This window comes from Rosa chinensis, chromosome 5 (genome assembly GCF_002994745.2).
Source record: "Rosa chinensis cultivar Old Blush chromosome 5, RchiOBHm-V2, whole genome shotgun sequence".
In the NCBI taxonomy this organism is placed as follows: Eukaryota; Viridiplantae; Streptophyta; class Magnoliopsida; order Rosales; family Rosaceae; genus Rosa; species Rosa chinensis.
In genome coordinates, this window is record NC_037092.1 from 32,374,592 (window position 1) to 32,444,301 (window position 69,710).

At 39.1% G+C, this 69,710-nt stretch overlaps 7 protein-coding genes across 10 annotated transcripts; 4 read left to right on the plus strand and 3 right to left on the minus strand.

Annotated features, from left to right (window-relative positions):
- Window positions 1-5,716: 5,716 nt before the first annotated feature.
- LOC112201595 (trafficking protein particle complex subunit 3) lies at window positions 5,717-9,078 on the minus strand. Of its 2 annotated transcripts, none has more exons than XM_024342501.2 (6): window positions 8,920-9,078; window positions 8,625-8,720; window positions 8,449-8,546; window positions 8,152-8,251; window positions 6,611-6,793; window positions 5,717-6,111 (listed from the first exon to the last, which is right to left on the minus strand). In XM_024342501.2, exons 2-6 carry the CDS (start codon window positions 8,679-8,681, stop codon window positions 5,989-5,991), a joined length of 561 nt encoding a protein of 186 aa, XP_024198269.1. In that variant the 5' UTR covers window positions 8,682-8,720; window positions 8,920-9,078; the 3' UTR covers window positions 5,717-5,988. The 2 variants fall into 2 exon arrangements, with proteins under 2 accessions (XP_024198269.1, XP_024198271.1); XM_024342503.2 differs by having other exon boundaries at window positions 8,625-8,789; window positions 8,920-9,065.
- Window positions 9,079-13,537: 4,459 nt separating this feature from the next.
- On the minus strand, window positions 13,538-15,864 carry LOC112202628 (polyubiquitin). Its single transcript, XM_024343627.2, has 2 exons — window positions 15,714-15,864; window positions 13,538-14,837 (listed from the first exon to the last, which is right to left on the minus strand). The coding sequence occupies exon 2, from the start codon at window positions 14,835-14,837 to the stop codon at window positions 13,692-13,694; it is 1,146 nt and encodes a 381-aa protein (XP_024199395.1). The 5' UTR covers window positions 15,714-15,864; the 3' UTR covers window positions 13,538-13,691.
- A 9,033-nt stretch (window positions 15,865-24,897) lies between these two features.
- LOC112201507 (protein translation factor SUI1 homolog) lies at window positions 24,898-27,667 on the plus strand. Its single transcript, XM_024342390.2, has 5 exons — window positions 24,898-25,066; window positions 25,566-25,644; window positions 26,923-27,128; window positions 27,214-27,267; window positions 27,365-27,667. Exons 2-5 carry the CDS (start codon window positions 25,608-25,610, stop codon window positions 27,407-27,409), a joined length of 342 nt encoding a protein of 113 aa, XP_024198158.1. The 5' UTR covers window positions 24,898-25,066; window positions 25,566-25,607; the 3' UTR covers window positions 27,410-27,667.
- A 1,286-nt stretch (window positions 27,668-28,953) lies between these two features.
- On the plus strand, window positions 28,954-31,851 carry LOC112201505 (thiamine thiazole synthase, chloroplastic). Its single transcript, XM_024342389.2, has 3 exons — window positions 28,954-29,473; window positions 30,084-30,572; window positions 31,403-31,851. Exons 1-3 carry the CDS (start codon window positions 29,045-29,047, stop codon window positions 31,565-31,567), a joined length of 1,083 nt encoding a protein of 360 aa, XP_024198157.1. The 5' UTR covers window positions 28,954-29,044; the 3' UTR covers window positions 31,568-31,851.
- Window positions 31,852-39,644: 7,793 nt separating this feature from the next.
- LOC112168435 (DDRGK domain-containing protein 1) lies at window positions 39,645-43,131 on the plus strand. 2 transcript variants are annotated; one of them, XM_024305560.2, is made up of 9 exons: window positions 39,645-39,815; window positions 39,887-40,054; window positions 40,223-40,334; window positions 40,670-40,776; window positions 41,108-41,209; window positions 41,299-41,460; window positions 41,897-41,953; window positions 42,612-42,648; window positions 42,779-43,131. In XM_024305560.2, the coding sequence occupies exons 2-9, from the start codon at window positions 39,935-39,937 to the stop codon at window positions 42,982-42,984; spliced, it is 903 nt and encodes a 300-aa protein (XP_024161328.1). In that variant the 5' UTR covers window positions 39,645-39,815; window positions 39,887-39,934; the 3' UTR covers window positions 42,985-43,131. The 2 variants fall into 2 exon arrangements, with proteins under 2 accessions (XP_024161328.1, XP_024161327.1); XM_024305559.2 differs by having other exon boundaries at window positions 39,647-39,815; window positions 39,916-40,054.
- Window positions 43,132-51,669: 8,538 nt separating this feature from the next.
- LOC112166202 (COBRA-like protein 10) lies at window positions 51,670-54,980 on the plus strand. 2 transcript variants are annotated; one of them, XM_024302975.2, is made up of 4 exons: window positions 51,670-52,529; window positions 52,814-53,475; window positions 53,666-54,453; window positions 54,722-54,980. In XM_024302975.2, exons 1-3 carry the CDS (start codon window positions 51,938-51,940, stop codon window positions 54,422-54,424), a joined length of 2,013 nt encoding a protein of 670 aa, XP_024158743.1. In that variant the 5' UTR covers window positions 51,670-51,937; the 3' UTR covers window positions 54,425-54,453; window positions 54,722-54,980. The 2 variants fall into 2 exon arrangements, with proteins under 2 accessions (XP_024158743.1, XP_040362403.1); XM_040506469.1 differs by having other exon boundaries at window positions 54,748-54,980.
- A 3,393-nt stretch (window positions 54,981-58,373) lies between these two features.
- Window positions 58,374-65,454, minus strand: LOC112166203 (rab GTPase-activating protein 22). The gene is made up of 11 exons (XM_024302977.2): window positions 64,990-65,454; window positions 63,593-63,688; window positions 63,037-63,140; window positions 62,265-62,533; window positions 61,868-61,990; window positions 61,603-61,691; window positions 61,095-61,200; window positions 60,595-60,692; window positions 59,620-59,883; window positions 58,896-58,979; window positions 58,374-58,740 (listed from the first exon to the last, which is right to left on the minus strand). The coding sequence occupies exons 1-11, from the start codon at window positions 65,077-65,079 to the stop codon at window positions 58,726-58,728; spliced, it is 1,338 nt and encodes a 445-aa protein (XP_024158745.1). The 5' UTR covers window positions 65,080-65,454; the 3' UTR covers window positions 58,374-58,725.
- Between the last annotated feature and the right edge of the window lie 4,256 nt (window positions 65,455-69,710).

Below are 69,710 nucleotides of genomic sequence, written 5' to 3' on the forward strand. Positions count from 1 at the left end.
GGCTTTTGTCTTCCTCCCTAGCTAATCTCTATATTGTATATCCTCTATGGGCTTTCGTTGTCTAATTTTATTATAGGGTTTTGTCCTAGATTCACTCCCAATTTTGATTTTGTCTATGAGCTATCACCTTCTTCATCTTAGCTTCTTCATCGTCTTCATCACACAGAACAACACCAATCGTCTTGGGTTGAAGGATTTTACGAACCCACTGTTCCTCTCTCTTAGATTTGAAAACCCACTATGTTTGTAGTTTGTATTTTTTGGACAATGAAATATCAATCTGTTAATGAAGCAGCTCATTTCAAGTTTTAACAAATAAGACCATGTGAGGCAGAGAGCCACAGGACTGTTAGTAAATTAATCATTGATAGCATCAACTACTTTATTTTTTTAGAAAATATTTCAAACAGTACCCGAACTTAGGCCGACTCCTAACTTCAGTACCCGACTATGCAAAACTATCACTTTAGTACCTCAAGTTTGAAGCCCGATCCAAGAACGGTACACGCCGTTCATGACGGCATTAAGAGCTCAGCCATGTGGCATATTTTGAGGGGTAATTTGGTCCCGTCACTGCTTAAACTACTCCCCAGCACTTGATCACTTGCTTTGATTTGTCAGTCCATCTTCAATTCCAACCAAAACCCAGTTCAACAAACATGTCAATCATCCCAATCAACGAGCGATGAAGCAGTGACTTTGATCCCTAGGCTCTCAACCTTATAACACAAGCCATATTCAACAAAAAATCAACAATTTACACAGATAAGCAATATAAGGCTCCTTGCTTTCGATCAAATTCGCAACTCGAAGAAAGCTTTGGATTTTTTAGGCCAAAGTGGCAGGCAATCTCTCTCTTTCAAATGGCTCGAGAACATGATTGTGATCACTCCTACTGCCCATAGTGAGATACCTTGTAATGGGTCTTTTTTTCTCTGTTCCACCATCATAGATGGGCTCTGCAATCACAATCTCAGACATTGGTAGTGTGAGCTCAAAGAGAAGAATGATGGGACTGTGAACAAGGGAAAATGTGAGTTGGGTTTTCGGTGGAGCTAATCTTCAAGGAGAGGATTTTGCTGAATCATGGTGGGTTTTTGGTGCCGGTTGCTTGTTTCGTTGACGATTTTGGCTCAGGAGTGTACTAGGCTGGTGAAGCTTGAGCTTTCTAGGTGTGAGGGAAGCAGAGAAGACAACCTGAGTTTTGGAAAATCGTCGTAAGCAGAAGCAGAGAAGACATCGATTATAGGGACCTCAACAACGACGTCGGAAGGGTTTTGGTCAAGGGGTTTTGAGTCCGAGGATGACGATGAGACTATCTCTATCTCAGAAGAAACCATTTCACCACATAAAGATCCGGGTTTGGGGATCCAGGTAAGGTAATTTTCAGCTTATGTGGTAATGATAATGCCCCTATGTTGGAGGATAAGAGACCTGTGATCATAGGATGGATGGTGGGTAGTTGACTGACTTTGTATTGTGAGAATTTGAAGACTCTGAGGTTTCAATCTGTAGCTTTCGTATGGTGGGTGGTTCTCCTACATTCTCAAATCATATTCTCTACTCTCATAATATGAAATGGACACCTACACCAAATCTCTTCTTCCCTCAAGCATTATCGGAACCAGTTTGGGAAAGAAAGGCAGTAGCTTTTTCAGAAAAAGTAGAGACTTGAAGTTTCTAATTGATGCTCCTTGATCTTATGCACAGATGATTCGTGTCAAAGCTGCTATTAATCTTCAAGTTTCTAAATGTTTCTCTGATTGTTGTGTAGAATTTTCAAGGTTAGGGAAACAATAGAGGCTCAAATCAAATAAAGCACTCAAATCCATATTCCAATCACAACCTAACAAAACCCAGATGAAGAAGAAAGGATCTGCAAAAATAAGGGAAAAAGAAGAGAAGGGGATCTGGAAATGATAATGTATGGGTAAAATGACCCAAATACCCCTCCAAATTTAGCATGTGGATTGTTAATTAACACCATCATCGACGACGTGTACCGTTCTTGGGTTGGGCTTCAAACTTGGGGTACCAAAGTGATAGTTTTGCATAGTCGGGTACTGAAGTTAGGAGTCGGCCTAAGTTTGGGTACTGTTTGAAATGTTTTCTCTTATTTTTTCTAATATGCCTTCAATCTATGTTATTCTATACTTAATGGTCGGAGATTATGATTATCCCTGCTTTTGTATTGGTTGCTTCTTTAGTTCTTTAACAATTATGTATTGGATTGATTACCCCTACTTTGTTCTATCTGTTTATACATGTCTTGCTTTCTTTAATTATTGCCTAATTGGGATGAACATAGACGATTCTATTTAAATCGATTAAGTGAATCCGAAGTTGAGTGTATGGAAAACTTAAGAGTTAGCAGGTATGGATTTTCAAAACTTTGCCAAGTCTTATATGACAAAGGTGGATTACGAAGAACAAGGCATGTATCTATTGAAGAATCTGTGGCCATGTTTTTAAATATCCTTGGGCATGACGTGAAGTACATATCCATTCATTTGAACTTTCATCGCTCAAAGAAACTATAAGTAGACAATTTAACAGTGTTGCGTGCAGTAATGAGAACTAGTAAGAAATATGTGAGGTTTCATGATTGTGTTCTCCAAGGAGCTTATTTGAGAAGATGGAGATGGTTTGAGGTAATTAGAGTCATACTTTTTCATGATTTTATATTATTTTTACGGACTATATGTATTAGTAATATAAACTCATTGGTTGTGTATAAATTGAGAATTGTCTTAGGGCTTTAGATGGAACCCATGTCTCTGTAACTATTCGAGGTGCGGAACGACCTAGATACCGGAATAGAAAAGGAAATATTTCTTCTAATGTTTTGGGAGCTTGCAATCCAGATATGAGATTCATTTATGTTCCGCCTAGATGGGAGGGATCAACATCAGATTCTTGAGTTCTACGAGATGCATTGTCTAGGCACAATCGCTTGGTTATTCCAAATGGTAAGGAGCTAAATACTAAATTGCACATTTAGTTTCCAATAAGATAAACATGACATTATAATTTTGTTTCTTTGTAGATAAATATTGCCTTATCGATGCAGGATATACTAATGGACCCGGCTTTTTAGCGCCTTATCGAGGAACTAGATACCACCAAAAGGAATGGTTTGGAAATCATCCCCAAAATTATAAAAAAAAACTTTTCAATCTTCGGCATTCGAAAGCCAGAAATGTAATTAAACGTGCATTTGGGGTGTTGGAAAAAAGGTGGAGCATATTAAGAACATCTTCCTTTTTTGACATTAAAACACAAGTAAGAATTATCAATGCTTGTTGTGTGTTACGCAACTTCATTCAGATTGAGAAGCACAATGATCCATTGTTAGAAGCTGATCGAAGACTTACACCTTTTACATTGAGTTGATCGTGAGTTGTCAATGAGGCCAATAGAAATCAATGAAGAGGAGATTAGAACTGTTGAAGCCACTAATGAGTGGACTATATTTCGTGATCAATTGGCGATGGATATGTTTGCTGACTATCATAGGCATCGAGCTCAACAAGAGCCGCAAGAACAAGGAGACCCTGCAAATGTTCCATAATTTAAAAATTTTGTTGTGACCGTTTAGGATCTTATCACTATAATGTTATTAGAATGTTGACATTTAAGTCTATGAATTCAAGAAAGACCAAAATTGAATTGTGACTGTGATATTTCAGTTGTTGAATTTTTCAAATTTCTAGTGTTTTTCATGGTTTTTTTATTTATTTAGTGGAAATTTTGGAATTAATTGGTGAAACACAAATTTTTCTTGTTTTACCATCTATTTGGTTGAAGAAAAAAAAATTGCAGTTAACTACAATAGTTCTATAGCAAAATATAAAAAAAAGTTAATTTTGTCAAAAAATAAATATGTTTACAAAATCTCATAATTAAATTCCTTCACTCAAAAAAATTATCCAAACAAGTCATTTAAATAATCCACTACTTATATCCCTTCATTTTAAGATCCCTTCACCTTAAAATCCCTTGGAACCTCCAAATCCCCTACCGAAACACTACCTTAGAGTTTTCAATATGCTCCTTTAGGCGGAAATGCAAAATCGACGGACAGTCTAGTGAACAATGGCAGTCTTCACATGGTAAATTCCAAGGTTTTAGTCATCAATCTCTCTTTTGAAACGCCCCCGTTCTCTATGCCAATGTAATCTAGTTGAGGCTTAGTTTGGGAATGCTTCCTGGGCTGCTTTTGGTTTTGAGACCAAAAGCGCTTTTGAGTTTAATATAGGGTGTTTGATAAAATCCAAAAAAGCTGCTTTTGGTCCATTTTAGCTTCTTCCAACCGAGTTTATCAGAAGCTACAAATCGTAGCTTTTGAAAATGGCTTCTGCGGAAAGCTGAAAAAACACGGAGGTTCTAAAATTAAACCAGCATAATCATCTCTCATCTCCATATCTCGATCATCTCTCATCTTCATCTTTCTCAACCTTCTCCGACCATCGCCGCATGACCAGTCCCTCCGCCCTGCTGCTCTCCCTCACTGTTAGCAACAGTGCATCTTCTAGGCAACTCAAATATCTCCTTGAAAATACTACCCAATCCTCCCAACACTATGATCCAAACCACTTCTGGGCAACTCAAATATCCCTCATCGCTGATCTGACCCAAGCTTCCTATTCCATTGATGATTCCACTTTTGCATGCAATCTTTAGAACGACCAAATCCCAGAATGATTATAAAAAAAATCCCAAAATCCTAATTGAAATCGTAGAAGTCTAGAACAATGCTCAAACGAATGCCCTTAAAGATACAATATTGATACAACATTGCAACATCTGAAAGATACCCACTAATCAGTGGAGCCCAAAGAACAAAAATTTGAGGGTGAAATCAAGAATGTGAAGAATGGGTTAATTCGGTGGAGAATCAATTTTCATAAAAAATGGGAAAGAATTCTGGGTGGGAAAAAGAATGAATGGAAGCTGGATGGATGATTGAATGATTTAAAGAAAAAGACGGATATGAGAGAGAGAGAGGAAGAGAAGAAATGGATATGAGAGTAGATGGATGATTGTTGATGCGAAAATGGTGAGGGAAGAAGCAGAAAGAAAGTGGATGATCTGATGATCATTAATCGTAAAGGAAAAGCCAAATATATTATTGGCTTAATTATTAAAATTAATTTTTGAGATTTTTCAATCAATTATGTTTCTTGATCATTAAGGTAATTATACCCAGCCAAAGCATTTTTACCTTGCAACTTACCAAACACCTATAAATTACTTTTCGTTCTCACAGCACTTTTAAAAACAGTTTACCAAACACCTCAGCTGCTTCCTCTCACAGCACAACAATCCCAAACTATGCCTGAATCTGATAAGGACAACCTCATCGACATTCTCATCTTATGATGCGCAGGAAGGTCTTGGGTAGTATGTGATAACACCGATAAAGAGCCTGCCCTCACTTAGTTTGAGGTTAGTGAGTAGTTCATGCTTTACCACAGAAGTGACAGAACACACCATTATAAGAATTAACAACAGTCGGGTTTGCAAGCCAAGAGGCCGACTTTGTTTTGCTCGGCCAGCACCTTCTGCATGCAACTTGTTATCCACCTGGGGCTGTTCGCCCAAGTCTGAATTGCATTTAACCCAAAATCTTGATGTATGCAACCATGTCTTTATTTCTCTCAGTGAAAATATATGCCTCCAAGAATAAAACATATGGATCAAGTCACCGAGGATATTCAACTAATTTAAAGTGCCCAGAAAACTGTAAGTATTTAATTGGGCCAACACAAGAACATACAGTCTTGTTCTAAGTACTAATTACCAAGTGTAGACAACAAAGAAAGGCTCAGAATCAATAAGCATAAAAGTTGTAGTGACTAACAACACGAAGTCATCTATTTAATGTTCTACATGGATGTGTACGAAAAAGAGGAAACAACTGTAACATTTGATTTTCAGGGAAAGAAGAGGACCAAATATCATTACTGTGTACATATAGCAAACATATTACTCATCATCTTTGTACGGGTACTCCTCCGGAACTTGCTTCAGGAGTTTAACTTGCAACTCAAATGCATCATCACCTCTAAGCATATCCCGGATCCAGGTGATTTCAGTTTTCATTGATACCTGATAATGGAATACAAGTAGCAGAACAACACTATTAAGGCAAAAAAGAGCAAGTGATAAAGTACAGTCTATGACCTCAAAGTAACATTTAGCCTTTCCACCAGCCTCTTAACTTTTTCAGTTTTCTACGAACCTCATCATAAAGTAACCTCCATCCTTAAGAACCATGTAGGTCTTCCCTCAAGCTACAGTATTATTTAAGGTCTTCTTACATGCTACAATAGTTGATAAGAGAATAGAAAGTAGATATTATTCCCTCCGCAAAAAGGAAAAACTTCCAATCCTTCCAAATATGTTTCTAGTTTTTTGTTAGTCTGGGTACCAATTTGGTGAAAGTTGAAAGTTCAAAGTTCAAAACAACTAATGAGCTACTTCAAGTACAAGGATTTGTTTCCTATGATATAGACTAACCACTGATTAAAAAGCTCAAGGCAGAAATTAATTTAAAGTGGACATTTGGAAAATCAGCGCAGCAGAAGAGATTACAAGTACAACTCACCATTTCTAAGGCACCTCTTACGACTCCACTTAAGATGTTACAGTAGTACAGTCCTTGACAAGTATCTGGAAGCTCAACAAAATCAACCAGAGGATTGTCCTCCAGAACAATACTGCAGCATGTTCCATCAGCATCCCAATTTGTAACAGATGCTGTGACCCCCAAGAACATTTTGAAGCCAATCTGAACCAAAGGATCAAGAGAATTATTAAGTAAAGAGGCCTACCTCAAAATTTTGCAGGGAATAAGTAAAAGAATATGCAATAAATAAAAAATATGAAGTTATTTTCTTCTGAACCGAACTGCTTAGCGACCACTACAGAAAATGTTTTAGATCTAGCGCAGCATGAAAGCCATACAGCAAAGACCACGTATTGACAAACAAACTAGATCCAAAATATAGTGAAATTACAACAAGATACTGCAACCATCATAGCAACATGGAAAGGCCCCAATTTCATGTTGATTTCCCCATCAGAACAGAGTATCAAACCCAAACTCCTTCATCAGCACACAGCATCCGTTGGTCAGGTACTAGCACTTTGTGACATCGTCAACTCTCCAGAATTTTTTTTCTTTGTTTTCTTTTTCAATTTAACCACATCTTTCTATTAGATATGTCTACGAAAGACCATTCTCACAAGTATGGAAGGGAAGTTGAAGAGGGAAAGATACGGTGCAAACTTTGTAATCAAGCATTGGTATTTCTCAACTTCAACATCACCTAGTTTACAGTCACTATGGTGTGCAAGTTTGTAAGATGTAATTAATGATATAAATAAGTAAGCCACAAATTTTTTGACCAACAGAAAAGTGCAAGATGAAATGAATGGAGTTGGTTTGGATCATATGAATGCTCTTTAAGCAGTGCTTATTACTGAAACATGTTTTCTGCAACATCTATGCTAGACTTAAAAAAGTTGAGGTTAGAAATGAACCCTCCTGCCTCCCACACCAAGAAAGTATGGTACCAAAGGAGGGTGAGGTAAGAACTGCATGATATAGCAACCTCAATGCTTCAACAAGCTCTTTTCTTATTCCCACTAATACACTTTAAGATTTGACTCCTTAACAATATAACTTTGATTTCTATAAACCCAATAATGTGCTTTCTTTCATGATTGGTGGACTACATTGCAGCACCCTGTGTCTTGACACGGAAACTAAACTAGCTACAATTGGAACCTCAAAGCATAATTATTCTATCACTGCATGTATACTCGCTCTACCCTAACCATTAATTACAAATTATCTTGGCCGACAATGCTCCTCTGCCACCCTCCAGCAGAGGAATGACATAAAGAGTATATTAGATATTGATTAATGTTTGAGGAAAGATGATGATATCTATTGGTTGAGATAACTGTTGTTATTAAATTAGCAATGGGAGCTTCAATAACTACAAGGCACAGTTGATAGACTGGAATGGGATTGTTGTAACAAAGACTGAGCATAAATAAAAAAAAGTATGCCTGGTTTTAAACACTTGAGCAACAAGATATTTGTTTATGAAATGAACAAGATAGATATTAACAACAAACCTTTGCAATTACTTCAGCTGTCTCTTTGAAGTCGACGCATCTAGAAACATTAGATTTTGCTAGAAACTCATCGATTAGACGAATCCCAATATTATAGCCCCTGAAACGCAATGATCACTTTATCAGCCAAACCGAACAACAGGCAAACTATTCGGCCATCAAAGATTGTACACACAAACAAAAAACCGCCATCACTATAATGCATTTTCGGTTCAAATCAAGCAAATGCAAAACTAAACAGCCAACAATTTCCTCTCAAATTTGAATACAGAGAACAAGGAACCAAAAGGAAATTACATTTGATCAAGCTGCTTGTTGACCTCTTCAACCTCCTCAAGATCAGTGAGCAGCTGGCGCACAATGGCACCATAGGTCAAAGTAAACAGCTCCGCATTCTGCAACCAATTCAATTTTCGATATCAAAAACCCTAATTCAGTCATGAAAAGCAATGTTTGGAGAAGCCAAACCTTACCACGCGTTCGACGTTAGCGAAGATTGCATCACCGGATCGGGGACCAACGGGAGGCATGGCGATCTGAGCTCGACAGTGACAACTTCAAAGGTTTTTCTGCGTAAATAAACAAATTTGACTCCTCAATTTTCAGTCTTTGAGAGCTTCGAAAGCGAACCCTAACCCCTAAATTATGCAAGATTTGACAGAATTGGATGTGAAGTAAATCACGGCAGTTATGATACAGATCATGCACTATTTACAGTTTTGAAATCAAGAATTACTCATCTAAATGAGAGAAGAGAGATGAGCTCACCGGAGATCCAGTCGGAGAAAGAAATCGGAAATGGAAAAGATTGGGAGAGAAGAAATTTAGAGCCAAGCTCTATTTAGCGTTCCACCGGTGAAGTTAAAGAATTGGGATTCCCTATTGGTTTTTCCCTCTCCTTGTTTTTACTTGTTCCAATCATGTCCATCTATGATCTATTACAAATTCTCAAGTCTTTTACTTTTTTTTTTTTTTTTTTGCTAGTTAAATAAAATTTGTTTTAAGTTTAAAAATCCCAACCTATTCTGAATGTAACGCAGATAAAATTTTTATGTTAATTGCGGTTGAACGACTAGATATCCACTGTCATTTTATATTAATATAATCATCCGTATTTATATAATCTTAGCTTTAAATTCAACTAATTAACTTGAAATCGGTTTATCAATTATTACTGGATTTATCAAACAATTGTTAAAGGAAAAACATATTGTGTGTCTTCGTCAAAGCAATTGACAGAGAGGGAATCAAGGAATCAGTGATTACCATCAATCAGCGCAATTACGGATCAATCAGCATTTAGTATCATTAATGTAATCGATATTCCCGTTGTAATTCTATCCCTATATAAAGGAACTATGAAATGAAATGATGAGACCAATTCTAGCTGTCATTTTACTTTAACACGTTATCAGCACGCTCAGAGCAAATAGCCAAGAAAAAAAAACCCAAAACCCTAGAAGAAAAAAATATTTTCTTCTTTTCTGCCGCCATCAATAATTTTGAGCATGATTTTTTATTTTTATTTATGATTATATATTATTCCTAAGCATGTTTATGCAATTTTGAGCATGTTTTGTGATTTTTATTTACGATTATATAATTATTGGAGGAGGTATGGTTGAGGCCGTGGCTCCCCAAAGGAAGAGGGGGAGGCCACTTGGTTCGATTGACACTCACCCAAGGAAGAAGAGGGCGAGTAAGGCACAAACCAATCATCAATGTATAGAATCCCTCTCATGAGATTGTTTCTGATCATAGTTATGTTCATGAATCAATATTGGAGGACGCTCCGATGTTTAAAATGATTCCAGAGAACAAAGAAATCTCAAAGGATTATGAGAGTGCGTATGAGTTGATAGAAATATCTTCCACACACATTGATGATATATACTGTTGCTCAAGGAATCATAGAGCACGATGATATCGAACTACGCTCTATTGCAAAATGTCAACAAAGAGCAGATTGGCCTAAATGGAAAGAAACAATCCAGGCAAAATTAGATTCTCTGACAAAGAGACAGGTATTTGGTCCAGTAGTGCTAACCCCACCAAGTGTAAAGCCTGGAGGACATAAATGGGTCTTTGTCAGAAAGCGTAATGAGAAGAATGAAATCCTGAGGTACAAGGCTCGCCTTGTGGCGCCAGGTTTCTCACAACGCCCTGGAATTGACTACGAGGAGACATACTCTCCTGTAATGGACGTTATAACGTTCCGCTACTTAGTTAGCTTAGTAGTTTCCGAAGGACTAGAAATGCAGCTTATGAATGTGGTTACTGCATATCTCTATGGGGATCTAGATTCAGAGTTATATATGAAAGTGCCTGATGGCCTTACATTACCCAGGTCAAGTGACTCTAAACCACGGAGTGCGTTTGCAATTAGGTTGAAACGCTCACTTTACGGATTGAAACAATCTGGGAGGATGTGGTATACCCGTCTAAGTGACTACTTGATTGGAAATGGATATAAGAACGATGAAGTATGCCCCTGCGTATTCATAAAGAAAACAAGTTTCGGATTTGCAATTGTAGCTGTATATGTCGATGATATGAACGTAATAGGTACTCTTGATGAAATAAGAGAAACCGCGAGCTACTTGAAATCCGAATTTAAGATGAAGGATCTTGGGAAAACTTAATTCTATCTAGGCCTTGAACTAGAACATTGAGTTTGTGGAATACTAATCCACCAGTCTGCGTATGTCCAAAAGTCAGGCAATTTAACATGGACAAAGCGCATCCTGCTAGCACTCCCATGATCGGTCGAAGCTTGGATGCAAAGAAAGATCCATTTCGTCCAAAGAAGATGACGAAGAGATGTTGGGAGCTGAAATTCCCTATCTAAGTGCAATAGGCTCATTATTGTATTTAGCCCAATGTACTCGACCAGACATTGCATTCTCAGTGAACTTGTTAGCTAGATTTAGCTCAGCGCCAACGCAGCGTCACTGGAATGGTATCAAGAATATTTTTCGATACCTAAAAGGAACCATTGACTTGGGACTGCTCTTTCCCTATAGAGAGACAAGAGGGACCACAGATGGAACTGCAATCCCCGAAGGAAATATTGATGGCGAAAGCGCCACTCACTACACCGAAATGCCAAATGACGTTTTGGTTGGTTTTGCTGATGCTGGGTATCTCTCTGACCCACATAAAGGTCGTTCCCAAACTGGTTATGTATTTACCAGTGGGAACATGACGATATCTTGGAGATCAACCAAGAAAACCCTTGTGGCTACCTCCTCGAACCACTCAGAGATCATTACTCTACATGAGGCGGTTCTTGAGTGTGTATGCTTAAGAGCTATCATCACACATATTCGAGGGACTAGTGGTTTGAGTTCTACCACTGAAGAGCCTACTTGCATTAATAAAGATAATGCAGCTTGCATCGAACATATGAAGCTAGGGCATATCAAGGGCGATAATACAAAACACATATTACCAAAGTTTTTCTACAATCAGCAATAACAGGCCCTCCTCAAGATTCAAGTGAATTCAAGTGAATCAAGTAAGATCTGAGGAGAATGTAGCAGATTTGTTCACCAAATCATTGCCTAAAGTCATATTTGAGAAACATGTGAAAAGCATAGGAATGTGAAGACTTTCCAAGCTCCCTTGATTAATGTAAGGATCAGGGGGAGGTGTAGACGTTAGGGGGAGTCTAACATACACATGTCATCCTCAAATGTAAGAGGTGCGTTGTGCTTTTTTCCTTCGACCAAAGTGTATTTTTTGTCCCACAGGGTTTTTATTGTTACTTGGCAAGGTTTTTAGTGAGGCAACAACTCATGCACCATTTCATCTTTGACTTGGCACAAGGGGGAGTGTTAAAGGAAAAACATATTGTGTGCCTTCGTCAAAGCAACTGACGGAGAGAGAATCAAGGAATCAGTGATTACCATCAATCAGCGCAATTACGGATCAATAAGCATTTAGTATCATTAATGTAATCGATATTTCCGTTGTAATTCTATACCTATATAAAGGGACTATGAAATGAAATGATGAGACCAATTCTAGTTGTCACTTTACTTTAACAACAATTGTGTTTTTGGTGCAATTTTAAAGACCAAATAGTTTCACACATGGAAATTTTATAAAGGGACAGCCCTTAATTAAAAGTAGACCGACGAATATAAAGGTTCATCCTCTATTACATCGTACATGAAGCACTTCATGGTCTCTTATAACCTCTTTAACCTTTGTTTTGAGTTGGAGGCAGTAGCTGAGCACTATCGCTTTGTAAGTTTGTGGTGCTGGAGAAATTGGTCGTCCGCCTCAAGTGCAACAATTATACAAACCTGGTGAGCTAGAAGATACGTCTTTGTTTTTTTTTTAATAGGATTTGATATTATTAGTCATCAAAGCCATAAAAAAGGCCAGAGTCTAACATGCACTTACACAAGAAATCCGGTAAAACCAGATAAACCTATCTAAGCCAATACTACACTCATTAAAGTCTAAAGGGACGCTCGCTGGAAAGCAAGCCTAAAACAAGCAAGAACAACCTCGCTATTCTAAGGAAAAATCATTCATCTAGTCTAATCTGCCAGCACTCAATTGAGGTACAAATAACAACTAGAAACATCTTAGCATAACTCATAGAGATTACTCCAACTTTCGTCTAGAAGATACGTCTTTGTTACTAGCAAAGCATTTAGACAAGTAAATTTTAAGCTAGCAAAAAACTGTATTCTTTTTACTCTTTCTATATATTCTTTCATTTTTCGTGTCATAAGGAGGTTGAGCATCTAAGACATTTGTGTTTTTGATTCATCTAAGACATTTAGAAGATGGTCCATCCACACACCAGATCAAATATCGATGATCAAGCTCAAGATCACCTGCATACATGCAGGGACACAATAATCTCTTCCTAAACCTCCTGCTTGAGCACAAGAGCAAGTTTAGATTAGCGGTGTCCGGTTCAACGATCTTAAGTTGAGATAAGGAAAATAGTTGGCTTTAATTAATTCTGCTTGGTGGTACTAGGCAAAATGTCTAAACCTTAAGGAAGGAAACCAATTGACGAGGACTGCAAATATATATACATATATGCTGTGTCAAAATATCAAAAATTATAAATCCACACACTAGAATAGTTTGTAGCCGTAGAATCACATTTACATCTAGAATGACCAGTTGAAGAATCACACTTTCTAGACCCTGTTTTTCTCACTTATAATCGCTTCCCCTTCCATCAGATCCAAATTAACATGGACAAATGGACGAGGCATTCCCTGACAAGAGGTCACTGCCATACAAATCAGGAACTCAGTCCTCTTTCCTAATTGAAGCTGCAACAGCACACATATGCACATAGATTCAATCCAAACTCCATTCAAACAAGCACACAGACGTAAGTCAAGCACAGAAATAGATCATATGCTATAAACACATCTTTATTAATAAGCAAAAGGGAGCTAGGTTTGAGCCATCCATAGGTACTTAAAGAGTACGTAATTAGAAAAAGTACAGAACCAAACAACTTGACATCAGCCAAGGATGGCAACATAGGCATCATTCAGAATTCAGAAACCACCGCGGAGGCGGAGGACAAGGTGAAGGGTGGACTCCTTCTGGATGTTATAGTCAGCAAGGGTCCTCCCATCCTCAAGCTGCTTTCCAGCAAATATGAGCCTCTGCTGATCCGGAGGAATGCCCTCCTTGTCCTGAATCTTGGTTTTTACATTGTCAATCGTATCTGAACTCTCTACCTCCAAAGTAATGGTCTTCCCAGTCAAAGTTTTAACAAAGATCTGCATACCACCACGCAGACGAAGCACCAAGTGCAGAGTGGACTCCTTCTGAATATTATAGTCGGCAAGTGTCCTTCCATCCTCAAGCTGCTTACCTGCAAAAATCAATCTCTGCTGGTCTGGGGGAATGCCCTCTTTGTCCTGAATTTTAGCTTTCACATTATCAATCGTGTCAGAGCTTTCCACTTCCAGAGTGATGGTTTTGCCGGTGAGGGTCTTAACAAAGATTTGCATGCCACCACGGAGACGCAACACCAAGTGAAGAGTTGATTCTTTCTGGATGTTGTAATCCGCAAGAGTGCGACCATCCTCTAACTGTTTCCCTGCAAAGATGAGCCTCTGCTGGTCTGGAGGAATGCCCTCCTTATCCTGAATCTTTGCCTTGACATTATCTATTGTATCTGAACTTTCGACCTCCAAGGTGATGGTCTTTCCGGTGAGGGTTTTGACAAAGATTTGCATGCCACCACGCAGACGGAGCACTAAATGAAGGGTCGACTCCTTTTGAATATTGTAATCAGCCAAGGTGCGGCCATCCTCAAGTTGCTTTCCAGCAAATATAAGTCTCTGCTGGTCTGGTGGGATACCCTCTTTGTCTTGGATCTTTGCCTTCACATTGTCAATGGTGTCGGAACTCTCAACCTCCAAGGTTATGGTTTTCCCAGTGAGAGTCTTAACAAAGATTTGCATGCCACCGCGGAGTCTGAGCACCAGGTGAAGAGTGGATTCCTTTTGAATATTGTAGTCAGCGAGGGTGCGTCCATCCTCGAGCTGCTTGCCAGCAAAAATCAGCCTTTGCTGGTCCGGGGGGATGCCTTCCTTGTCTTGGATTTTGGCTTTGACATTATCTATGGTGTCAGAGCTTTCAACCTCAAGGGTTATGGTCTTGCCAGTGAGAGTTTTGACAAAGATCTGCATCTGTTCTCACAGATAGCGAAGAATAAATCAAATGGCATTCCAACTAACAAATTGGAGCTCAACAGAAATAATTCATTAAATCAAGCTTCAAGCAGGGCTAACAATTCTAAAGACATTTGACTACTAACCAAACAATCCAAAGAACACAACCCAAACACCAAACCCAAATCAAACTTGTATCAGACAAATTTCAGAAACGAAAACACACAAAAAAACCTAGTGTCAATCAACTCAAAATAAAAAGCCAAATTGACTGTGTTGATTCTTGAAATTCACGCAAAGCAAGGATCTTAAAAAACAATTGGTTAAATCAGACAAAGATTACCGTATTTAATCAAGTTACTTATTTCATAACATCAATAATAATAACCACAAGGACCAGATTATAAACCACAATAATTTAATTCAAAATTAAACAAACGAAAAAGACATAATGTCATCCCGGAATTGCAGACTACATAACACATCCCCAAATCAAATTTGTTCCCTTGGTGCTAATGAACTGGAAACAAAATCCAAATCGGCCGTAAAAGACAAAGCAATTTTGTTAATACAGATCAACAGAATTGAGTATAGACCCTAAAAAAAATTAATGATGTCATACACAATAGACCAATCAAACAAAAACAATTGCAAACTACCTCATACGAACCTAAATCAAATTTCATTGCAAAAATTCCAGATCAAAATACACACAGTCTCGATGCCCAAACGGAATCGAAAAATCAAAATCGGCCGTGGGAATTCTATTAAATAATACGATCGTCTAACCAAGGGATTAAATCAAAAAAGGATTCAATAAGATCGATAATCAAGCTCATACAGATCGTAAACTATTAACAACGATAATCTAAAAACTGAATCGAAGAGACGAACCTTGGTTATCGGAGAGACAAGTAAACGAATTGCTTTCTATGAGAGGCGTCGAATGGGAGGGCCTTTATATATATAGGGCCAATTGTCCACTTAACCACGGAACGTTACAGTACGGAAGCCAATGGGCGTTCGCCACGTGTTAAAACAAATTACCCTTCCCTGGCTTACACACCAAAGATAGAAAAGCAAAAGGATATCGTGTATCTTGGGCTAATGGAGATTCTTGGTTAGAAAATGGATCGAGCGTCTGCAACACAAAGTCTTTACTGATCTGAATCCATGAAATATCACGCTATTGGGTTTTTTGGGACTCCTCCTTGGGGGCGGCTTAACTCATATGCATCATTGCTGAGTTTGGGTTTGCACTGGAGTTTCATGGGAGTTATGATCCGGGTGCTATCTTTTGTTGTCTTATAAAATTCTTGTACTCGTCTTTGGAAAAAAATTTATGAACCTGTTAGCTATGCAATTTAGGGTCCACTAACCACTATGAATTAGTTCAGTTGGTATGAGCGTGTTTGCAGTTGAGTCTCAATTCAAGTTTGATCCCCATTGTCCTCAGTCCTACGTTGGGTTGCGCGATCTGTAAATCTCCTGCGGAAATCCATATTTGGGGACTGTAGAGACAAGTGTGTGTCTCACGTCAGTCATTTGAGGTCGAGATTGTAAGTCTGTCTTAGCGGGGAAGTGTAGGACAGTCTTCCTCTCTTTTAAACTTTTTGTAACAAAAAAAATAAAAAATTCTAGGGTCCACTAATGATGGAAGATCGTCCATTAACTGTGACCATGGTAGTTCAACATTGCTCGATTAATGATCTAGTCGAGAACGAAGGGTGGTGTCATTTGATATGGGCGTGAGCTACTTTAATTTGGTCGACTCACTTTGGGTGGACTAACTCAAAATCCATTATATGGATTAAGAGTCATGCTCACCGAAAAGACAATTTTTTAGAGACTTTAAGGATAAGTGAATTTGACAGTTGAGAATTATAAAGTCTTTAAATTAAGGGGAGTGAAATCCACACAAGGAATTTTACAATTTACACTTCATATTTCCTTTTTTAGTAACTTAAATTTTGTCTTTACTAATTTAAATTTTTTTTCCTTCATGAGAATTTTAACCAAATAAAAAATTGGGGAGTAGCGGTAAGACCTAATGTTCTCTTTGCCTCTCGTAAGTGACTAAGAGAGGTTTTGCGATGGCGGCTTGCCTCGGCGGGCAGGGCGCTGCACTTGTGACCGAGAAGGAGGCTGCTTCATCTTTTTCGCGTCTATACATCGAAGATGAAGACGGGCTTGCTCGATGGGGTCTTTTAGTTCCATGTTGTTTTCTTAGACGGGCTTACTTCTGCAAATAACACCTACTATGTAACTGCCATGCACGCTTAACCAGAACTAACCAACTAGACCTTAGCCTAATTGAAGATATATGACTCAATCAAATAAACTAGTACATCCACCTAGAACTATAATTAGTGTACATTAATACCAGCCATCAGATTGAGCCTGCCATACATGTTTCCATAAAGACGCTAAGGTATGACCAAGCCGAAACCCTCCACACCCACCCAAAAAGCGAGGCCTTATTGTAAAAAACAATAGCAAATTACCACTAACTACACTTTTCATCCAATATTTATCAGTAACAGGCCTTTTTTCTATATTTCCCTGGCGGTACTGTTCATGACCCATGCGCAAGGCCCATATCCCGTGCGGTCATTTTCCTACCAATTTTTTGAATTGTTCTGTTAATGAGAAATTACAAAAATAACCTCAACTGATCTCTAATCATATACGAAGGCTTGCGCCCACAAAGCGATCGTGATTTCCAAAGCTCCTTCAACCACTGCGTCATTGAAGCCCAGAACGCATCGAAGCTCTGATTCTGGTGGAGGTCTGAGTGCACAGTGAGTCTGAATGTAATCGAAGCCGCCGTTCATCATGGAGAATTTGAATCCAAACACAAGCTCATGTTCTAGCTTAATTGTGAATTTCTATCTTCTTGATTTAGTGATTAGCTTCCGTCTTCTTCGATCCGTTTTTTGAATTTGCTTCAATTAGTTGTATATGTTTCAATTTGATCAGTTTCCTTCTATTTAACCAGTTTCAATTTGTTTACAGCGTCTTTTTTTTTTTTTTGGGTTTTTGTACGTTTTGATTTAGTTATTAATAGCTTTGTTCTTCAACTAATCTGGTTAGGTTTTGTTCAATTACTTGTAAATATTATTTCAATTAGTTTCATTCAGCAGATTAGGTATAGGGATGGTTAAGTGCTTAATGTTATTGACGTTCAATAGGTTTGGCTGATTATATGTGTGTGTAGCTCAGGTTCTAATAATAGTGAAAAATAATGCATATCTAAGTTTTGCTATGGAGGTTCAGTGTGTTACTGAGGTTCAATGTGTTACTAAGGTTCAGTAGTTTTGTCTTCTGTTCCTGCTTTCTTTGTCCTCCAAATTTTGTTCATGGTTTAGGGTTTAGGATTTATTAGGGTTTAGGGTTTAGGAAAAATGATGCATATCTGTTTTGTTAGGGAGGTTCAGTTTGTTACTGAGGTTCAGTAGTTTTGTCTTCTGTTCCTGCTTTCTTTGTCCTCCATAATTTTGTCTATGGTTTAGGGTTTAGGGTTTAGAAAAAATGATGCATATATGGAGGTTCAGTTTGTTACTGAGGTTCAGTAATTTTGTCTTCTGTTCCTGCTTTCTTTGTCCTCCATAATTTTGTTCATGGTTTAAGGTTTAGGGTTTTATTTAGGGTTTAGGGTTTAGGAAAAATGATGCATATCTATTATGGAGGTTCAGTTTGTTACTGAGGTTTAGTAGTTTTGTCTTTGTCCTCCATATTTTGGTTTTGATGCGGTATATTCTTTTCTTTTTCCCTCAGGTTTTTTCCCTCTTGCTATTGTCGTTGTTGATGCTGAAACTGATGCCAATTGGAATTGGTATTTTGGGATCTTGAAGACAATTCTAGACCCGCAAGGCAGAATTATTACTTTTGTTTCTGATTGACAACAAGGGTTGATGAATTCCTTGGCTAGAGTTTTTCCAGAGTCTCCTCATTGCTTTTGCCTTTATCACTTGAAGAATAATCTCCAAAACTTGTTTAAGGGTAATAATAATAGTGCACTCCGCGTCACAATTGTTGATAAGTTTTACAAGGTTGCATACTCATCTACTGAGCGTCAGTATCACCGTAACCTGAGGGAGCTTCTTGATGAGGGTAAGGATCTTGTTGTGCAATTCCTTACAGGACTACCTGTTGAAAAATGGTGTAATGCCTTCTTTCGAGGTAATAGATTTGGTGAGATGGTCAATAGTACAGCGAAATCTTTTAATAGTTGGACTGTCAAGGCTCGGGAACTCCCAATTTTTCCTATGTTGGAAAAGATCCGCGTGATGATGATGGGGAAGATGGTGGAGAGGACGTGTGGTCGTTGTGGCCAATTGGGGAGGCATAATAGGAAGACATGCAATGTTCCAATATGATTTTGTCGAAAATAGGTGCAATTATTGCTGCTTTTTGATTCATTGAACTTCTATTATGAAGTAACTTTACTTTTCTTTCATTTTCTGCTAAGATACAACATGATTTTACGACTATTGACTGTCTACTGATGTTCAGTAGCTTTCTTAAAAATTATGTGAAGGAATTTTTTTTGCCGGTTATAATCCATTTTATGCTTTCTTATTATTATTCTCCAGTTGTAATATTGATTTCGTTAAAAGCAATACTTGAAGAACATTTGTAGGATTACATGCTGAGGTACAATAGATTTAATGTACTGAGTTTCAGTATCATTCTGAAGGATTGCAGATTTATTACTGGGTAACCTACTGAGTGTAACCTATTGTTGCTGCGCACAATACATGTCTTCAACCAGCTTTAAGTTATCCACATTAGTTTTTACAATCCAAGCGATTGTTTTCTCTGCATTTTCATCAATCTGTATTTCCTCATATACCATCTTCTTTCCTTTCTCCCTAACAAATTTTAGCCTCCTCTCCTTGTCCTACTTGTTAAACTTTTTCACATCAAGCATCCACGTTATCACTGCTTCTACCGGTACATCCTCATTCTTCCTCTTTGCCATTGCTATCTGTGTATATGATCAATGCAAATATGAGTACTGACCCTCAGTAGTACCAATCCCATAAGAAACTAACATAAACACAAAACCAAAGCTACTGACCCTCAATACAAAACTGATAAAGAAAACTAATGACCTTACACATGTCAAGATGCAGAACAAAAAAAAAAAAAAAGAGTTGAAAGCAAGAACACCAAAACTACCACAAAATCGCAAGATCTCACTCTCCACCAAAACTAGCCATCAAATCCAACTCTCAGCACCAAAACACAGCCAGAACACCAAAACTACCACACAATCGCTAAATCAAAACCTAACAAAAAAACACCTAAGGGCACCAAAACCACTCCACTCCACAAAAACAATAGACACATATCACATTCACCAGGCATGAAATTCTTCGTAAATTATGAAACTAAAACAAATTTCGGTCACTTTCGCACCAAAAGAACAGATCAAACCAGTTCAAAAGCAATACTTATCAAATCAAACTCATAAAAAACCTAAGAAACTAACAAACACAAAACCAAAGCTACTGACCAACAATACAAAAGCACAAGTCTAAAACTATGATTCCACAGCAAGACTATAGACATTGATTGTAACGTCCCGAACCTAAATTCACGTGTTTACTAGTCATTTGGACGGTAAACGACTTTTACTTTCACTTTTACTTTCGGTTTAGTACTTTTAGTGGCCCTAAAAGTTGACTTTTTGTTCGGGTCAAAATTTGAGAAAATGTTCTTCATGGAAGTTGTAGAGGACGTTAAACCGAGCGCGTGCATATGTAGTACGTAAAAATCGGAGCTCGTATGCGAAAGTTATGAGCGAAATAAGGAAGTTACTGTTCATGGTAAAATTTTGATTAAAATAGAAATTTACCCAGGGTAGGTTTCCATTTCCGGAAACCCACCCCAGCTCTTTCTCTCTCCTCCCCCCCCGAGCTCTCTCTTCTCCGGTTCGGCCGTTTTCCTTCTTCCTTCGATTTCCGGCGATTCCGGCCACCAACCGGCGTGCCACCGGTCATCAGAGGAGCGCCTCCTCCCTCCGATTACCTTAGCAACCTTGGTTTTCGACGATTTGACCGGAAAAGCACGGATCGAAGCAAAATCCCCTCCGGCTGCAGTTTGAAGCTTTTGCCGATTTCCGGCGATTCCGGCCACCTCCGGTCCCCATTTTTCCGTCGAAGGTTCGGTTTTCATCACTGATCATTTCCCCTATGGCCTTGTATCACGATTTATTGTGTAGATGCCGAATCGACGAATTGAAATTCTAGGGTTCTTGAGGATTTCTGGGTTTTTGTTCATTGATCGATTTCGGCCGTTTTTAATTGTTATTTGGGAATGTTGTAGTTGAGAAGTTGAATCAGTGTGTTGAGAAGGTGCTACTGCCAAATTTTGGTGGCCATCGGAGATGGTGGCGGCGGCGCCGCCACTGTGGGCGGCGGTAGCGGCGGCTAGGGTAGTTTATAAATTTCAATTTTTAGCTAGTTAAATTCTATAATTATCATAGAGCTTATATATGAAGTTTGGTGAATTTTGGAGGAGTTTGGAATTGTTTGTGAATTTTTGAAGTTTGGAGTTTTGTGGTGGAATTATGGGAAATCCGGCCGTCGGATTTCCCTCGTTTTCATTATGGAATATGTAAATTGAGGAATTGGAATTGTGGAAGAGATTTGGGTTGAATTTGAGAAGTATTGGAGATAGGGATTTTCGGATTTCGTTTAAGTTCGTAATTATTTTATCGGATTACCGTTTATGGAAATATAATTGTGTACAGGGCAATGTCGCGAGCTACGAATAGATGAAGGAACTCGTTTGCGTGGTTGCCAATAGTACTGTGAGTGGAAGTTTGTTTTTAAATAAGTGATGCATGCATTTATTTATTAAAGCATGTTTTATTTTATCAACATATTATTTTCCGAGCATATAAAGTTGATTGCAAATGATCTTATGGATTTGCTTTTAAATAATGATTCTCATGAATAATTATGATTTATACCGGTTGTGAGTTTCGGTTATTAAGTTATTACGCTCGGATTCGAATTTATAATTGATGTTGATTTTCGACGAATTATTTCCGAGGTGATTTCCGGAATTATGCTATTTATATTATATTCCTATTCGTGGATTTGAGATTTTTGGAAAGATTTTCGAAATGGGATTTCGATGGAATTATTTTCCTGTTTATTTATTTGATCATTGGTTTTGGCATTGGGAATGCCTCATTGACAACCTACTTATTCCTTTAGCGTGTGGGACACGCTGTCAATTTATACTACTTTACGAGAATGTCCGAGTACGGTTGGGAATCGTACCCGTGTTTTCTTTATTCGTGGGATATGGGGAAGCCCTAAAGATTTATGGGATTTTATCGGTTTTTTTTAAACCGCCATACCCAGGGTCGTTATATATATATTATATTACTGGCTAGCCTATTAGTACTCCTCCCTACTTACTATGTGTTCGTAGGCGAGTAGAGGAGAGCATGGGATGCTCTAGAGTGTGGGACACTCCGACCCGAGCCAATAAGGCTCCCTTCTTTCGTATGGTGAAACTTCTTCCCCATATTTTATCTTTATTTGACTAGCGGGGCTAGTCCGATTTTCACTGTATCCAGCGGGGCTGGTCTTATTTTCTTGAGAAATGAGATTTCGGTTTTACGATATAGTTTTCGAATGTGGTGACTAGCGAGGCTAGTCAATTTATCGTTTTGGAATTCTTGGATTTAAAGCTAAATGTATTTTTCTAATTGTTGCATGCATCGGTTATTAAAGAGAATAAATGTGGGAAAGTATGAAATCATTTTTCCTTTAAATTGTTTATTTTGTCCACTCACGCTAACGTTTTTCGTCTACTTTCCCCTGGGCCTTTCGGTTTCTAATGCCCAGTTTGCAGGCGAATTAGTGGAGGTCGGGCGTACATGACATTTGAGGCATAGTTGTCACTACTTCCGCAGTGTAGGATCACTTGATCCTTTACTCCTCTGTTATATCCCTGTGTATAGTAGTATTGCTCTGCATAACCTTTGGGATTAGTATTTTTGAGTTTTGTGTTTGGTGAAAGTGGAGTTGTTGGTAATTGGGAGCAGGGTGGCTCCAGGAGTATAAGGTTGGTTTGCTTGAAGTGTATCGTGCGTTTTACAGGTTTTTGGGTAGTCCATTTTAGAGGTGACTCTACCGAATTTTTGGTAGAGTTATCCCTAAGGTGGGCCCCACAGGGCCACCTCGGATTTCAGGGTGAAATTCGGGGCGGGTCCTGTCATTGATTCCACAAAAACAATAGATATTGCATCATTTGGATACACAGTTTGATCTGTAGTTTCAGCTCCTCAGATGTAACACCAGGTATTGACCCTGCAGAAATTAGAAATTATGACTAATTGACTGACGAAACAAATTCACAAAAAGAAACAAATTCAAAAATGATCTTCCAAATGTGATAACCATCGAACACAACGGTTTACATGCACAAAACCCAACAACTAATTAACCCCAATCTGTCAAAACCTCACTGCCCTGAAAATTTGAACACATCTTTTAATAAAAATACATCAACCACTTTCTGACTGTATCAACAATTAGCTAGCAATCTCGATTGAGCTCCACAACTTTAATAAGAAACCAAAAATTTCATAGTGAACATAATCACCACTCACCAGGCATGAAATTCTTTGTAAATTATGAAACTAAAACAAATTTCGGTCACTTTCGCACAGAAAGAACATATCAAACCAGTTCAAAGCTACTGACCCTCAATACAAAACTGGAGTCGCGCCCTAGCTGGCAGCCTCGCTTAGTAGCTCTCTTCGCCAGCTGCTTTGCCGCTTCGCTTCGCCGGCTACTTCTCCACCGGAGCCTCGATTTCAACTTCGATTTGTTGCTTCACCGCCGAAATGGAAGAGAGGTTTTGATTTTGGGAAGAAATGGATCTGAAAGAGATATCAGAGAGAGCGAGCTCTATCGTGATATACGATGGCAATTTTTGTAATTTCATAAAAATTGTTCTGTCTTTTCTGTCCTTAATGTATAGAATCATTACTGTAGCTAAAACCTATTTGACCGCATGGAGACCGCGTTTGTGTCCCTTGCGCATGGGAAAGAAATGTAGGATTTTGTAGCTAGTGGTCATTAACTCAAAAAGCAAACTAAAGCAAGAAAGCAACTAAAGTTTTTTTTTTTTTTTTAAATGTAAGTTAATTGAGAATTCGTTAATCATGGTTTAACCATGGATTAAATTTATGAATGATCTTTTAGATGTGACGTCATGAACCTAAATATTTAGGAAGACATTGTGTAAGTAATCTCGAAAGTGTTATTCGACGTCTTTGAAAATTTTGAATCTATGACCGAATTACATAATGCCTCATAAGACATGATTTTTTCAATTTTCATGTACTTGGGTGAAGTGTTGTTGAGTTGTGACATGTTAGTCGGTTATTTGATATATAACTGACGTTGTATAGGTCACATATTCAAATTTCACTAACCAAATTATTTTTAGAAGAATGAAATTTTCACACTCTCTAATTTGTAATATACACTCCTTATTTTATTTTTTAATTAAAATTCTTATAAAAAATCAAAATTTATTTAAGTTATTAAAAAGTGAAACATAGAGTGCAAACTCAGTAAAGAAGTTCATAGCGGCCTAACCGCCCTAACGTGTTGATAAGAGCAACCCCCATGCAAACAAGTCCAACACTTCAACTAAGATCAAAAGATATCTCTAGTTGCTCAAAGATTCCGCCTCCATGTTGCTCTATCACACCATCCACGTAAAAAGGAATTTGGTTCGGTCAAGATACACGATAACATCAGAATCAAATAGAGAATGATCATCCTCATCCTCATCCATGGTGTTGGAGTTCAATTTCAGATTGAGAACAACTAGTCTGTGTCGAATTCATGTTCGCTCTCCGTTTTTAGGCCCATAAATTGCGTGCTGGGCCCAATTTCTTTAGACATCTGTCCTAACAAGCATAACCAACAGCGTCCACTCCAGCGCGTGAAGTGCGGAACCGAAACCTGACCTAATCCGAAGTCCCACCACACCCCTATATTTTATTTTCTTATTTTTTATACATAATATCCTTCGCTGGCAAAATTTCCATTCACTTTCTCTCTTCCCAAGTTCCAAGCTCCCTTCTGCTTAAGAGAGAGAGAGAGAGAGAGAGAGAGAGAGTCCGTAGAGCTCAGAATCTGATTTTGGGGGTTTAGACGCTTCACTCCGACTCGCCGATTGCAAAACCCTAATTATCCGATCAGGTGCTCTAATCCGGTCTTTGATTTCTTCAATTTCCTCTTTTCTAGGGTTTTTATGGTTAGATTTCTGCTATGAATTAGGGCTTTGGTATCTTGATTCGTCGTTTCGTTATTTGATTTGAAATTGTTGTGAAACGCAGTGAGCGAAGTTTTCTTATGAGGATGATGATGCACTTGAAATTTTATAAAATCAATCTGACAAAATTGAACTTTTTTCTTTTGTTTTTTTCTCTAATTAAAGAATTTTGCTTGATTTAATATGAAACTGAAAATTATTGCCCTTTCTTGTTTTGTCCTTGGATGATCTATCTGTTTTTTATTTGAACTACTGAAATATATAATTTGCGGTTTTGTTAATTAAGGCTGTAAATTTAGGGGCCAAAAATCAGAGTGATTTACTATGTTAATGATTGGGCAAGAGTTCTTAGATCATAAGATATCATCTTGAGTTTTCATATGATGATTTACAGACTTTTTATTTTATTATTTTTATTTGTTCCAGGTCTGAGCATTCTGGTTAGCAAGCCCGAATCAACCAATTTTCATGTCTGAGCTCGACGTCCAGATTCCTACTGCCTTCGGTATGTTTTTCACGTTCCTCTTAAATCATTTGTGTGATTATGCTCTTGCAGGATGGTTGTGAATATGTTTATGAATTTATTATGGGATATTGTTTCATAGCTTTGGTCCTAGTTTGGTCTGAAAATTGGATGCCTAGATGTTTGATGGATCGCTTTTAGGCGACATTATTCAAGTATGCTGAAAGTTGGTGGATCTGAACTTTGATCAATTGGTTTTTGATGACTATCAATGGACGCAATTGAATCTAAGCCATATACCTACTCTTTTTTGAAAATCTTGATGATTTGGTTTGGTTATTATTTTCATGAATCGCTTCATTTGTTGGAGCATGCATGAAATCAAATGAATCCAACCCTGAACCAATCCATATGATTTATGGAAAATTTTCTGGTTGAACACGGTGTGTTTCAAAATTTAAGCATTTAGGTTCTTTCTCACCTGCATATGTTGCTGCTCAGCCACCCTGTTTTTAGTTTACTAGTTTGACATTCTAATTAGCATGCCTTTAGGCTTGGAGAGAATACAGTGCTCCTCCACCAAGTTATAAAATTTGGTAGTACATAATTCCCGTAGAAATCAGTGGCCTTGTGTCAAGCATCATTTTGAGCCCAAGCTCTGCATTTTTCAATCTTAAATTGGACATGGGGGTGAAATTAGTCTCCATCTGACCAACTAAGTCAAACCTGCCCAACACCGGGACCCGGGTTTGGTTGGTTCACTTGCAACCTCCTTATTCAGTTGGTACTGCCATATTGGGTAGTCTCAAACAGGCAAACCCAGTTAAACCTCTTTAGACGTGTACTTTCAATTTCTCTTATATTCTTATAGATTCTTGAGCTGGTTTTGATTAATCTGTTCTCTAAAGTGTACCAATTGGCTTTTCTTTAACTATTGAGTTCTTTTGAACACAAATTCGTGGCGTCTATTTATTTTCACTCTTATTTTTCTTCATTATCGCTTGAGTTTCTCATCAGTGGCCAGATGCTTTTAGAAAATTTGCAAATGCTATTGGAGAAACTACTGCTAGTGGATCTGGTTATGCTATAATAGTGCTGGAGTTAGCTTCTGTCTTGACATCCTCGCATCAGTTTTTTTTTTTCTTCACTATCTGAATCCTAGTCAACTGATTGATAAATGCATACCCTTATGAGATGCCAGCAGCTAATTGGTCAAAAATTCTTGATAACGTGTTGCAATTTTATACCTATGCTTTCTTGCCTCTCCCATCCTTTTTCCCGCCTCTTACAAATCTAATTGGACATCTATCTTCCATTCAGATCCCTTTGCTGAGGCAAATGCTGAGGACTCAGGTGCTGGGACAAAAGAGTATGTGCACATCCGTGTACAGCAACGGAACGGCAGAAAAAGCCTGACAACTGTGCAGGGACTAAAGAAGGATTTTAGCTACAACAAGATACTCAAGGACCTCAAGAAGGAGTTTTGCTGCAATGGTACTGTCGTCCAGGACCCCGAACTAGGGCAGGTGTGTGTTCAATGCTAAAAGTTCATAGTTTGATTTCTATTAGTAATTCTCTAGTATTCATGTATATTTTGTTTTCTGTCTATAGGTCATTCAACTTCAAGGTGATCAGCGAAAGAATGTATCTTCCTTCCTAGTCCAGGTATGGATGCGCTTTCTTTGATTGTTTCAACGTTTTGAACATCATAATTCTATTAGATGGTCTTAATCTAGATCCTTATTCTTATATTTTTCTACAGGCTGGCATCGTGAAGAAAGACAACATCAAAATTCATGGTTTCTGAGGTCTGCTCCAGCTAAGTATCTGAATATTACGTCTACTTGTACCTGGGTGCAGGACATGTTATGTGATTAGTTATCTGAATAGTATATCATCTATAAGTCTGCTATGTGTATTGGGTTTGTGGTGTGTATTTGATGTTTTAAGCAACTTTGTGATGTGGGATGACTATCGGACGTATGGAAACAACTTGTGTTTGTTTTAAGTTCATCTGCAGTTTCAATTACAATAAAGATGTTATACAGATTTCCCTTGCACGGCTTGTTCTCTGAGTTATATTTTTTTTGTTTTATTTTTTATATTTTTATTTATATTATTCTTATTAATAGTATAACACAAAGGATATGATGGGGGTAGAGCATCTTGTAGTAGTCTGTCTAGATTAGTCGATTGTGGCTGCAACAGATAGCATGACAGTTCACTATGCCACTTCCTTTGAGCTCACAAACAATCATGGCGTCACTGATTGAAACACGCTCCTCCATCGAAAGTGAGCAAAAGGAAACGGCATGCAAATGTTTTAACTGGACCGGTATGACTACTACATCCAGCTTCTGCCAGGGAGTGAAGTCCCTATCCCAGATTACACAGTTTCCAACCCTATACAACAGGGGGGATAGAAAGTTGTATCCGTCCTGCTCTTCTCGCTAGGCAGTTGCTGAGTATCGTTCTTGAAGAGCTTTTCTTGACTTTTCTCGGCTTTTCACTGGCTTGTGTATCGATGCTCCACACAATTTTGGATCAAGCTCAAAACTCATGTTTTCTAACGAGTTCAAATTCGGAGCGACAAGATGGTGTAAATTTTTTTTTTATAAAATTCCTCGATTTGGAATTAGATTTGGAATTGGGCCTTATGGGCCAACGGAAAAGACAGTGGTTTCGGGTCCAGATCCGCCCCAGGCAAAGATATTATTTCTTCAAAAAGTCGAGCTTTCTTATTATTTCTCTCAGTGATAGTGGGGGACAAAAAGCTCCACAGAAAACATGATCAAGAGTGGGGCCCACGCATGAAAAGATCCGCAACTCGTGACTCTGAGCGCTAATTCCTATGAAGTCACGTGACAAGAGCCGTATATAGAATTGGACTAATTCAAATTGGGAAAATTAAGACAACTTTTTCTGGTTTTTTGAAGATATTAATTAAGACAACTTTGAAGTTCATAATTTTCAGTCCCCAAAAAAAAAATTTTCATAATTTAAATTCTTCATTTGACTTAGTAATAAAGTTAGATTTTGTAAATCATAAATAAGAAAGAGTCTAAATGAACTAATTTTAACAGTAATCATCATGGGGTGAAGTTCTTTTAAGTTTAGTAGATGATTGTTAATTTGTTATGCGACTGTTAACTTTTTTCGTAAATACTTATTTGTTTGATGTAATTAAATGAGTATATGATTTTTATTTATAATAAATTTTTACGGAGAGAGTTTTACCAAACTTTTGAATGATCGAGAAAAGTAACACAAAAGGTTGTACAAACTTTGTTGGTTGTCTAGATCGATCATATCCTATCCTCTTCTCACGCCTCTCCTCCATAAATACGCACTCTCTCCAACTCTCCTCAGTCCTCACTCTCATCTTCTTCCTCAAAACCTGATCTCCAAATCTTCCAACTCTATCTTTTCTCTCTCTCCAAAAATGGCATCTATGGCTTCCACACTAGGCGCCTCATCGCTCTCCGCCAAGCTCCAGAAGCCATCTCTCCTCGACTCCTCCTTCCACGGCGCTCCCGTCGCCCGCGTCCAGCCACTCAAGGCCGCCTCATCCAACGGCCACGGCCTCTCCGTCTCCATGTCCGCCGGCGCCTCCACCAACTCCTATGATCTCAGCAACTTCAAGTTCGAGCCGATCAAGGAGTCCATCGTCTCCAGGGAGATGACCAGGCGCTACATGACTGACATGATCACCTACGCCGATACCGACGTCGTCGTCGTCGGTGCTGGCTCCGCCGGACTCTCCTGCGCCTACGAGCTCAGCAAGAACCCCGATGTGCAGGTTGCTATTATTGAGCAGTCCGTCAGCCCCGGCGGCGGCGCGTGGCTCGGTGGCCAGCTCTTCTCCGCCATGGTATTGTAACTCTTTCCTTCTAATTCGGATTCTGGCAGTTTCATCTGAAAACCTTTATGTGACACGTGTTTGCATGCCTGATATTGTTTTCATAAATAGTAATTTCCATATTTTTGGATCGATATACATAAAGAAACTATTTGTTAGAAATTTCAATTTTTTTTTTTGAAGCCATTGTTATATGAATTATTTGTAGCTTGATAAATATGGAGTATGTGGTAGTCGATCTGTAATTAAACTTTGGTTTTGAATTGTTGTGTTTGGATTTTATTTCCAAAAGACTTATGAAGATCCATCTTCTGATCGGATCCATGCAAAAACCAACCGATCCTTAACAAAACTTGGTGTTATATTCAAATTGATTGGTATTGTTAGCATAGAGAAATACAAGTTCTTAATTTTTTTTTCACAGAAAACAAAGTTATTATTTCAGTTCTTTAGTTGAAATTAGTTAAAATTGTTTCCACATTCCAGAGTAATTTTTTTTTTAATAGCTTTACTTGCAAGAGGTTAAGCACTAATAAATATTCATTATGTAATTGGTTATTTGCTCTGAAAATACTTTGTAAGCTGTAACTACACTAAAGTTTACTGAATGTATTTCAAACAGGTTGTGAGGAAACCAGCACATCACTTCCTTAACGAGTTGGGCATTGCCTACGACGAGGCGGATGACTATGTAGTCATCAAGCATGCTGCTCTATTCACCTCAACTATTATGAGCAAGCTCCTTGCTCGGCCCAATGTGAAACTCTTCAACGCCGTAGCAGCTGAGGATTTGATCATCAAGGGTGGGAGAGTTGGTGGTGTTGTCACCAACTGGGCCTTGGTCTCCATGAACCATGACACACAGTCGTGCATGGACCCCAACGTTATGGAAGCCAAGGTGGTGGTTAGCTCATGTGGTCACGATGGCCCAATGGGAGCCACCGGCGTGAAGAGGTTGAGGAGCGTTGGGATGATTGACAGCGTGCCTGGGATGAAGGCCTTGGACATGAATGCAGCTGAAGACGCCATTGTGAAGCTAACCAGGGAAATAGTGCCTGGAATGATTGTTACTGGCATGGAAGTTGCTGAGATTGATGGATCTCCAAGAATGGTAAATTTCTTCTCATGGATTTTTTATCTTTTATTTATTTGGTTCTTTTTTGTTTTTTTCCTTTCTGTTTCCTCTTTTGCAAAAAAATTGGTTATCTTTCGAGAAGAGTTAGAACCAAAATTAGGAAATAAGGAGGAATGTTTGCATGAATTGTTGGTTTAGGGTCATTCAGCAAGTTGCTATGTATGACAGTAAGTTCATATATTTTGGGTAATAGGTGCTTTTAGCAATGCAGAAGGTTCTCTCTGTATGATACAAATATCACAATACTGCTATATAGTGTAATTTTGACCATGTGCACTAATTAAACGAGTGTGAATTCACTCCTACACTGAATCCCCCTGTAGTGGATACTGCTGCGAGTGCTTTGAGAAAGTGCCAATAATGCTCCCACTATAATTGTGTTACCTTGGAAATGGATGTCCTTCCAATCATGAAACGTAGAGTAGACCCACCTAGTATCACACCCTCAATAATAGAGGCTAGGGTCCCAAAACCTTTTCATTTGCTTACCTATCCTAATAATTAATTATGTATAATCTCATTATTGGAGAGAGTACCTTTCCCACTCTGTTTTGTTTCCTTGTTGTATAATGCACTTGGTTACACTTGATTACAAAACAAAGACATAGGAAGCCGGCAATTACTGTTGGGTCTATTCACAAATTAGCTTAATGGAATAGTGGTCCAAAAGTTTTGTTTTGTTTTTGCCCTCTTTGCTTTTGAAAGGGTTCGATTACTTTACTTGATTATGATTGTGGTCCTTTTGTGGGTAATGGGATTGACTAACACTAATACAAATTGCATTTTGTGCATTATTTGTGGTGCAGGGACCTACATTTGGAGCTATGATGATCTCAGGGCAAAAGGCAGCCCACTTGGCATTGAAGGCGCTAGGACTTCCCAATGCTCTTGATGGATCATATGTTGGAGGCATCCACCCAGAGCTGATCTTAGCTGCTGCAGAATCTGCTTCTGAGATCGCAGACGCTTAATTGTGTCGTTGTAGTAGATGATGATGTTTCAATAAAACTGGGAAAACAAAATTGAGCAGGAACTAGAAGCGGTTAGAATTGAGTACATGGTGGCTAGTGATGATGGTGTGTGGATGTGACTGATAAATTTTGTTAATAATGTGGTGGCGATCAGACTCTGTTGGATATGAAAATCATAGCATTTCTTGCTTTCTATGTCTCTGTATCCTGTTTGTTTCTTCTTTGGATTTGAATTCCTAGTGTTTGAATGAGAAGTCCCATTTGCCCCGGTTACATTTCCTGAACTCGTTGGCTCTGTTTGGTTCGTCTAGTTATTGGCTAGCGTACCATTTAACCTATTATCAGCTGGTGTGATATTCTACACCTATGAAGTTCATAGTATGAACCCGCAGTGCTTGCATGCCTCTGTAGCTGCTGATTTCAATTTCTGTATTCATTTTGGTATCTATCAGTGTCGCAATGACTAATGAGAATAGGCATGACCAATGATTGTCGATTCCATTGCAGGTTGTTCTAACAATTAAGAGATGCCAATGTGTCATGTCATGAAAGAAGTACAACAAAATCCAGCAAAGAAAAAAAAAACTAAAGTAATCTTTTATAGGATGGGAAGAGATTAAAATTGATGCGATCCTGGAGGATAGATTTTACTAAGAACCAACTAAAGTAATCCACGAGAGTTGTAACCGCCCGTAAATGTGAAAAATTCGAAAGTAGCTTATTTTAAGACAAGGAGTTGAGCCAAGATCAAGCACAAGCTATGCAATCGCTCTACCTTGAGCTGCATAATGTACCCTTATTTGTATTTAGATCTTACCATCATCACACCTATTAAATATTTTAAGTGGAGACAAAAGGAGTCGTACCAAAGATCTAATACATGCTACAAGTAACCACTCTATGAATTGAGCTACATCTCCAAGCTGATATTTCAATGTACTCGCTTTTGTATTTAAGGGGTGTGCATTATGCATCGGAAATGCGGTACCGCACCGTTTTGCACCGAAAAAAAGGGGGTTGGAAACCGAACCAAAACAAAATGGTGACGTTTTGATACCAAACTGCATTGATCCGCATGAATACGGTGCAGATTCGGTTTCTTGTCTTGACTCGCCCGATTTAAACTGCACTGACCCACATTTTATTTTATTTTTTGAATCCTCCCTTCTCATTTTTCTTTATTCCCTGCTTTGAATCATTATTACATCTTAAGAACAGTTATGAAAGATTGATCTCTCCTTTTGCTATGAGTTTCTCTTACGACTTACGAGTAGCTTCTTAGTAGAAAGTTATGTGTATATGAGGCTCTTGTGCTTGCACTTTAGTAGGTAGTTGTTGCATAATGTATTAGGTGTTTGGACAAATAAAAAATGCTTGAAACTTTGAAATTTTACAAGTTATGTAGCGGAATGTAGCAATTTTACAAGTTGGGCATGGCCTTTTGGATCTCATTTTCTAGACTAAAAAAAAAAAAATCAGTAACCGGGTCCAACCGGAAACCAAACCGCACCTCACCAAAAACCGGTGCAACCGAATTAATTGGTCTTGCCCATTTGAAATGTGGTTGTGGTTTGAAATATGGCCCAACCGGAAGAAGTGGTTTGGTTACAGTTTGGGCCGCAAATCGCACTGTCCCGAACTGAATTTATTTAATTTTTTATTATTTTTTATTCAACAATTAATGACAACAAAATTTAAATACAAATAAGAATACATTGATCTAATACATGCTCTGTAATCGCTCTACCAATTGAGCTACATCCCCAAGTAGATATTTCAATGTACTCTTATTTGTATTAAAATTTTATTGTAATTACTTGTTGGATAGAAATAAAAATAAAAATAAATATAGGCTTCATAATCGCTCTACAAATTGAGCTACATCCCTGAGTTGATATTTCAATGTATTCACATTTGTATTTAAAATTTATTGTCATCACTTGTTAAATAAAAATAAAAATAAAAATAAATTCAATGGAGATGCAAGGAGTAAAACCAAGATCTAATACATGCTTTGTAATCGCTCTACCAATTGAGCTACATCCCCAAGTTGATATTTCAATGTACTCCCATTTGTATTTAAATTTTATTGTCATCACTTGTTAAATAAAAAAATAAAAATAAATAAATCTGATGGAGACGCAAGGAGTTGATATTTCAATGTACTCCCATTTGTATTTAAATTTTATTGTCATCACTTGTTAAATAAAAAAATTAAAAAAATAAATCTGATGGAGACGCAAGGAGTCGAACCAAGATCTAATACATGCTTTGTAATCGCTCTACCAATTGAGCTACATCCCCAAGTTGATAATTCAATGTACTCCCATTTGTATTTAAATTTTATTGTCATCACTTGTTAAATTAAAAAATAAAAATAAATAAATCTAATGGAGATGCAAGGAGTCGAACCAAGATCTAATACACGCTTTGTAATCGCTCTACCAATTGAGCTACATCCCCAAGTTGATAATTCAATATACTCCCATTTGTATTTAAATTTATGTCATCACTTGTTAAATAAAAAAATAAATCTGATGGAGACGCAAGGAGTCGAACCAAGATCTAATACATGCTTTGTAATCGCTCTACCAATTGAGCTACATCCCCAAGTTGATAATTCAATGTACTCCCATTTGTATTTAAATTTATGTCATCACTTGTTAAATTAAAAAATAAAAATAAATAAATCTGATGGAGATGCAAGGAGTCGAACCAAGATCTAATACACGCTTTGTAATCGCTCTACCAATTGAGCTACATCCCCAAGTTGATAATTCAATATACTCCCATTTGTATTTAAATTTATGTCATCACTTGTTAAATAAAAAAATAAATCTGATGGAGACGCAAGGAGTCGAACCAAGATCTAATACATGCTTTGTAATCGCTCTACCAATTGAGCTACATCCCCAAGTTGATATTTCAATGTACTCCCATTTGTATTTAAATTTATGTCATCACTTGTTAAATAAAAAAATAAATCTGATGGAGACGCAAGGAGTCGAACCAAGATCTAATACATGCTTTGTAATCGCTCTACCAATTGAGCTACATCCCCAAGTTGATAATTCAATGTACTCCCATTTGTATTTAAATTTTATTGTCATCACTTGTTAAATAAAAAAATAAAAGAAAATAAATCTGATGGAGACGCAAGGAGTCGAACCAAGATCTAATACACGCTTTGTAATCGCTCTACCAATTGAGCTACATCCCCAAGTTGATATTTCAATGTACTCCCATTTGTATTTAAACTTTATTGTCATCACTTGTTAAATAAAAAAATCTGATGGAGATGCAAGGAGTCAAACCAAGATCTAATACACGCTTTGTAATCGCTCTACCAATTGAGCTACATCCCCAAGTTGATATTTCAATGTACTTCCATCTGTATTTAAATTTTATTGTCATCACTTGTTAAATAAAAAAAAATTAATCTCATGGAGACGCAAGGAGTTGAACCAAGATCTAAAACACGCTTTGTAATCGCTCTACCAATTGAGCTACATCCCCAAGTTGATATTTCAACGTACTCCCATTTATATTTAAATTTTATTGTCATCACTTGTTAAATAAAAAAATTAAAAAAAAATAAATCTGATGGAGACGCAAGGAGTCGAACCAAGATCTAATACACGCTTTGTAATTGCTCTACCAATTAAGCTACATCCCCAAGTTGATATTACAATGTACTCGCATTTGCATTTTGAATTTTATTGTCATTAATTGTTAAATAAAAATAAAAATAAATTTGATGGAGAAGCAAGGAGTCGAACCAAGATCTAATACATGCTCTGTAATTGCTCTTAAATCTTATCCTCATCTCACTTGTTAAATAAAAATAAAACAATTTATTTTGGAGACTCAATGCTTTGTAATCACTTGCTCTACAAATTGAGCTACATCCCTAATATCCCCACTTTTATTTTTCTATATACTCTTATATGTATTTTAGTCTTATGATCATCTCGGTAAATAAAAATAACATAAAATCAAGATATATATATATATATATATATATTTTTTTTTTGTTCTCATTGTTTAATCTTTCTGATGCGTTTAGCTTAGTAATATAAGTAAATATATTGATTTCAACTCACATTTGTCTTGATTGTTAAAAAAGAAAGGGGAGTGACACACATATTTTTTTTTTTGTAGAATGATATAATTACATTATAAAGAAATTTAGATAGATACATAAACATAAATATTTTGTTGCACTTTCTCTTCTAAAAAAAAAGAAGAAAAAAATATTTTGTTGCACTTTTGGCTGCCTTTTATAAATCAAAATTGTGATTTAACAGCATAATGTGGCTCACTTGATTGCCAAGTTCATTGTTCGGAATAGTTGTTGTCATTTTTGGTTAGAGGAATGGCATTCTTGGCTCATGGATTGTATTGATAAAGATTTATTTATCATCTCTAGCTCACGGAGTTTAGGCATTACATCCCTCCTGATGTATTTTTCTTTTAGTTAAAAATAGGGTCCTTGATCAAAAGCTCCAAAATGACCAAAAGTTATCTCACTTACCCCAACAACAGATTTTTATTCCTTCTTACCCAATTTAAACTAAATTGACCTTTTTACCCTCAGCCTAATTAAAAAATTACATTATGCCATGCTTCTCTCTCTCCACCACGATCATGTCCTCTCTCTCTCTCTCTCTCTCTCTCTCTCTCTCTCTCTCTCTCTCTCTCTCTCTCTCTCTCTCTCTCTCTCTCTCTCTCTCTCTCTCCCCAACAACTGTCGGCGATCTCTCTAATGAAAGAGCTCGCTGAGAAAGCTGACGTGTGGAGGACCAACCCGTCGGTGCTGCGCATCTCCGGCGTCGATCCACTCCCCGATCTTCACCTTTGGCTCGGCGTCGAGTTCTTGCCCAGATCTCAGTATCATGCCATGCTTCTGTCTCAGACCCATTCGACGACCCGACTTCCAGTCTCGGGTCGTAGTTTTCCGTTCGCAGCCCGTCCACCAATGTTGGCTTCCTCGACTAGTTCTCCGCGCTCCACCGATTCCTACCGTCGAACGAGTCCGACTCACTGAGCGACAACCCGAACTCGCTGGCATCTACACTCTCTCTCTCGCCAGTCGAAGCTACCGCGCCCTCTCTCTCCTCCACGCCATCTCTCTCTCTCTCTCTCTCCTCTCTCTCCTCCGTACCGATCTGCACCGCAATAGACTACTTCCGGTCCAGATTCTGCAGCCTGAAAAATGGGAGAAGAGGACATGGGTGCCCAGAATAGTTTTTTTTTTTTTTTTAAAGTAACCGGACAGAATGAAACAAAAAAAGTTTTGAATGTCTATTGGGGGGCAATAGACTTCTATTAGAGGGCAATAGACATTTTAAAATTGATATAATCTCTTCGTTTTTTCTTTAATCAAAATTTTATTTGTCTAATTTTAGGAAGTTAAGTTCCTATTCCGACTACTAAAAGTTCTATTGGGGGCCAATAGACGTCTATTGGAGGGCAATATACGTTCTGAATTTATAATAATTAGCTCTTTTTTTCAAAATTTTATTTGTCTAATTTTTTGGAGATTAATTCATATTCTAGTGGGGGGCAATAGACTATTGGAGGCAATAGACATCTATTGGGGGCAATAGACCTCTATTACCCCTCCATTGGGGAGCAATAGATGTTTATTGGGGTAATAAACATGTCCCGCGACCGGCTCCCGTGAAGTCTCCAATGGTTTCTCTCTCTCTCTCTCTCTAAGTAACAATTGGGTAAGGATAAAATGGTATTAAAAAAAAAAACAAAAAAAAAACTTAATGGCGTATTAGGGAAGACCTCCTTCGAGTGTTTTGGATAAGAGAGAATTAAAAAAACTTAATGGGGTAAGTGGGAAAAAAAATATCTAAAAATAGGGTAAATGGACAAAAACCCTTAAAAATATAGCAAATTACCATTAAATACATTTTTAGCCCACATTTTACCACTAACAGGCCTATTTTCTTGCTTTATCATGCGGTATAGTTTCTGCTTCACGCCCAAGCCCATGCTGCCTAGTTCATTCATTTTTGAAGTTCTTTCAGTTAACAAGTAATTACTAAATTGTCCTTTTCATAGTTTAACTAACTGAAAGATCAATTCAGAGTTTTTGACAACTCTAGCAAAATTGAAGACGCACAGCTCAACCAAGCCCATCCTTTTTATCTATTGCAGCAACCTTCCTCTTTGCCATTGCAATTAATCTGTCTATATGATAAATGCAAATATATGAGTACTGACCCTCAGTAGTTTACCAACCCTCAATAATGTACTAACCCTCAATTTGATTAAGAAACCATTATAGCTTACAAGAATGCAAAAGACCTAATCAAAATATCCTCAAAGTTGCAGCAGATCAATGACCAGAATTTCAAGCACAAAATAAAGACTAACAATAGTAATAAAATCAAATATCCACAGAGCCTATAGATAGACATAATTACAATGACCCTCCCATAAAGTAAAGCTAAGAAATCTGTCTAAAAATGCAAGCTCAATTGAACCGATAATAGATTTGAGTTGAATGCCTCATGTAATCAAGCGAATGCAATCAGGAAGCTAAAGCTATTGATTCTCATAAATAAACATAAAAATGAGGTTGTAACATAGGGTTACTGACCCTCAATAGGATACTCACCCTCAATAGTTTACTGACACTCTATGGAATTAATAAACCATTATAGCTCATAAGAATGACTTTCGTACTAGAAAGTGGTAGCTTAAAGAGAACTGATATTTTTCACCTAATTCCATTACCAACCACTAGTTTCGTTACTATCAGGCTGAATAGCAGTTTTCGCCAATCATATTGCAAAAGAGTACAAGCTATTCACCTAACTTAAGATGCAATGATTGAGAAGTCAAAACTAAGAAACTAGAGCACCCAAAAAGCCATGCAAGCAACTAAAGAGAACAAGAAATCATAGAATTAGAATCACATTTATTATAGCAAAACAGAACTGGATAACAATGGAATTTGCAAATTAGAATGGCAAAGGGTAACATGGAGGAAAGTAATTATGGTATGTGAAGAAGCATATCTGCAAAAAAGTGGTTCACTAAGTAAAGAAAAACCAATTCAGTAATAGACAAACCATAGCATTCATAAAGAGTAGCAAGCAACAAAAACAGGTTTCTTCATATTTATGACCTTCACTCAAGCAAATATCTACAGAAATCAAATGATACAGAAAGGATTTGCAGAAATTTTCAAGCAAAAATTTGCAGAACTCTCAATTTCACCATCAAATTAAATAGATAGGAATCAAACAAAGGATTTCCAAATAGAAATCAAATAGTTCACACTAAGAAAAACAGTAACAGAATTCACAACCAAATTGAGCATAATCAAATTTCTAAACCAAAATCCTTTACCTAAGGGAGAGATTATGACAAGACGAGGCTAAAGGAAACTGGAGGATCTGAAGGATTTGACAGTGTTGAATGCAAAGCCGTTGATTTTGACGAAGGCGGAGAACTGATGATTGTCATTGAGGCCCTACTTCGTGCTGCTATACTCAACTATACAAAATTCAACAAAAAAAGCACAAAAACTCAGACTATAGCTACTGACCCTCAATAACTAGAAATTTCTCTACTGACCTTCAAGCCCTAACTTCGCAGGAGCCTCGCCGTCGGAGTCTTGCTCTGTTGCTTCGTCGCCGGAGTCTCGCTATGTTGCTTCACCACTGGAAACTTGCTCTCTTACTTCGTCGTCGGAGTCTCGCTATCTTGCTTCGCCGCTGTGACCAAGCCCTAGCTTCCTTGTGATTGAAATTGAAATGAGGTGAACTGAAACGAAATAGGTCGAGCCAACGTCGATGGTATTTAACGTAATTTGTTGAAAACTATATTGCCCTTTCTGTCACTGGGCCTTATAATGATCGACAACTAGTTAATTTTAATAGACCGCAAGGGCTTCATGTTTTAGATCTTGCACATAGTAAAAAATCAATAACTATTGTAGTTATTGGTGTTTGCCTCTTAAAAATATGAGCGTAGAATTGAGTCACCTAGTTTTTTTGAATTACAAACTCATTTTTTATGAAAAAATAAAATAAAATAAAATAAAATAAAAAAAGGGAAAGAAGAGGACTGTAACGTCGTCGTTCCCACAGCGGTGCCAATCTCAAAGGGCTCGTGAGTCGTCCCTCACTTGTCCCAGTAATCAATTTCTCCTCCAAAGATTCATCAGGTTTCAAGACGAAGAAGACGATCCTCTGTCCTTTTTTTCTCTCTTTCCGCTTTCAAGGTATGTACTTCACCCTAATTCTCTCCCTTATTTATCACAAAACCTCAAATTACAGCCCACAATTTTGTTAGGGTCTCATTTTTCATGGTGGTGTTGGCAGCCTGAGACATATCAAAACGATGGAGGAAATGCTCGCTGTGATAATTTCCATGTTCCTCGTCTTGGCGTTAATTCCACTTTACCTATGGAAACGCCGTCAAGATTCTCGATCGCCCAAAGATCACGACGGCGAGCCTCAGGTTTAGTTTTCGAAACCTAATTCTATTGCGATGCGGTTGTTTAGGTTTCTTGAAAATATTAGGCACCCTAAAGTAGGGTTTTTGTTGTTGATTGAATGCTGTGGAGGCTATTAAGTGTTTTTGGATGTACTGTAATTTTTGTTTGGTGTGATTTGTTGTTGATATTAGGTTGCTCAGAGGGAGGCTGTGGTGCGTCCGACCGGTAATCGGGGGCGGATGCGGAGGAGGCCGGCTGCTGGAGCTAGCACATCATCAGCCGCGGCGGCACCGCCTGTTGAAGGTTTGTGCTCGGCTGTTTTCTTTTGTTTTTTTGATGTTAACAGCTGAAAAGTGATTAGAGAGTGAAAATGTGTTGCGCATAAGCCGAGAGAGGACTAGTTTTGACTGATTAAGTAGCTCAGTGTTAGTGATGAAAGCATTGAAATAGATAGCATTGTGGAAAACTAAAATGTAAATAATGCATTTGTTAGTGGTAGAGGTAAGAACAAATGAGAATTATTGGGGAAATGCAGTTTACTATGTTTGGTATGATTCCTTATGTACTCTGCAAATGTTGAGAATGTGGTATTGTGTCAGAATGTCAGATGAAGTAATTATATATGTTTCTGAATACAGAAGTTGCAGATGGAAGTGACGAGGAAGGTGTTGAGGATGAGACTTATGAAGCCAAAGCTTCAAGGAAAAAGGAAAAGAAGCGTCAAGAGCGGGAAGCACAGCGCCAAGTATTGTTTGTTCTCTTACTTCTTCGTTTGAAAGATTACGCTCTCTCTTTCTCTCCTCCTGTCCTAATTTTTCTTAATAGTAATTGTATCTGTGTCATGAATGCCAATATGAAGATGTAATCATAAATTTGTGAACTAGTTATGTACAATCACTTAGTTGTATCCTTCTATAATAAGATATAAATTACTGAAACACGCAAACACATTTATGTAATGATTTCTTTTGGGCCTTGATGTTTCTTTGCATTTTGATTGTTTTATTTGCTTTGCTTTTTGGTGCAATTGACACACCAGTAGTTTGTTTTAACAAGTTCCCTTCTTTTGTTTAAAGGCTGAACAAGCTGCACGGGACTCGAGGCAAACAAAACAAGATCGCTATGCTGAAATGCGGAGGAGGAAAGATGAGGAGCGGGAGGCACAAGAACATCAGCTGGTGTGTTGATCACCCTGTTTTGTGTTAGAAAATAGATGTGCCTTTGTTTATTTTGAACTGCTAGTTGAGTTACATCCATTATTTTATAGGAAGAAGAAGCCAAGGCTCAGAAGGCTAGGGAGGAGGAAGCTGCTGCATTAGAGCTCGAAAAGTGGAAAGGAGAATTTTCTGTAGATGCTGAAGGTACTACTGAGAATGAAGTGCAAGATGGACATCAGAATTTGCTTTCTAATTTTGTGGAATACATAAAGGTAGGTTTCGATACTGTATCTGTTAAACTCATTTGAAGATTCTGTTTATTGGGTTCACATGAAAACTAGGGATGAAAATTTGCGACTGAGCTGGGATTGTAGTTTTCGAACTTGTCCCAGATTGTTGAGACAAGGTCAACCTGGTCTTAAGCTTATTTGCTAAACTTTTCTAGTCCTAGTTCAGATTAGGTGAGCCAAGCTCAGATGAGCTGACTCTGTTTTGGTTGAACTCGATTGGAGCATAAGCTGATCCCTGAATGACCAATATTTTTTCCTTAAGATAGCTTCACTGTTTGGGATCGTTAATGTTTTTAACATTTGTTTTTGTCATTTTATTACTTGTATGAGAATTCACTAATCAGAGGAATTAACTAGTTAACAAAGTGAGGCTTGTGGGGGGTTATGATTTTTTAATTTGTGGTTCTGTCGTTTGCAGAAACATAAATGTGTCCCCTTGGAAGATCTTGCTGCTGAATTTAAGTTACGGACTCAGGTAATCTCTCTATTTGTTTTGTTGAATGACATCTAAATAAACGGTAAATTAATAAACATCAGTAAATAAATTCCTAGGGTTAGTGACACTGCATCCCCCAAGTGTAGGGTGCAAGGTGTTATTGCACCCATTAGTCTCAATTTCATAATAAATGTCAGGAAGAGTAGGGATTTTTCTTAATTGCTTAGTTTGACAGGGTCACTTCTTTAACTTTATGTACAAAACCAAATTCCCTCACTTATGTCCGAGCATTTTATGTCAACATTAAAATGGTTCCTGCAAAGTAATTGGAAATGGTCTTTGTCAACATTCCATACCCTACATCCTGCAGTTGGGGTTGAAGACTACTTTTAGTTGTCTAAAAGATTCAATCATGACCTTTTTTAACAACGGTGTGCAATGAGAAAAACACCATATACTTGGAGGTGCAAAGTGTACTCCAAACTTTTATTCCAAAATTTATTTAGTTAAGTTTATATTGATTTTTTTTTTCAAAGTGATTAATCAACTGAGTGTTGCTCTTTTTATATAAGACATGTTTTCTTTATGCAATCTATTACATATAGAAATTGGCCTTTTGGTTTCTTAGTCCCACATTGTCTTTCATTATGCCTGGTTTGGCTTCCTAATTTTGCTACACAACATATGGTTCATGCAGGAATGCATCAACCGGATTAACTCTCTGGAAAGTATGGGTATGTGCAATTTCATTTCCCCATATAATTGTTTCACAGAATGAAAAGTGACTTCCTTCAGATGGTGGAAATGCAGATCTTGTTGTTGTTGCCCCTTACTGAGAAAATTTGTTTGCTTTGTTTGTATTAGGGCAACTTTCTGGTGTCATGGATGACAGAGGGAAATACATATACATCTCCCAAGAAGAGATGCAAGCCGTGGCAGACTATATCAAGCGTCAAGGGAGGGTTAGCATTGCACATCTTGCTAGCAAGTCTAACCAGTTCATTGACTTGGAGCCAAAAGCCCAGTTTGTTGAAGAAATCAGTATTGTCGAAGAGATTGCTGCCACTTGATCCGTTTAATGTACTTTGTACATGTAAAATACAATTACTACGTAGTGTAATGGTTATTATGCACACACACGGTTAACATAACATATAACACAGAGGGTTAAGGAGGTAAGAAATTTAGAAAGCTCATCTCAGAATTTCTTTGCTGCAGATTTTACTGATGAAAAACTTTTAGAAAACTATAAAAATGACCGTGATATCTCCATCAGGTTTTGTAGGTCTCAAAATGAACAGTTAACATTTGACCATTGTGTTGGTTTAATATCAGACCCCATTGTGATAAGACAAATGGCTGTATTTCCTTCCATCTATTCATCTATTGTATTGTTGTATTTATTCCTTTAGGAGCTGCTGCAATCTAGTCTAATGCAGATGATTTTGCTTCAATTTTCCAAAACCCAATTTGGTTGCGATCAAATCCTAGATACAGGAACAATGGGTTCGTGAAATATTTCAACCCAAGACGATCGGTGCTGTTCTGTGTGATGAAGACGATGAAGAAGTTAAGATGAGGAAGACGGTAGCTCATAGACAATCAAAATCGGGAGTGAATCTGGGACAAGACCCTATAAATAAAAACAGAAAACGAAAGCCCATAGAGGATATAGAATATACAGAATAGTTAGGGAGGCAGACAAATTGCGAGGTTCGCACCGTCGCGGAGTATTTGAAAGTTATGCCTGTAGGGGCGGAACCTGACGAAGGAATTTTATTAAATAAAATCCCGACGTAGATGGTGCAGAATTGGCCTTTTAATCCAAACACTGCCTTAAGTGCAGCATTGGCCTTTTAATTCCAAACAAAACCCTAACCCAAGCAACCCCGTCCTCGACCGGAGCCTTCAACCAATCAAACAACATCGTTGAATGGAAGAGCGAGAATTTGACCTAGAGCTGAATATCTGGGCCAAGCCACCATCCACTGGCAAAAGAGACTAGCCAATGAAACCTCTCGAAGCCTACAGAAAACACCATGGGAATTGCCAATTACGACAATGAAGAGGTAGATGGTGGCCTGAGCTCCAAACTTTCTTCAGCAGCGCCCGGTCTCCACTCATTGTCGAAAGACTCGCGTTGCCGTTTCTTGCCACGAACTTTGACACAAACCTATACTAGGCCCCAAGATCGTAACCCCATGGCCATGCAAAATATCAATTAGCGTCTGTGTTATGGAAGTAGGCTAAGGCGGGTTATCCGTGCATGTACTCTGCACGTGTTTTTTAATTGTTCTTTAATTAGATTAATTTCTGTAATCAGTTAATTAGGGTTAATTAACTGTCAGTAGGGTTGTTAAGCAGTCTTCCCTTTACATGCACAACACGTGTCCTTATCTGAGTGAGCAATATGGGTATATCCCTCGTTTCTGTATGCGGTGGAAATCAATCAATATATCAAGCTAATTTCTTCTTCCTCTTTTCAATTCTCTTAGTTTTCTCTCTGCAATCTTGCCATAGTTAGGGTTCCCACCCTAACAACTGGTATCAGAGCTAGACCATGGTCAAACTCAAGGGGCCGGGGAAACCCACCTCACCGCCGCCTATGTCCGGCGAGCTCTCTCACCTGGAATTTGAGTTCGAGCATCCTTTCATGAATCCATGGCCTCTTCACTTGCTAGCTTCAAATCGGTGTTCATGGATGACATGCGTCAGCTGCAACTCGCTCAGCAGGGTGGTGCTGCTATCCCTCAGCCGGATGGCACGGTTCGATTTGGATCGATCCCTTCACCGGTACTCCAACACATTCCACCGCCGGTATTGGAAGCTGTTTCTATTGGCATGGCTGGATCGGAAGCTATTTCGACTGGCGGGGCTGGATCTGAAGGTAGTACTCATATCCCAACTGCTGATATGCTATTAGGATTTGTTAATGAATCGACTACTAACACTGTTGGATCTACTATTCCTGTGGGATCACACACTGATATGCACCTGGTTAACCTGGATGAGAAGAAACACGGTACTGAAATGACGTCTACGATTGGATCCAAAACGTCTACGATTGGATCCAAACCTCTCGAGGGTAGTACCTCTTCCACTCAAATGATAAGCACTCCCACTGGTTTCCCATTCCACGCTAGCGCCATGGGGATCACACAGCCTTACCCCCCCCCTCAGTATCCTGGCTTCGGATCACAACCCCAACACCATGGCCCCTATTATTCTACTATGAGCCTGCCCTTCTTCACTAACCCGAGTTATCCCAACCCACCTCTGGTTGAGCAAGATCCATTCATGATGACCTATTCAATGACCTATTCAGGCCCTTACACAGCAACCATGTTCACTATGTCGGCTAGTACTGCACAGGTTACGTTACCCTTTGCAGTACCCCATTACATTCAAGCTAACCCTACACCATTAATCACCTCTACGGTGCCTACCTTTGCTACCACAACTACAACTCACATATCAGCCTATCCATATAGCTCCCAGTTCCCTCTAAACCATTCACACCCTTCCCAATTACCCCCGACAAACATGCGTTACGCCATCCCTTACATGCAACCTTACCCTTCTCAAATGCCTCATGTGGATCCGAACTTACCAACCATGAAGCAAATGAGGCTTGAATTCAGTGTGTTTAGTGGTGGGGATCCGGTTGAATGGTTGAACAAGGCTGAGCAATACTTTGAGTTCTACCAGATTCCAGAGGACAGGAAACTTTCAATTGCTACAATGCATTTATCTGACAAGGCCTCAGATAGATGGTATATGTTCCGACATGAGTTCTCGCATACTTGGCAGGGTTTGGCTGACCTACTTATGCGAGAGTTTAGTGGATACAACAGGTCAGAATATCAGGCTGCTTTGGCAAGGATGTCACAAACGGGTAGTGTGGAGAATTACAAGGAACAATTTACAAAGCTATCCAGATGAGCTCCTGGCTTTCCTCCTGAGGTGCTATTATCTTGTTTCATAGGTGGACTTAAAGAGGATATCAGGGTGGATGTTCAAGCTCAGAAACCTAGAACATTATATGAGGCCTGTGAGCTGGCTCGGGTGTATGAGACCAGGAATGAAGGCCATAGACATTTTGCTAGAACTGCTAACCATCACAGGCTCATAAGTGGAAGTCATTCTGATGTCCCATAGAGGCCTTCAAACAGTGGTCATCGATTACAAACCTCCTCAGCTGCAAGACATGTGCAGGCTCCAAGTAACAATGGAGGGAAGAGATTATCTCATGCAGAGTACCAAGAAAGGAGGGCCAAGAATCAATGTTTCTTCTGTGAGGAAACTTTTAAGCCCGGGCATAACTGCAAGAAGGGACAGTTGATGATCATGGAGGTCACACAAGAGGATGAGGACTTGTTGAGTATTGCAGATTCCATAGAACAAGAGGTTCCCCCAATTACTGATATTGAGGAGCCACTGATCAGGTTGCAAGTCATGGGAGATGTGAATTCTAGTCCAGCTACCATGCAAGTTAAGGGAATTTTCAACAAAAAAAGTGTACATGTGCTTATTGATTCCGGAGCAACACATAACTTCATTCACCCTCAACTGTTGAAGAATACCAAAGTGCCGATTCATAAACTTTCTCCACTTAATGTTATTTTGGCAAGTGGTGCCAAAATGAAGACCAAAGGAGAAGCCACAGTGGAGCTACAATTGCAAGAATTTAAATTCTCAGATAGTTTCTTTATCTTACTTGTCACCGGTTGTGAGATAGTCGTTGGGGTGGGGCAGGTTGGCTAAGATCACTTGGTGATATCTTATGGAATTTTGATTCCATGAAATGAAGTTCTATGCGCAAGGGTGTGAATACTTGCTGCAAGGGGAAACCAAGACTGAGGCTACAGTAATAAGTTGGAAAGCCATGACAAGGTTGCTTAAGAAAGAAAGAGAAGCAATGTTAGTGCAGCTACAACCTTCTCTAAGAAATCATACTGTCACAAGTGACCATGCTAAACTGCAAGCCTTGATCAGCAAGTATGAAGATTTGTTCAGTACCCCAACCACCTTACCACCTGCTAGGCCGCAAGACCATAAAATTGAGTTGGTGCCTAACACTCCACCCATAAGTGTGAGGCCCTACAGGCACCCTCACTTTCAGAAGATTGAAATAGAAAAGATTGTGCAAGAGCTCTTGGAAAATGGAATCATTAAGCCAAGTGTAAGCCCCTTCTCTTCTCCTGTACTTTTGGTTAAAAAAAAAGATGGCACTTGGAGAATGTGTGTGGATTATAGATCACTTAATACTGCAACAGTCAAGGATAAGTATCCTATTCCAGTGGTTGATGAGCTATTGGATGAAGTACATGGCTCTACTATATTCACAAAGCTTGATCTGAGGTCTGGTTATCATCATATCAGAATGGATGTAGCTGATGTGAGCAAGACCGCTTTTAGAACACACAATGGGCATTATGAGTTTTTGGTCATGTCATTTGGGCTTACCAATGCCCCATCCACATTTCAGTAAGTAATGAATGATGTGTTGAGAGACTATTTGAGGAAATTTGCACTGGTATTCTTTGATGACATACTAATATACAGTCCCACATTGGAGTCTCATTTGGAACATTTAGAGAAGGTATTTCAAAAACTACAACAGTACTTTCTAAAGGTTAAGAAAAGCAAATGCAGTTTTGGGGTTCCTTCTGTTGAGTACCTAGGACGTGTTATCAATGCTTTAGGTGTCTCAGTTGATCCGGCTAAGATTGAATGCATCAGGACATGGAACAAACCCAAAACAGTTAAAGGATTAAGGGGATTTTAGGGACTGGCTGGATACTATAGAAAATATGTCAAACATTTTGGCACCATTGCAAAGCCCCTCACAGATATGTTAAAGTTGGGAGGATTCCAGTGGACTCCAGCATCTGAAGCAGCATTTGAAGACCTCAAGAAAGCACTCATGAATACACCTGTGTTGGCTTTACCTGATTTCACTAAAGAATTTGTGATTGAATGTGATGCTTCAGGTGTAGGCATTGGAGCCATCTTGTCTCAGGAAGGTCACCCTATAACATTTTTGAGCAAAGCTTTGGCACCTAGGCATGTGGCTCTCTCAGTATATGACAAGGAAATGTTGGCTGTTGTTTTTGCTGTACAACATTGGAGGCCTTATCTGTTGGGGAGACATTTTAGCATTTACACTGATCACAGGACTATTCAGTATTTCTTGGAACAGAAGATATCCACTCCTACGCAGCAAAAGTGGCTGCTTAAACTTGCAGGGTATGACTACTCCATCCATTACAAATCTAGAAAAAATAACTCCGCCCCTGATGCTTTATCCAGGAAGGAAGAGTTAGGCAACAACGGGTCAAAAACCATTTCCAAGTATGGAGCATTGAACACTAGCACTGGTATCTCATCACCTGTTCATGGTTTTGTTAGTGAGATTCAATCTGCTTGTTTGCTTGATCCTGAGGCAAATGATATCCAGCAACAAGTCACTTAAAATGCTACACCACCTGCTCAGTATTCTCTCACTAACTCTCAGCTAATGTACAAGGGTAAGATTTTTGTTCCCAAATTTGACAACTGGAGGGACAAGATCATGGCCGACTTTCACAATGGTTTTAATGGTGGTCATGCTGGCAGGCAGAGAACTTTTAAAAGGGTCAACAGGTCATTTGTGTGGCCGGGAATGCATAAGGATGTTAAGACTTTTGTGGCAGGTTGTCATACATGCCAACAGAATCACTATGAAACCATTCATCCCCCAGGGTTGTCGCAGCCAAATATGATCCCATACAAAGCTTGGACTAATATTTCTATGGATTTTATTGAGGGTTTACCCAACTCTGTTGGCAAGACTGTGATCATGGTGGTAGTTGATAGGTTTACGAAATATGCACATTTCATTGCTTTGGCTCATCCTTATACAGCTGCTATAGTGGTTCAGCATTTTATCACTGGGATTTTCAAATTACATGGGATGCTAGAAGCCATCATATCCGACAGAGATCCAGTCTTCCTAAGTACATTCTGGGAGGCATTTTTTAAGGCTCAAGGCACCAGTCTAAACAAGAGTTCAGCTTACCATCCCCAAACAGATGGCCAGACAGGGAATCTCAACAGGACATTGGAGCAGTACTTGAGGTGTGTGGTAGGTGAGAAACCCCATTCATGGGTGGCTGCATTACCTTGGGTTGAATATTGGTATAACACTGCTCACCACTCAGCCATTGGCATGACTCCCTTCCAAGCTCTTTATGGCTATGAGCCTCCCACTATCACACTCTACTCCCCAGGATCGACTGATGTGGAAGCAGTGGATGAACAATTGCAAACCAGAGATGAGCTGTTGGCTGTACTCAAGAGAAATTTACAAGTAGCCCAAGCTCGGATGAAACAGTTCTACGATAAAAAGCATACTGAAAGAGTCTTTGCAGAGGGAGATTGGGTGTATCTGAGGTTGCAACCATATAGGCAGCAATCTGTTGAAAATAGACTTGTTCCCAAGCTGGCACCTAGATATTATGGTCCTTACCAGATTGAGAAACGAATTGGCTCAATGGCATACAAATTGAAACTCCCTAATTCAGCCAGAGTGCATCCTGTGTTTCACGTGTCCTTGTTGAAGAAGAAAATTGGTGATGCAGCAGTAGTCTCAGCACATTTGTCACCAACTGTGGACCCTCACAACCGCCGGTGGTATCCTGCCAAAGTCCTTGACAGACGTATGTTTAAAAAGGGAAACGCACTAGTGACTAAGTGGCTGATTCAATGGCTGGGACGTTCTTCAATGGAGGAGGCCACGTGGGAGGAGGCTGATCAACTGTTGCAGCGCTTTCCAGACTTTCAAGCTTGAGGACAAGCTCCATTTCAAGGGGAATGGAATGTTATGGAAGTAGGCTAAGGCGGGTTATCCGTGCATGTACTCTGCACGTGTTCTTTAATTGTACTTTAATTAGAGTAATTTCTGTAATCAGTTAATTAGGGTTAATTAATTGTCAGTAGGGTTGTTAAGCAGTCTTCCCTTACATGCACAACACGTGTCCTTATCTCAGTGAGCAGTATGGGTATATATCCCTCGTTTCTGTATGCGGTGGAAATCAATCAATATATCAAGCTATTTTCTTCTTCCTCTTTTCAATTCTCTTAGTTTTCTCTCTGCAATCTTGCCATAGTTAGGGTTCCCAGCCTAACAGTCTGTGAAGAACTTATTACCAGTTTTAAGTCAAATCTGTTGCCAAAACCTAGATATAGTTTCTCTGGAACTGGAACTAGAATCGTCACAAACAAGGAGAGCGATCAGCATCCTTGCCGCTCCAATGGTGTGCCATAATCCTCCATCATCATCACTGATTCCATCAACCTCACCCAGACGATGTGTAGGGCCAAGCCACCACTGTTACAAGAGAAAAGATCTAAGTAAACAAACGAGCTTGGTGGTAGGCGTTGTATAAAAGCGTCGACAATGTTCCTCGAAGGCCTCGAGGCTCAAGGACAAAACCTAACATCTATTATGCTTTCCATCAAAACCCTAACAAAGTTCTTTGATGACGTTTAACTTTCGAATGTTTTGTAATAAAAGAAACCCGTCAAACAATAGAAGTCATTTTAGGTATGTAATTTTAAATATGAACAACCCCTCTCGTGGTTTTTTAATTTTTATAAATATATATATATATATATATATATTTTTTTTATCAGGTAGTTAGCTGTTAGTAATGCCCATGCAGTGGTATCCCAACGCTAGGACACCTGCACCGACATTGCGGCGAAAGCCAGACTAATCACCTGCACCGCAGAGGCACGAACCCAAAGGATCCCTCAAATTTGCTGGCCACGGGATGAAGCTGGGATTCGAACACTAGACCTGGAGGGTTCCAGACTAGGCCTTTCGACCAACACACCACACCACGTGGTTTAATTTTTATATTTGTATTTGAATTTTTCTAGGTTTTTGACATCTTTCTTAAAGATACTTAAGAAGGAGCCAGGCAAACCTAATTTAAACTCGAGCTTATTCCACAATCAGACAGCCAAGACGAGCTTAAAATGTCAATAATTCAACCAAAGAGAGGTTAAGCTTGGAGAAAATAGTTCTAGATTGAACCCATCGAGTTTGACCTTGTTAAAATACAATAGCCAAAATTAATTACCTTAGCTAGCATTCGTCTTGGCTCATCAATCTTTACAGAAAAGACTATTATCCCAACTCCGACAAGAATAGCTGATAAACAGATCTTATATAAAGAATTGAAACTGATTAATTTTCTCATTTTAACAAATATGTTAGCATCAATTTTTGTCTGAATTCAGATCGAGTCGACCAAGGAAACTAGAAATGACACGATATACATGACAATATATGGTCACAAGCAAGACTTTGCTCTTTGGTTTTTTTTTTTTTTTTTTTTGGTTGTCTACTATTTTTTTTCCATCATTTTGTAATTACTAGCGTAAGGTTTGTTTACTTTACCACATGCACCATAGCATAGCCAGGTAGCAGTGGCACCAATGGTTAGAACTTAGAAGCAAGACTTCGTCGTTTTATGGAACAGTTTTGCCAGCTCAAACCAGCTGAAGGCCCCCAAAACAGTAATTTCTTTTTTTGTACTCAGCAACAAACTCGTTAACAAACAGTCAACACACACACGAATAAGGGTCGTCGTTTGATAACAGTCTTTCGTGTCCATGCTATTTACGTCTTGGTTTTTCCTACAAATTCTACCATAAATTAACCAGCACTTTGGCTTTAAAACAAGGCTACGAAAATTGCAAGCAAACCGAAGCTCCCGCTAAAACTAGCGGAAGAGAATTGAGCTTGACCCAATCTTCCAGTGTCTTTCTCCCTTCAAAAATTTATACCGTCCCATCTCTCTCTACTGTGGGGTTTTACACAGACCTCCACGGCCTTCTCACTAGCCGCGTTCTCGCGCGGCCCGTGCTCAATCATTATTTCTGTTTCTGATATCCAATTAGCCACAACCCTGAATAAGATTGTTCTCCGAAAAACAGAAATAACATTGAGAGTTTCCAATACATCTCAAAACAATGGAAACAAGTTCGAGCATGAAGATCCCGTGGAGCTTGTTGATTCTATTGTTTTTGGGGGTGTTTGCTTCTAGGATAGATGTTAGTTACGGTCAAGCAGACGGCGGCGATGACGGAGGGGACGGCGACAAGCCAGCCCCTCCGCCGGAGCAAGATGACTGCGATGGCATCTTCTTGACCTACACGTTCATCTCGCGCGAGAAAGAATATCCGCACAAGAAGAACGTGTCGGCACAGGCCTGGGCGTTCAAGTCGGAGGCCAGCATCTTGAACGCCGGGTCCTCGGAGCTCAAGGCGTGGAAGATGTACATAGGGTTTCAGCATCGAGAGATATTGGTGTCGGCAGACGGGGCTGTGATGGTGGACGGTGGTGATTTCCCTGCCTCCGTTGGGAAAAACGGGACTTACTTTCAAGGAAACACACAAACCAACTTGAAGAACTCCATCGATACGGCCGGGGATGTCAATCAGATTCAGGCAAGGATTAAGTTGAAGGGAACCCAGTTCGGCCTCCCGGCCAAGGCAATACCCATGCCCAAGACCATTCGCCTCGTCAACGATGGATATAAGTGCCCTGCACCTCGTATACGAGGTACGTACTTCCACTCATGTCAATCACATGTGCATGAAAACCTAATAATACAACTTTGGTGATCGAAGAAGCAAGATAATTCTTTACAACAAACACCCAATGGATTGAGTCAGCGCTCAGATATGATTTGGGCGTGTGTTAAAAAATTATCTTGCTTTTTGATTTTGTACGTGTTTTATGATTTATATCATACGTTCACAAGTCAGCTATTAAACCATTGAATATATGGATTTGTTGAAAGTGATTGATGATTTATATGTTGTGTTTGATGGTGATCTGAGCAGGGAAGTCAAGCATGTTCGTTTGTTGTCAACCAGATCCAAAGTTCAAGTTGAAAGACGAAAAAAACACCAAATTCCTGCCTAAACAGAATGGTGATCTCTCCATCGTATACGATGTAATGGATTCCTATTCAAACAACTATCTGGCCCAAGTCACCATCGACAACCTGCACCCACTCGGCCGTCTTGACCACTGGAATTTGACCTGGGAATGGCAGAAGAATGAGTTCATTCAGACAATGAGAGGGGCCTATACTCACAAGAGGGACCCATCCGAGTGCCTCTACGGCCAGGCTGGAAAGATTTACAAGGACATGGACTTCTCTAAGGTCATGAATTGTGAAAAGAAGCCTACCATCACCGACCTCCCACCGACTATGAAGGATGACGAGAAGGTCGGAAAGCTGCCCAAGTGCTGTAGAAACGGAACCATCTTGCCGACAATCATGAACGACACCCAATCACAGGCAATGTTCCAGCTCCAAGTCTTCAAGCTTCCGCCTGATGACAATAGAACCTCTCTCACTCCACCCCAGAAGTGGAGCATTTATGGGCCAGTGAACCCTAATTACGTATGTGGACCTCCAATCAGAATCGAACCAACTCAGTTTCCTGACCCGAGCGGGCTTCAGTCTACAACTTCTGCAATTGCAAGTTGGCAAGTGGTATGTACGCGCGCGCATTGAATATATATCACCAAATTTGTTTACTAAATGATGCCTCGTTACACACGAATATGATGTGTCGTTGCACACGAATATATAAATGAAGCACTTCTAATTAGATAATCAGTATGACATGAAATGCAGCATTGGTTGCATATATTGTTCTGAAAATTAATGGTTTTTCCGACAGGTTTGCAACATAACCAAGCCAAAGGTGCCTCGTTGCTGCGTGTCATTTTCAGCCTACTTCAGCGAGTCGGTGGTGCCATGCAACACTTGCGCCTGTGGCTGCCAGGAAAGTAAGCTACCTCACTGCGACGTAAAAGCCAAAGCAATGCCTCTACCAGGAGAAGCATTGCTTGTGCCTTTTGCCAACAGAACTGAAAAGGCGAAAGCTTGGGCCAAAATCAAACACTTGGACATACCCAAAAAGCTTCCATGCGGAGACAACTGTGGAGTTAGTCTCAATTGGCACATAGACTCGGACTACCAGAGTGGATGGACTGCTCGTCTAACTCTCTTTAACTGGGGGAATGAACCATTTCAAGATTGGTTCACGGCAGTAGAAATGAACAAGGCTTTTGAAGACTATGAAAATGTGTACTCATTCAACGGGACGAAAATGGAAAAGGTCAAAAACACCATCTTGTTTCAGGGTCTGAAAGGTTTGAACTACTTGATAGAAATGAAAAATGCGACCAATAATAAAGACCCTCGGGTACCTGGAAAGCAGCAGTCGGTTATTTCTTTTAAGAAGACACACTTTCATGATATTAATATAAAGGGGGGTCAAGGTTTCCCATCAAAAGTTCTGTTCAATGGAGAGGAGTGCTCACTTCCTAGGGAATTCCCCAAGAGCGGCGCAGAGCATCAGGCCCGTAGTAATATCCTCCTCATCTTGTTCGTTGTAATTGCGAGTTTTGTGTTCATGACAGACCGCTTCCACTGATGGATGACCGGCAAAGGTTGTTGATTCTGGTAATACAATGATAGACTCACCAAATTAAGCTTATTTGCCAAATGATGTGATGATGTGTTGTGTCTGTGTGTAAGGTAGTATCTTACTTGTTAGAAATAAATGAGGTCCATAATGGACCCAAATTTGAATAAATATATGAAACACTCCCGCATCATTTGGTAAAGTAATATGTAGCGAGTGTAACAGTGCTCTTAATTGAATTTTGTTGTAGCTAGCTAGGAAGGTCAGTTTTAATTAATTAATTAATTGATATTTTTCCTCACATAGATACCATCATCGGTGTCCTATCTCAGCTGCAACAGGATCGATGTTTATGCAATCAGGCACAAAAAGAATCATACGTGAGTGATGCTTGCTAGCTACCAAGTCGAGTCCCATATGCCGACGAGGAGATTGTAACTAGTGAAAACAGACGCTATGAAAAATTTGTACAAAATTTTAGTTACTTGCAGTGATTATATAACTCATGAGGATGGATTCACTTGGGTCATTTTGTTAGTAGCATTTTTTGGGTTTTCATAGGCTACAACTCTAATGTTTGTAATGTAATTAAGTTCCAAAATGTTTGACGTGTCGAGTTGGAGAAAACATATGGCAAAGCAATGTCAAAGTTAAATAAGAAAAGGACTGCATCGCATAAAAAACAAAATAATACCATACACACTTTTGCAGAAGAATGAATTGTCATTAAGAACCTCTTATCAAAAACAAATGACGACGAATTATCAGTCGACAAAGGCCTTCCATAAAAATGTAGGTTAAAACCAGACATAGTTTTACTGATACAAGTGTCATCGCCAATAGCCTACCACAAAGAAAATAAAAAGGAACACAGATTTGCCACCACTTTACTCGTTCGGAAAAGCTTCCCAGAAAAAAGTAAAATTAAAGTGAACATTCAATTCATTTGTCCATGAACGAGTCGTTGCAAAGTAAAAGTCAATAACTTTTTTTTTCAATTTGCTCCCAACTATTAATGAATTCAGACTCCAAATTTATTAACCATTCGATTACTGTCTCTTGGAGAGTTGGAGTGAACGAAAGAATTGCTTAAGAAAATGGTCTCTATTTGTGCCAACACTATCACAAGTCTTGATGTTATGGGCAATGTGCTGCTTATGGTTGCCTTTACCATCAAATTGCTGAAACTTGGGAGGTTGGTACCCTAATTGACATCTTCAAATTGTCTAACTACCTAGTGTACGGCTTGAAACATGTCAGTGTATCCTAAGAAGAACCGCCAGTTTCAAATTGTGTCAACAATCTTGTCTTGAAGTTGTTCAAAAAAAAAAAAAAAAGTTAAATCTAGTCACATATATAAATGGATTGTTCTTTTATGGTGTATATGTAGTTGGTATGTTAAAAAAACAAATAATGATAATGATGATGATGATGATGATAAACAAAAAAAATCTATGTAATAGAGGAGATAGATATATTTGCATATCCAAGGATATTTTTGGTAGAAAAATTTCACTCTGATGGATTCATTTCTAATATCTACTCCCCTTTTGGTTATCAAGTTTTTGAATATTCAGGAATCGATTCCTGATATTTACGTGACCTAAACTCATTCTTCTACGTGTATATGTTAGTAAACACAGGAAAACTCAAATATCAAAATCAATTCCTCTATTCTCATACTCATTCTAAGTAAGTAAACATGTTATTACTGTTTAAAAAAAAAAAAAAAAAAATCTTTCTTATAAATTCCAATTTTTTTTTTTATAAATATAAAAGCAAACCGCAGTATTTCTTCTTTGTAGCATTAGTAGATTCCATAATGGCTTCTCATATTTCTCCATACTAAAAGTTGAGCTACCAAGTTCAAGTTCCTCCTTCCCTAGGCCTGTAAATTCAGCCCATGGCTGATAAGCATGCCCATTTGACATAGGATATGGTTTGGAATACACTTTTGAAGCCCAAGGATGACCTAAGCCTAGCCCATATTAGTAAAATATAGGGGTGGCTCAAATTGCCGAACCTGCCGCAACCGACCGGAAACCAGCCGAACCGGTGGAGTCGGCGCTGACAAAGACGGTAGCCGGTGGATCGATACCGGTAGTGCCGTACCGAAGTGAGATTGTCGGCTCGGCAGTGGCACAACATGTTTCATAAGTTCGGTATTACCGAACCGACCGTCAACATGGTTTAATTCCTTCCAGAAACGACTTCCTCTCTCCCTTACTCTCTTATTCGATCTTCCTTCTTCTTCTTCTTCTTCTTCTTCTTCTTCTTCTTCTTCTTCCAGAAACGACTCTCTCTCTCTCTCTTCATTTCTGACTTCTATTCTTCTGCCATTCTATCTTAGATTCTCTCTAATTAACTACAAGGACTCATGAAGTAACCTTGTCAAGGAGTACAAGTTGCAAATCTCCCAAACCTCATGGTGGAATCCAGCTCCTCTTCTCCTCTGTCTTACTCTCTCTCATCTAGTCATCTCCTCCATCCCACTGCGCCCCACCCTCTTCTCCGCCTCCCCCTCTCTCTGCTCCTCCGCCCACTGCTCTCCCTCTCTCTCATATCCCAGCTCCTCTTCTCTGCCACTCCAAATTGTTTTGGTCTAATGGAGGACAGAGGAACTAGATTTGTTTTCTCTCTCCTCTGACACCCACTTCCGGTCACCACCGTGACTCACCTCCACTATCACGGGCCTCACCAACCTCCGACGATTGGTGTGCCAAAATATCATCCGATACCGACTGTTTACCTCGGTAAACCGAGGTTTCAGTAACCAAACTTCCGGCACGGTACCGGTTTCAATTCTGACAAAACCGAATATCTTCGGTCGATATTCTGCTGACCCCAAAAATGTCGGCAACCGTGCCGCAGCCAGCCCTAGTAAAATACATGGGAGGTCCAGTCCAAGAAATATACTAAAAACAAATATTATTTTTAATATAAATAAATCATTTAAACTATAGATAGTAACTTGAAATTTGATTTTCTTTGTCATTTGATACATATTATTATCATTAATTTTTTATTTAATATTTCCAACAATCACGTTATGTTCAATAGAGGTTAATATTATTTCACAAGTCTGTGCATGCCCTAACTTTATCAGCCCATGAGCAGAGCCTGGAGTTTACAAATATGTAAAAGATTAGGCCCTGTCGTACCCATCAAACACTTAGAGTCTGCCCTGGGCCGAATAGTACTTAGGCCACTACATAGGCTCAACCTTGCTCATTTTACATGCTTAAAAAGACATGAACAAAAAGAGAAAACTCTTCCTTCCCCAAAATAAACTAGTCATTGCTAAATTTTAACTCTCATTTGGTCTAGTGATGCAAATTTCTCATTTCATAAGTTTCTTGCAATTTTTGTGAGTATCGTAATTTCTTATGTTATGAGTTTTTTATTTTTTTAATCAAATAAGGGGTGTCAATCATTTGATAGTAAAGAACAAACAATTATAAAATGACTCCCTCAAACAACCGGGTTACGACAAAAATGAGTCATGATAGAAAAACCTAAAGTAAGAGACCCTAGATTAATCTCACATAATGCAACCTTAGAGTGAAAGCTTCAAGTAAGAAAAGTAATTTGACACTATCAGGGAAGCCTCTAAACAGAGCTTCCCCAATATTTATTCATGATTCCAAAGGGAGCCTCTATGAACAGCCACAACCTCCATGGCCTCCCCTAACTACCAGGAGGGCGACCAACTCTCCCTTCCTTGCTAGGAGATACCTCCAACAGACCATTTTTGTTCTTTAGAATCAAAGCATACACCGCTTTCGGATAAGAATGTTTCTCATACCTTGTCCGTTTACTATAAGTGACTAATGCAACACAATATTTATTTTTTGCATAATGTATGAGAATGGTGAGTGTGGAGAAGAAAACCCTAACCCTAGCTCTCACTTGAAAAGTCAAAACAAAATATCAATTATTTGCATAAAAAGCCAAAATATGAGTACTTTGCAAACATTCAGCTTTGTATTTTCTTTTCTTTTGAGCATTGAATAAGCATTATCTTTTTCTCCTCTCATATCATTACATACAACATAAGATTATACAAAACATAGGCCCTCTTTATGGTGAACAAACTATAGGCCTATAAAGAATGTTATCAATATACAAATAATTGGGATTAATTTAACAACACTTGCTTTTGTGGGAATATTTTGAGGTTGGACCAACTCTGCAGCTCTGTAAACTCTAAACCAAGACTGGGAAAAAATAATTATCTCTTGACAAATCAAATCAAATAATGCAAGGAACATTCCTTCTTGAATTGCCAAAATTTAATGTGGACGCTGATGCTATGTTTTCTTAGCCTGCAGTACCAACGTAGAATGATCAGTTTAAGTTATAGTAACAGGGACTTTCACATCAGCTCGTACCGCGCATAACAAATACAGAGATGAATACATGCCTGAAATTTGTTAGTATTGCCACACCATATACAAGAGTGCTAAAAAAAATGCAGTACCTTTCTTAGATATTTCTTGTGAAGTTTCATTGCCCCACTGCAAGCTTTTTTGGCATCTAAATTTCCAGTTATGTCATTCAATATCTGTGAGAGAGAGTCAACAGACGGGTAAAAGTAAATAAGATAAAGTTAATCTCCAGAATTGAAAACTCTACTCATTTATTGGACAATAAGCATAAAAAATGCTTGACTGCTGCTGAGTGCTTGAGAAAATTGTGTGGCATTTCTTGTTTAGGGCTTAGAAACAAATACTGATCATTTGAAGATAAAACTATAGCATCTAATTTTGCTCCAAAACATGTTTTAAATACTGCTGATGATATCCAATATTTCAAGGAAAGTAGTTTAAAGAAAGGCTGATCAACTGACTCACTGCTCAAGTTTTATTTTTCACTCCTCAGATGTCAAATCAAACTTCATTCAACTATAAGGCCTCCCAGCCCATGACTCCTTGTTTAGATACCAGGACCGAAGGCTATGGGGATTGCTTACTATCATTTCACTCACGTTCTTTGTTCTTCTTTTTCTAGACAACTTTAAGACATGCCATTCAAATCGCTAATTTAGGATGGGTCCTTAATAAGTGAGTGAATGATTAATTCATCACCCGGCTGTGACTTGCTTTCCCCTATGATTTCTGCTTAATTTATGTACTGCCATTGTCAAATTAAGCAGCAAATTGAAGGTTTCTAAAGCATTGCAAATCATCAACTCATAATCTAACCTTAACAACATCATCGAGACCCCGAGCTTCTGTCAGTAGTTTTGAGCTCTTATCTTTTAAGACACTGGCAACAAGGAAAATGGATATTGGGAGCGGTTCTTCCGAACCTTTTACTTTCATATTTTCCCTCTCATACTTCCCACAATGACGTTTTGACTTTGCTTTCCCTTTAGAAGATCCAGATCCCTCAGCCCTTTCATTATCAGTATCAGAATCTTCATACACACCATACAAGTCAGGATCATACTCAAGAGCCCACATCATCTGTTAAAAGTTCAATTGAGACCAATTATTACTAAAGCAAAAAAAGAAATGAAGCTTACGATGTAGGAAAACAGATGCACGCTAGTTTCATCATCATGCATAGACCATATGCACACACACACACACACACACACGCACACGCACACACGCACACACATACCTACACGTTATGTATATAACAGTGATATGATGACAAATACAGTATTTCCTTTTATTTTTCGTGAACAATGTAATATTAAAATGAAGTCTTGCCTCCATTCAAACTTCAACCTGATCCAGTTATGTCCCAAGTTATTGGTTTCAATATAAAATGCCTGCGATAATTCCTAAATTCTTTTCTCCTAAGCACTTGCCAATTGAAGTACTAATTTTGTTATCTTCAACTTGGAAAAGATTGCCCAATACAAATGATAATGCAGAAATTTAAAATCTAAGAAATCTAGAAGTGGAGGGAAGTTTCGATAAACTGGCTTCCCTAAATAGTTACAAGGATTTCCTAAAAGCACCTCAACATATAATGCAGAAAATTAAAATATTCAAAGACCATTAAAGAAAGACAGCTGCTTTTGGAATTCCTAGAAAATCATTCTGCACTCTGAAAATTAATATTTTTTATTTCCATAGACTATAAGTGAAGAGGAGAGCAACGGAGCGCTATTAACATTTCCTTAGAGAAAATAGCATAAATGTACAAGAGAAATGCGTTCTCACCTCCCAAAGGTATAAAGAATCACAAAAAGAGAATTCCCGACGAAACAAAACCATAAGCATCCGAAAAGCGAATAAATAATCTCCTCCACCTAGCGTCTCTGTAATAAAAATTGAGCATTTCTGTTACTATCTATTCTTGAGATGCACAAGAAAAATATGGAATACGCAAGAAGAGGCAATTTTAATAACCAACTCCCCAGTGAGCAAAAGATTCAGTCTCTCCAAATGTTGTATCAATATCCACGAGTTGATATCAAATTCTGATAAAGTAATACTGGTGGAGCATAAATTTTAAAATCAATGGTCAGCAGATGACCAGAACTAATGAAGAAAGTTAACACTTTCAACCTATGATAGTTCCCCGCTTTGATATGTGACAGAGACTTATGAATTATTCATCATTTAGTGTAATACATTAGCTTAGGAAGGAGATAAGCTTTATCTGCTGAACTATGACAGTTAAGCATAGTACCAAATGCGAAGCAATTTCCAGTCAATACCTAAGTGCTGATGAAGTTTCGGATCAATGACTTGAGTGATTGCAGCCAAATTATTTAGTTGTGCCTCCACCCCAACAGAGTTATCGGTACATCTGAAATTTCCTCGCTTTAAATTTCAAATAACAGACGTCATAAGAAACTGGAATCCAATTTAATAAACAAAAAAAACAGTAAATAATTTGGCAGGTTGAGGGGAAAACTATTTAAAGTTCAAATGGAAAGATAAATGTTATAGCTACTTTCAATCAAACATATTGATTGAAAATTGCAAATCTCCTCAGGTAATTTCAGGAAACAATAACCTAGCTGATCCTTTTCCCAAGACAAGCATGGAGAAAAGGCATGTGGAATCACTTATACACATATGCGCGTGCCTCACTAAGTAAAGAGCAGGTCATACTTTAAAATTGACTGAAAGCATGTTAGGTAATCACCAGGTGCTATGCTACTGGTTTGATATAATACCAGAATGAATGTATAAATCCAGAGATTCAGTTCAAAACTTTACCAGTCTGCGCATCAAACGTTCAAAACACCAAAATGCATCTGCTTCATCATCAAGAAGGATAATCATGGGGGAGCAAAGATCACTCATTCCTGCTCAGCATGGAGATAATATTCAGCATTTAGAACCACAATTTTGTGGCAAAAATCAAATGAAATTGTTTTCAATTCCAAGTGTGTAGGGACGAGCACCAAAAATCAACATAACCAACATTCTAATCATGATACTGGAGATTCAGTAGCAAGCTAATGATTCATAAATTAACAACCTTGACAGTAGCCGACATCTGTATCTATCCAGGAATAAACAGCTAGAATATCCCAAAGTTTTGATAAGTTTTCTTGCTTCTCGTAAAACACTAGCGTCCTGTCAGTGCGAATTACGTCAAGCCCTGGCATATATACGCAATGAAAACCAATTTACCAAATCTGTAAACATAATTTTGAGAAATCTTTAATTCATCAGGTATCATCAGTATGTGTCACCTACAGGGCGTAGGTGATGTAAAGAGTTGTAATACCAATGCCACAAGTTACATTTATCAGCGTATGTGAAGAAATGTTGAAAACAGCAAAGCGATGAAAGAAAAACACCTTGTGTAAATTTTGTAGAAACGGAAATTAAGAAAAGTTCCTTAGAATATAAATAATGTACATCTCACTAACCTATTTGATGCAAAGTACGCAGCCACTGGATTATTTTCTTATCCTTCACTGGTTCCATAGCACTAGCAGGATTCATGGTATTACCATTGGCTTTACCATTTTCCTGTGAAGATAAAGCCTGTCCCTTATCTGGATTTATTTGCATAAGTACTATTGGATCCTGAATGGGCTGGCCATCATCAGTGATTACAGGGGCAGTGATGAACCTACCACTTCCAACAACAGGAAACATTTGGCGGCAATCTTCCTTCCACCTAGCATAGTCTATCCTGAAAGTAAAACATGCAAAGCAGAATTCATACCAAATTATACTCAATTCTTCGAGAGGTGAACAGTACAAAATTTGTATCTTAAAATTTTATCCACATAGGATTCCTTAAGAATGATTCCAAACGTGTGGATATCCTTGTGGGTGTCATACCGCCATATCAGCCTGCCATATAGTTCAATAATTGGAAACGTATACAAATCTTCTGGATCCTTGTCTTATTAGAAACATCTCCATGTTCCCAAACAGTCAACTAAATGTAGTCAACTGGGTATGTTATATATTATATAGCCTAAGTTCATGATATTGATAATTTGTTTCCAAAAAGATACCATACAATCACAAAGCTAAGGGATCAGAGCATTTGTAATTATAACTTGGAAATAACTATCTCATTAGTCCTTCCTTGTCATTTCCTGATGTGCCACCCACAAGGAAAGTTTAACAAGCTTAAAATAAATATATAACAAGTTTCAGTAACTCCAGGCATATAACAACAAAGACCTTCGACGCTGCCGGAGCTGCTCTCTTTCTTCAAATGTGCTATTCGGGTGATAACAACCGAGTAGAAATTCCCAAACTTCTCCTCTAATTGATGGATGGATACCCTGATGGGTAAAATAGTATGGAAAAATTAGCCTCTTAAATTGTATATCTTTTAAGAAAACCATATGAAATAAAAGATCTATATATCAACTAAATGGAGAAAGAGAAACTACTACCAGACGAAAAGAATTGGAAGGTCAGAAAGGAAGCATTTATGTCATTATGTGTCAAATTTTTGTTAAAAAAGAATAATAGTTAACCTGACTTATCACTAAAGAATGGCACAGTCTCAGTGAAAAATTTAGCCTGATTTCTACATATCCCTTTTCATACATATGCAGGCTAAGGGCTAAACATGGCAGTAAGTAAATCAGAAAACAGGTGAGTCAAATTTTCTATCAAAAAAAAAGAAAAAAGAAAAAATTCAACGGCTACACTGGCAAATGTGAATCCTACCGAGAATGAACAAGTAAGCATACTTAGTAGTACTATTGAATCATAATAACAAACTCACCCCGCGATGGATTCGACTCAAAGTCTTGCCTATATCCAGATAACCTTCTGGAGAAAATGCGGCCTGCCATTTCCTTGAACTTAGAGTCTTACCTGCCTGCATAAGCAAATAAAAGGAGCTGAAAATGGAAGAAACACAGAATGGCATATAGTAATCCAAATCATGACAAAGGAGCTGTTACAATTGCATACATTTCTTTTTATAGCATACACAATGCATCACTAAAATCAAGATAAACTTCTCCCATTGACAAGAAAAATCCTAACTGGGAAATTGAATTATTAGATATCCAACACAATCTATCTCACACTATCCAGTATGTATACCAATAATGAATTGTTATACTCTGCCAGTTCTAAGAGTTGGTGCCGATTCTTTTCAAATCTTATCGTTGCTGACTTTGATGCCCTCACCAATTTCAGAAACAACATTTAAAGATAAAGAAAAATTAGATATGTGTTTTCGAGCCGGAATTAGAGATCTACAACCCCAAGTAAGCTAATCAGAAGAAATAAGACCCAAAAGGATCCTCCCACTATATATGAGTGTACATAAAATACATATCTGCTCTGGAAGCAAGAAGCTCGCACCAACAATAGCATTATTACACTCGACTTCATTGCCTTGAAATAAAACTCTCTAGGCATACTGTTTCATAGGAGCGGGTTAAAAGTAAAATTGCCTATATTTGAAGATTATAAATCAGACTGAAATCACCAAAGATGACTACTTCATTTCCCAACTATTAAATACCATGCTAGCCTAAATGTATAATCACAGTCCTCATGCCATACACAAAGCCTGACATTAAACCCCAGGATCCACGATACAGAATTGGCTTGGTACTTTTGGTACTCTAATTCTCCAAAACTAGCATTCCCGACATAACCGATATATGAGGGAGAAGGAGATAAAATGCCCAAATTTCAGAAACTTACAAACAAAAGATGGTGAAATACTGGAGTTTAAGGCAAGTAATAATATTGGCCCTCAAATGCTTCCAAATTATCAATATAACATACAGGTTTAAATGTTTCTGCAAATTAACTGTGAATCTTATCAACCAAATAATCATATCAGTCCTTCCAAAATTCAACAATGTGCATCAAACATCAACCAACATGTCAAAAGCACAATCGGGTTTCAACAGAAATTCCCCAATGCACATCACTGTGTGATCCATACTAATACTAAAGCCATGATCTTTATCGAAAAATCTAGCACAACCCACTATCAAATCTGAGGCATTAAGCAACATCCTGGACCCAAATTGGAAACTGATCTAAAGTAGGATACTGGGTATCCTTAACATCAATACCAAACATTAAATAACAGAGGCTTCATGAATTACTAAATATCAATCACAACAAAATTAAAGAAGAGAAAGAAAGAGACACCTTGATCTTGAACCGGGTTTTGGGTACATCAGTACACTCAGGGCGGACCTCATAGAAAGAATCAGCAGGAGTTCCGGAGCTCCCCCACATTCCAATTATCCAATGCCTCAAAAGTTACTATCTTTTTCTTGTTTTCCAAAACCCTTTGAGGCCCTAAACCACCACCCAGAGCAAGATCAACAAAACCCAGAAGAAAAAAAACTAAACCACCCAGATGAGGTGGTTGGCCTGACCAAAAGAAACCCCACAAAGACAACTAAGAAAGACAAAGACTCCTCCTCCTTTTTGCCTTTGTCTCTGTGTTTCTTGAGTTTTCTTTTGTGTTTTTTTTTTTTTTTTTGGCGGTGTGGGGATGATGGTGGTGTTTGACACACTGTCAAAGTCGTAATGAGACGACGACGATCTCCATGGCACCACACCTGAAAACCCCACACAAAGATTGGTTTTCACTTTTTACTATGGTTTTAACGTTATTTTTCACTTACTTCACTGTCTAAATTTTTCATGTCATCTATTTATTACACACATAAATCACCCTACATTTCTTTTACCTCTAATTGTACGGCGAGGGAAGCCAAAACCAATTAACCATTACTTGGGTTTCCATTGTCTTTGGTTTTTTACCGTTGTTCTGTAAATTTACTATTTTTTTGTTTTTTTTTTGGATTTTTCATTGGATTTTAGCTCTTGTTTTAGTTTGGCCTAGTATTGCAGAAACTTGACTTGAATGGTAGAGAGGTTTTGTAGGTAGAACAGAGAGGGAGGGAATGGGTCAAAGTCAATGCATTTGGGTGAGCTAGTATGGCTTGGATTTGGTCGCTTTAGGTGGATTATGAGTTGGTCCAACTCCAAGTCATCATATAAGAAATTAAGAAGTAACGTCTTCCTCTCTTATTGTTTTGATCAGAAACAAACAGAGACGAAACTCTTTAACATATTTGTAAGCATTTAATAAACAGTCTTCACGGTGTCCTTTAAGTGAGTATAACTACTTAAAACATGAGCATGATTCTAACAGTTACATTGCAGAGGAGCAAAGGAGCAAAGCTCTCATATAATCGAACTTAAATTTAGGCTAACCTCAAGGATAAATTCTACCATACTTTGGAGCATGTGGTACTTTATGCGTCTTTTAGTTGTTACTACTTGTTAGGGGTGAAATAATAGATTTAAACATATTAGGTAGAAAATATTGAGTTAATCGGTTATGTCATGTCTGATTCATAAATTAAAATTCGTCAGATGTAATGTCCGACCAACCAATTTAAATTTAGGGTCCTTGACTCAAAGCACGAAAATGAGCCAAAATTATCACACTTATCCCAGCAACATATTTTTATTTCCTGTTACCCAATTTAACGTAAAAAAATAATTTTACCCTCAGTCAAATTAATAAACTACCACATTTGCCATCTCTCTCTCTCTCTCTCTCTCTCTCTCTCTCTCTCTCTCTCTCTCTCTCTCTCTCTCTCTCTCCATCTAACTGGTGTCGATCCACTCTCCGATCTCCACCTCTAGTCTACATCGATTCACTCACCGATCTCTACCTCTGGTGCGGCGTCGAGTTCTTGCCCAGATTATGTTGCAGCTAGTACAAGTTCGGCCTTGTCAGCCCAACCGCCCTCACGCTGACAACAACGACCAGACGATGCGTCGCCGATGGCCTCCTGACGCCTCCGTTGTCTCCTTAGCCTCACCAAGCAACATAATCAACGTTGCCGTATCCTTCGGTGCTCGACCCAAGCCGGTGGCAGAGGAGAACGATGATCTGGTGCGCCGGTGGTGGAGGAGAACGATGATTTGGTGCCCAGAGTTTTTCTCTGGGCACCCAAATCAATTTCTTTTTTTCTTTTTTTTTTGGGTAATGTACCTACATGTGCCAGAACGAGCATAATTAGCTATAATGAGCCACGCTCATTGTATCGCCAGAGGTACCGACTCCCACCAAAGGGGGTGACCTGCGAAGGCACGGCCAGGCAGGCTACCGCTTGAGCCCTGGACCGCCCCCAGATCACGGCTGACGCGCCACCACGCGCCGCGTCAAGATAGCATCAGAAGCTCCAGACGCTGGGAATCGAAGCACATCAGTCCCACATCGGAAACAAGAAGAAGATCAACCTCTTCCTCAACTATAAAAGGTTTTCTCCTCTCTCCTCATTAATTACGCAATTACTACTCATTTATTGTTATGCTGCCCATATACAGTGACTGACTAAGGCATCGGAGAAGTGAAGACCGCCCAATGCGGTCTCCCTTTGACTCCCTGTCTCTCGTGTTGCAGCAAACGGAAATCATCTAATCCTCGGAGTAGCGGTCCGCCCACCGGACCTGCGTTAAACAAGGAGTCGGCTACCGCCGGACTTGAGCATTAACATTGGCGCCGTCTGTGGGAAGCCTTGAACAAAAGGTCATCCCGCCACAATCACCATGACTAACGATAGCGGGAGGAACGCTGAAGAGCAGGTAGATCAATCCGCCATCCCCCAACCTACCAACTCAGCGGTAGGCATCAACCGCGCGTTATTCACCACCCCGGTCAACCCCGGCGGTGAGACAAACCCAAGTAGCAGCCGCCCGCCAGGCCAAGACCTCGCCTCTCTGTATGAGCTGGCACTGGCGGATCTTCACAAAGTGAACAGAGAGCATGAGCAAGAACGCAAGGAAAAGGCCGAGGCCCAAAGGCAAGTGGCCACGCTTGTGTCCCGCTTTGATGAGCTAAAGAAAATGCTGGAGGCAACCGCCAACTCGGCACGAAGCGAGCAGTCACGAAGCACCAGGCACAGCCGACCTAGTACCGGAGCATTGATACCAACACCAGTCATGCATATGCAGGTCCCGCTGCACCCACCAAAGCTAGCGGGAATAGGACCACCCCCTGTACCTCAGCTAATGTTGGAACAGGAGGCAGAATCATCACTGCACACCCACCGCTCGAGACCTTGGGCAAGAATAGAGGGAAACCCACCCGCTCCCAGGCGAGGATTAGTTCAGCAGAATACCCGGCTAGACCCCGCCGGCGATGCAACCTCTCAAATACTGGAAAGGATGCAGCAGTTGGAACAAAGGTTAATCCGAGCGGAATCAGGCACCCCAGCACCAACTTCAAATCCACTTTTCGCGTCCAGGCCAGGACCATTTACCCTGCAATTTTGCTGGCCGTCAGACCAGCGTATGCAAATACCCCAAAAATGTCACATTACAGCGGTAAGACTGATCCCTTCGTCCATATGGACACCTTCAAGAAAGTCACCAACAACAAGGGATTCGATGACGCCACCCTGTGCCACTTGTTCAGCGAAACGTTGGACAATGAGGCTAGAATTGGTTATTCGAATGCCCGCCAGGATCCATTGACTCATTCCAGACATTATCGCACGCTTTCCTTTCTCGGTTCATCCTACTGTCAGCCGGGCACCACAATACAAGCCAACTGTTCAACGTCAAGCAGGATACGGAGGAGACACTGAAGGCATTCGTCACAAGGTGGCGAGCGGCAGCATCTCAGTGTCGTGAGCTTGATAAAACAATGGCTTCGGCGGCTTTTAAGCAGGGACTCCTCAAAGGGCCATTTCTCTATCACCTCAACTACAATCATCCAAATGCGGTATACGACCACCTCATGAGTGAGGCGGTCATTCATGCCTAAGAAGAATTCATCACATATGGAGAAACCCCACCGCCACCAGCAGCACTAGCAAAGTCGACACAACCCTCCTCCAGTCAGCAGGGGACCGCTAACAAAAAACCTCCACACCGCCAACTGACACGAAGAGGGAGTGGCAGCAGGGCCAGTACCAGAACAAGCGGCAAAAGGACCAGCACTACAAGGGAAACAGCCCATCCCATGGGGACAACTGCAACAAACATACGGAGTCTTCCCAGCGGTATGCAGTATTTACAGTCCTCACGGCCTCGTATGAAGAAATATACAATCAGTGCAAGGATCAGATCCCACCGCCGCCCCCGGGAAAATACCCAAAAACGGGAAAGCCAAGAAACACCGGCAGATGGTGCAAATACCACGAGGACAGCGGTCATAATACCAATAGCTGCAACGCCCTCAAAACAGCCATTGAGACCTTGTACCGTGATGGCAAGCTGGAGCAATTCAAGGTGCGCCAACCGCCACCTGTGATCGCCGACATTGAGCCCATGGGCCGCATCAACACAATTGATGGAGGTGCTCCAATCACCAACATGTCTCACAGAGCTAGAAAGCGTTATGCGCGAGCTAATCACCCAAAGGAAGTCTGCAACATCCGCTACGAAAGATCCGCCAAACTCCCAAAGTCTGGTTGGGAGCCTATTACCTTCTCAGAGGAGGAGGAACGCGGAGTACATCTGCCCCATGACGATCCTTTCTTGATCGACGCTATTCTTGGCAAAATGTCGGTGGGAAGAATCCTGGTTGATAGCGGCTCCGCTGTCAAAGTTATATTCAGTGGTTGTTACAACGACCTTAAGCGGAACAGAAAATTGCTCCAAGATCATGAACCATTGCTCAGCTTCTCCGGTGACGTCACGCAACCTCTGGGTTCTGACTATATGCAGCTAGTTATCGGTACTAGTCCATGTATGGCCGAAATACATACGGAGTTCATAATTGTCGATTGTTTCAGCTCATATAACGCCATCATTGGTCGGCCAGCGCTCAACAAACTCAAGTGCATCATCGCCGGATACATGCTGCTCATGAAATTCCCCACACCCAACGGCACAGG

What these genes read in the sequence shown, in the direction of transcription:
- LOC112201595 (XM_024342501.2), bottom strand. Translation starts at nt 8,681, where the DNA reads ATGCCTCCCGTTGGTCCCCGATCCGGTGATGCAATCTTCGCTAACGTC. An exon ending in TCGCTAACGTCGAACGCGTG is followed by an intron (nt 8,547 to 8,624) that starts GTAAGGTTTGGC and finishes AATTGGTTGCAG; the next exon opens with AATGCGGAGCTGTTTACTTT. An exon ending in TAAGAGGTGCCTTAGAAATG is followed by an intron (nt 6,112 to 6,610) that starts GTGAGTTGTACT and finishes TTCCATTATCAG; the next exon opens with GTATCAATGAAAACTGAAAT.
- LOC112202628 (XM_024343627.2), bottom strand. Translation starts at nt 14,837, where the DNA reads ATGCAGATCTTTGTCAAAACTCTCACTGGCAAGACCATAACCCTTGAG.
- LOC112201507 (XM_024342390.2), top strand. Translation starts at nt 25,608, where the DNA reads ATGTCTGAGCTCGACGTCCAGATTCCTACTGCCTTCG. An exon ending in AGGACCCCGAACTAGGGCAG is followed by an intron (nt 27,129 to 27,213) that starts GTGTGTGTTCAA and finishes TTCTGTCTATAG; the next exon opens with GTCATTCAACTTCAAGGTGA. An exon ending in TATCTTCCTTCCTAGTCCAG is followed by an intron (nt 27,268 to 27,364) that starts GTATGGATGCGC and finishes ATTTTTCTACAG; the next exon opens with GCTGGCATCGTGAAGAAAGA.
- LOC112201505 (XM_024342389.2), top strand. Translation starts at nt 29,045, where the DNA reads ATGGCATCTATGGCTTCCACACTAGGCGCCTCATCGCTCTCCGCCAAG. An exon ending in GCCAGCTCTTCTCCGCCATG is followed by an intron (nt 29,474 to 30,083) that starts GTATTGTAACTC and finishes TATTTCAAACAG; the next exon opens with GTTGTGAGGAAACCAGCACA. An exon ending in TTGATGGATCTCCAAGAATG is followed by an intron (nt 30,573 to 31,402) that starts GTAAATTTCTTC and finishes TTTGTGGTGCAG; the next exon opens with GGACCTACATTTGGAGCTAT.
- LOC112168435 (XM_024305560.2), top strand. Translation starts at nt 39,935, where the DNA reads ATGGAGGAAATGCTCGCTGTGATAATTTCCATGTTCCTCGTCTTGGCG. An exon ending in GGCGGCACCGCCTGTTGAAG is followed by an intron (nt 40,335 to 40,669) that starts GTTTGTGCTCGG and finishes TTCTGAATACAG; the next exon opens with AAGTTGCAGATGGAAGTGAC. An exon ending in AGGCACAAGAACATCAGCTG is followed by an intron (nt 41,210 to 41,298) that starts GTGTGTTGATCA and finishes ATTATTTTATAG; the next exon opens with GAAGAAGAAGCCAAGGCTCA.
- LOC112166202 (XM_024302975.2), top strand. Translation starts at nt 51,938, where the DNA reads ATGGAAACAAGTTCGAGCATGAAGATCCCGTGGAGCTTGTTGATTCTA. An exon ending in CCCTGCACCTCGTATACGAG is followed by an intron (nt 52,530 to 52,813) that starts GTACGTACTTCC and finishes TGATCTGAGCAG; the next exon opens with GGAAGTCAAGCATGTTCGTT. An exon ending in CAATTGCAAGTTGGCAAGTG is followed by an intron (nt 53,476 to 53,665) that starts GTATGTACGCGC and finishes TTTTTCCGACAG; the next exon opens with GTTTGCAACATAACCAAGCC.
- LOC112166203 (XM_024302977.2), bottom strand. Translation starts at nt 65,079, where the DNA reads ATGTGGGGGAGCTCCGGAACTCCTGCTGATTCTTTCTATGAGGTCCGC. An exon ending in AGATGTCGGCTACTGTCAAG is followed by an intron (nt 61,692 to 61,867) that starts GTTGTTAATTTA and finishes CATGCTGAGCAG; the next exon opens with GAATGAGTGATCTTTGCTCC. An exon ending in GAAACTTCATCAGCACTTAG is followed by an intron (nt 60,693 to 61,094) that starts GTATTGACTGGA and finishes TTTTTATTACAG; the next exon opens with AGACGCTAGGTGGAGGAGAT.